Below are 71524 nucleotides of genomic sequence, written 5' to 3' on the forward strand. Positions count from 1 at the left end.
GCGGCTGAATTAAAACACAAATTAAGAGGCAAGAACCGGAACATGGAAAAGAATGTGGAAGAGCCAGTTTCGGAGCAGTCAGAAGAAAATGAGGAGTTAGTCTTTAGTAAAACCAGCCCAGACACATGCCCTGACCCCACCCTTGCACCTGAGAACTTGACCCTCAAACAAAAAATCATATACTATGCAGACCGTGTCTTCTTCTGCTTCATGGTGCTGCTATTTCTAGTGCTCTCACTCGAGGTTATCTATAAGATCTGGTACATCACCAACTGGACTGCAATCTTCAATTTCTTCAGGAATCTGGCAAGATGGCTAACAATTCAAGAAGAGCAGGAGGAGATGACAGAGCTGTGATTCAGCTCTCCAGTCAAGGTAGGTCTTCCAACCTCATACCCAAGTCAGCGGGTTAAAAGGAGAGTTTCACCTTCAACCACATTCAGACCGTCAGCATTAACCTTAAAAGCAAAATACTTGCGAATGCTGGAAATCTTAAATAAAGACTGGAAAGGCTCAGCAGGTCTGGCAGCATCTGTGGAGAGAGAAACAGAGTTAAGGTTTCAAGTCTGTATGACTCTCCTTCAGACCTAAATCCATCAGATTTCTACTTCTCTTTGGCTCTGAAATAAAAAGAGAAAGTGAGAGAACAGAGCTGAAGAAGAGTCCTATGGATTCGGAACATTAACTCTGTTTCTCTCTTCACAGATGTGCTGAGTGTTTCCAGCATTTTCTGTTTTTATTACAGCATTAATCTTAACACCCTTCACCATCCATTTGTCCTGGAGTTTATTTTCTCACAACGAATGTTATTGAGCTCTTCCAACTGAGTTAGTGGCAGCTCTAGATGGACAAGGATTTGAAAAGCTACTGCCCTATTCAGAGAAGCCGTTTTAACTATGTCTCCTGTAATATTCAAACGATCAACTTCTCCTCCCCTCCCTTTCTGAGCAGGTTGTGAACTTTTCAGGTATTACACTGTAAACACTCCAGTCCGGAATGCTCGGGACCAAATCATTGTCTGGATTAGAGAATGACTTTAGAAAGCCTAACCATGAGCATGGGAACCAGAAAATACCTCGGATTTGAGTACTTACCGGAAGCCTAAAACAGTGATAAAATATTATAAAGCAGTAATAGAGGGCAGAATTTTACAGCCCCTTCCAGTGGCCCTGCTGAAGCCAATGGACTTTAAAGGGCTCTCCACATTTTCTGGTCCTGCCCCCACCATGACCAGGCCTTAAAATTCTGCCCAAAAGCTGGTTTAACTTATCCAGTACTGTAGCTTCCCTGGTTCTGCTCCCAAATTACTGGATTAAAATGATGCTGTGAGTCGCTTGGGTCTGTTCAGAAAATTTCCAGACCAACTGGTGTTTCTGAACAATACATTTCTGGACTGGAGAGGATATTGTGTATTTAGATTGGTGAGATCATGCCATGTATAGCTAAATGTCAACAGGCAAGTGATTCGTGTGTGTGTGTGTGTGTGTGTGTGTGTGTGTGCTTTTTACGCGTGGGTGCTCCTGTATGTAGCTGCATGTTTTTATGTGTATATGTTGCTGTGTAATTTGGTCATTGAGTTAGAAAGATCATGTAGAGTTGTGTGTGTGTATTGCTGTACCTTTCTGACTGTTAGTTCAGGCATCAGATTGAGTGTGTGTGTGTGTATTGCTGTATCTTTCTGACTGTGTTAGCTCAGGCACCATATTGAGAGTGTGTGTCTTTGTGTGCATGTGTGTTCAAGAGACTGTGAAATAGTCTGTGGAGGGGGGCACAGGGGGGGTTTTGCTTGACCACAGTGTGGAGTGAGTTGGGAGGAAGTTTTACCTTTGTTTAAATACTGTTGTGACCTTTGTTTCCTGCTCCAGCTGGCTTTCTCCACGACATTCTGACCACATGTTGCAGAGTGAGACCCAAGGTGAAATGTATATTGCAGGCAACACAAGCCTGTACTCCATCTTCAAGCAACCCGATCCTCAGACTGTTGTAGAGATTAACTGGTGTCACCGTCTTCGATTTTGAACCAGAACCTTTTATCTTCTCTTCCACGTGGTTTCACTTGGGTCGCAGACAAGCAGTGAGGTCATTCCTGTTACATACAGGATAGGGCCACCCCTCCCACCACCCTCTTATCTCAGTCCGTGAACAGAGACGTTCAGAATATGTGTGTTTGCCCAATGTTGTGCTGACTCCTTCACTCTTGCATGAGAATAAAATACCAGTCCTGCTATCAGGAAGTGTGTGAGATTGTTCAGCGATGTTAAGCCAGTTTAAGGCTGATCACAAATGCATTACCCTGGAATCTTCAGGAAATGAGGAGTGAAGTCTAACGTCCAGGACACTGCTTCCAGCAACCCCGGAAGAAAAAACACCGGGACAACTTGGGGGGAGATGGTAGCATTGTGGTAATGTTACTGGATTAATAATCCAGAGGTCCAGGCTAATGTTCCCACCGCGACGGCTGGTGGAATTTAAATCCATGAATAAAATTTGAATTGAAAAGCGAGTCTGGTAATGGTGACTATCATCGATTGTCGCAAAGACCCATCTGGTTCATGAGTGCCCTTCAAGGGAGAAGATCTGCCATTCCTACCTGGTCTGGCCTATATGTGATTCCAGTATTGTGGCTGCCTCTTAACTGGTCTCTGAAATGACCCTAGTAAGACACTAAGTTCAAGGACAATTAGGGATGGGCAACAAATGCCAGTGACGGCCAAATCCCGTAACAGAATAAATTTTTAAAAAATTTCAAAGCAAGTTTTTTGAACACTTCAGTTGTAAAACTGTTGGGAAGGTTGGTCTTATGTCCTGCCCAGTGCTAACTCACTGTCGAGTGTAATGGAGGGCCAGGTGTGAAACAAGTGGCGTGCCTGACTCCATCCGGTGCTTTAGATTAAAACTGGTTCCAATATATCGTAAAAAAAAATCATACTAAGCTAGTGAAAACACAGCAAGTTTTTACTCAGGCTTTAGTTCAGTTAATGCATCCAGATAATGGTTCAGTACAATATTTAATTAAATTTGATTTTACTATCAGGAAGCAGCATCATTACTTGTTATGTATCTTGGTGCATATCTAATTTTCAGGATTTATTTTCAATGGGACTATTAGACAGCAGGTGAAGAGCAAGGATCTGGAGGTACAGTATCACAAAAGCAGGGACGTGGGTTAATAAGGTCATTTTTAAAAAAGCAAACAAAGCTCTGGGGTCCATTTCGAATGGGGTCAAATTGAAAGGCAGAGAGATTCTGTTGAATTTGTATTGAACCTTGGTTAGATCACACATGGTGTACTATGAACACTTCCATATTATAAAGGAAATAGAGACACTGGAGAAGATGCAAAAAAAGATTTCCTAGAACAGTACCAGCACATGGTACTCTAGATGTGGTCTCACCCCAAAGTCCTATATATTTGCAGAAAGGCTTCTTTATTCATGTACTCCAATCCCCTTGCAATAAAGACTAACATGTCATCTGCCTTCCTAATTGCTTGCTATAGCTGCATGCTAACTTTCTGTGTTCCTTGTATGAGTAGACTCAAGTTTTACTGAGCATCAGCATGTAGAAGTTTCACACCTTTTAAAAAAAAGTGTTTTTTCTATTCTTGCCACTAAAGTGAATAGCTTCACACTTCCCCACATTATACGGCATCTGTCACCTTCTTGCCCACTCAATTAACCTGTCTGTATCGCTTTACAGCCTCTTTGTGTCCTCCTCACAGCTTACATTCCCATCTACCTTTATATGCATTACTCTCCATCTCTTCACCTAAGCCATTAGTATAGATTGTAAATAGCTAAGGCCCCAGCACTGATCCTTGTGGCACTCCACTAGTTACAGCCTGACAACTTGAAAATGCCCCATTTATTCCTAATTTCTGCTTCTAATCTGTTAACTGTTTCTCCATCCATGCTAATTTATCACCCCAACTCCATGAGTCCTCATATTGTGTATTAACGTATTGTGTGACATCTTATTGAATGTTATTTGGAAATCCAAGTTTACTACAACTACAGGTTCCCCTTTATCTACCCTACCAGTTAAATCCTCAAAAAAACTTTAATACATTTTTAAAAACATGGTTTCTCTTTCATAAAACCATGTTGATCATATTATGATTTTCTAAGTGCATTGTTAAGACTTCCTTTATAATAGGTTCCAGTATTTGCTCTGTGACTGACATCAAGCTAACTGGCCTCTATTTCCTCCTTTCTTGAACTGCTAACTTCCAATCTGCTGGGACCATTCTAGAATCTAGGGAATTTTGGAAAATCATAACCTGAGCATCCATATCTCTGCAGCTACCTTGTTTAGACCAGAGGATGTAGGCTATCAGGTCCTGGGGATTCGTCAGATTTTAGTGCTTTAAGTTTTTCCAATACATATTCTCTGCTGATATTAATTACCTTAAGTCCCTCATTCTTATTATCCCTTTGGTTACCCTTTATTTTGGTACTTATTTTGTGTCTTCTGCTGTGAAAACTAACACAAAATATTTGTTCAATGTCACGGCCATTTCCTTATTCCCCGTGTTAATTTCTCTTCTGGGAAAAGCCTAGATTTTTGTTATCCAAAGCTATGAAGGGACATGGTGCTAAGGGATATGGGGCAAAGGTAGGTATATGGAATTCAGATCAGCCCTGATCTCATTGAATCCAGATGCAGGTCTTGCCGCATGTTATCATTGTTATCAATGGGATTTTTAAAAAATAGTGAATTCATCGATAGATACATATTATTTAATTTTTTCTTGGGTCCTGATGTCTGTCCATGGTGAATATTGGTTGAGTTGGCATGGAGGGTGTAAGGGAAAATGGCAGTGGAGTGGGTGGGTGCTGGATTGGCAATAAGTTGGCATATGGGCTATAAAGGGCCATGGAAGTGGTGGGCCGAAGGAGTTGTGGATAGTACTGAATACTGCAATCATCAGCGAGCACTCCCACTTCTGACCTTATGTTGGAAGGAAGGTCATTGACTAAAGATGTCTGGGCCTAGGACAGTACCCTAAGAAACTGCAATAGGAATGTGTCGAGGCTGAGGTGAAATGCGTCCAACAACCACAGCCGTCTTCCTTTGGGCTAGGTACGACTCTTACCAGTGGAGAGTTTTACCCCGATTCTTATTGACTCCGGTTCTGCTAGGGCTCCTTGATGCCACACTCGGTTAAATGCTGCCTTGATGTCAGAAGCAGTCACTCTCACCTGACGATAATATAAAGCAAAATACTGCAGACGTTGGAAGTCTGAAATAAAAACCGAAAGTGCTGGAAATACTCAGGTCTGGCAGTATCTGTGGAGACAGAAACAGCCCAACCTTTCGAGTTGACTATAACTGAATTCTGAAGAAGAGTTATATTCAATTTGAAACGTTAGCTTTGACCTAAATTTTGGTTCTTGGGTTGAGACACAAGAGGTTGCGAACCCGAATAATCCAATTTTCATTTCGGGTGGGAGGAGGGGGTGGTGTATGGGAGTCTTGCCTGCCGGCACCAGAAACAGTTTGGCCAGTCTGGTATGGGAATGCCAGCCTCAGTGATCAGGCACTTTATCTCAACTGCAAAAAACAGCCCTCTAACTCTCACCTCCTCACACACACCCCAAGGCCCACTCAGGCTGCCAATGGCCCCTCATTGCCTCCATGCCAACCTATGCCCCACCCACCACTTCCATGGCCCTTTATAGCCCATATGCCAACTTATTGCCAATCCAGCACCCACCCACTCCACTGCCATTTTCCCTTACACCCTCCATGCCAACTCAACCAATATTCACCATGGACAGACATCAGGACCCAAGGAAAAATTAAATAATATGTATCTATCGATGAATTCACTATTTTTTAAAAATCCCATTGATAACAACCCATTCACAACATTTGAATTCCTTCAACTACTTAATCCTTCATAATAACACACATGTGTATGCATAGTCCACTTCAAAGATTTTACAAGAACTTGGAGCTGTCAATCAAACTGTGAACTGACAGGCACCCCACTGTGATAATGAGAGGTTGTGAAGTCAGTCATGCAGCACTAACCCTATAATGATAACCTTCAGGCTTATGTCAACGCTGAAATAGTGGGCACTGATTTTTTAAAAACTCTACAGAGGTATTTTTTCAAATATTTAAAGAGCAAGAAATTTAAATGTTATGACAGCTCTCTCACAAATAAGAATCTTAAACTTAAACAAAGCCAATTACATAGGTATGAGGAGAGAGTAGGCCACGGTTAATTAGGTAAATAGACTAAAATTATGAAGATAAATGAACAGTGGGAACCATTTAAAGAAACAATTCGAAATATTCAGCAAATATACATACATGGGCCGAATGACCTCTTTCGGCACCGCTTTTCAAGAAAGGAGGGAGAGAGAAAACAGTGAACCACAGGCCAGTAAGACTAACAGCAATATGCTGGAATCCATTATTAAGGAAGTTTTAAAAATGCACTTAGATAAACATGGTTTTAATAAAAGAAAATCCTGTTTTACAAATTTATTGGAGTTTTTGAAGATGTAACTGGTAGGATAGATAGAGACGCACCAGAAGATGTAGTGTACCTGGCTTTCCAAAAGGTATTCGATAAGGTGTCACACAAAAGGGTTATAGGTAAGATAAACCCTCGTGGAGTTGGAGATAATGTGCTGCAGGAGTTCCTCAGGGTAGTGTCCTACACCCAACCATCTTCAGCTGCTTCCTCAATGACCTTCCTTCCATCATAAGGTCAGAAGTGGGGATGTTCATTGATGAGTGCACAATGTTCAGCACCATTCACAACTCCTCAGATACTGAAGCAGTCCCTGTCCATTTGCAGCAAGACCTGGAAAACATTCAGGCTTAGACTGGTAACTGGCAAGTAACATTTGTGCCACATAAGTGCCAGACAATGACTATCTCCAATAAGAGAAAATCTACCCATTTCCCCTTGACAGTCAATGGCATTACCATTACTGAATACCCGACTATCAGCATCCTGGAAGCTAACGTTGACCAGAAACTGAACTGGACCAGCCATATAAATACTGTGTCTACAAGAACAGGTCAGAGGCTGGGAATCCTGCAGTGAGTAACTCACCTCCTGACTCCCCAAAGCTTGTCCACCATCTACAAGACACAAGTCAGGAGTGTGATGGAATACTCCCCACTTGCCTGGATGAGTGCAGCTCCCACAACATTCTAGAAGCTTGACACCATCCAGGACAAAGTTGCCCACTTGACTGGCACCCCAACCACTACTTTAAACATTCACTCCCTCTACCATGCACAGTGGCAATAGTGTGTACTATATACAAGGTGCACTGCAGCAACTCACCAAAGCTCCTTCCAAACCTGTGACCTCTACCACATAGGAGGACAAGGGCAGCAGCCACATGGGAACACCACCACCTGCAAGCTCCCCTCCAAGCAACGATCCATCCTGACTTGGAAATATACGCTGTTCCTTCACTGTTGCTGGGTCAAAATCCTTGAACTCCCTCCCTAACAGCACTGTGGGTGCACCTACACCACATGGACAAAAGCCTGGAACTCCCTCCCTAACAGCACTGTGGGTGTACCTACACCACACGGACAAAATCCTGGAACTCCCTCCCTAACAGCACCGTGGGTGTACCTACACCACATGGACTGCAGTGGTTCAAGAAGGCAGCTCACCACCACCTTCTCAAGGGGCAGTTAGGGATGGGTAACAATTGTTGGCCGAGCCTGCGATGCCCACATCCTGTGGAAGAATAAAAAATTCTAGCTGTGGCCTAACAAGTGTTTTATAAAGTTCCAGCATATCCTACCAGCCCCTATACTGTATGCCTCGGCTAATAAAGGCAAGTATCCCGAATGTCTTCTTGACTGCTCTATTTACCTGTCCTGTTACCTTCAGGGATCTGTGGACATGGACTCCAAGGTCCCTCTGTTGCCTCTGACACTTCTCAGTATCTTCCCATTTATTGTGTACTCCCTTGTGTTGTTTATCCTCCCCAAATGCATGACCAGACACTTATCCAGATTGAACTCCATTTGGCACTCTACTGCCCACCTAACCAGTCCATCAATATCTTCCTGCAGGTGACACCTTTCTTCCTCACTATCAACCTCGGGGCTTCATTTGTGTGTGTATGTGTGTATATGTGTGTGTGTCTGTTTATGTGGGTGATCATGTGTGTATGAGGCTGTGTGCCTATGTGTGAGTGCGCATGTGTCTGTGTGTGAGCATCTGTGTGTAGTGTGTGTGTGTGTATATGCATATGTCTGTCTGTACGTCTGTCTGTGGCACATGTGTGTATGTGGCGCATGTGTGTGTATCGTATGTGTCTGGGTGTATTTGGTGTATGTGTGTGTCTGTGGTTGTGTGTGTGTATGTATGTGTGTATGTGGTTGTATGTGTGTCTGTGGGGTGTGTGTCTGTGTGTATGTATGTGAAGGGTGATTGTTTGTCTGTATGTGTGTCTGTGAGGTGTGTGTATGTCAGTATGTGAAGGGTGAGTGTGTGTGTCTGTATGTGTGTCTGTGGGGTGTGTGTGTGTCTGTGTGTATGTGAAGGGTGAGTGTGTGTGCCTGTATGTGTGTCTGTGAGGTGTGTGTGTCTGCATGTGAAGGGTGAGTGTGTGTGTCTGTATGTGTGTCTGTGGGGTGTGTGTGTGTCCGTGTGTATGTGAAGGGTGAGTGTGTGTGTCTGTATGTGTGTCTGTGAGGTGTGTGTGTCTGTATGTGAAGGGTGAGTGTGTGTGTCTGTATGTGTGTCTGTGGGAGGTGTGTGTGTCTGTGTGTATGTGAAGGGTGAGTGTGTGTGTCTGTATGTGTGTCTGTGAGGTGTGTGTGTCTGTATGTGAAGGGTGAGTGTGTGTGTTTGTATGTGTGTCTGTGGGGTGTGTATGTGTGTCTGTGGGGGGTGTGTATGTGGGGTGTGTGTATGTGCGCCTGTGTATGTGAAGGGTGAGTGTGTGTGTCTGTATTTGTGTCTGTGGGGTGTGTGTGTGTGTGTCTTGTGTGTATGTGAAGGGTGAGTGTGTGTGTCTGTATGTGTGTCTGTGCTGTGTGTGTGTGTGTGTGTGTGTGTGTGCACCTGTGTGTGTGTGTATATCTGTGTGTGCGCACGCCTGTGTGTGTGTGTGTGTGTGTGTGTGTGTGCACCTGTGTGTGTGCCTCTGTTTGTAGGTGAGTGTGAGTGTGTTGGCCCAATTAGGGAGCGCTTGTTGCCGTGCTCTTGAACTGGTCCTTTTCAATATCAGCCTTCAATTTAAAGATGTAAATATTGTATTAAAATGAGTCTTTGTATTTTGTACTGAAGGGGTCCTGTTTCAACACTTGCTTAGCATTTGAAAATATGAAAGCTTTGCATGTGAACCTCTGCAAGCGCTGTGCGTAAGCTAAGACTGGTCAGTGCTGCCAGACTGATGGTCATTCCTAGGTCAGCTGCAATGAAAATACTGAAGGATGACAGCAACCCAGGGAGTTTGTAACATAACAGCAATTTTATTAGAAACATTACAAGCTGCACAGTATTGGCGAGATTCTGATCATATTAAAAAGTGATAGAGGAATGGTCTCCCCATTCCAGTAGCCAGTGTTAGTCTTGCACCTCTCTTTATGTTTAGACATAAAGCAACGTTTCCCATTTTGCCTCAATCCCATTCGAAAAGCTTTGCTCAGAAACTCTGTGATTTTGACCTAGAACCCCTCGAGCCGTTTTGCAGTCAGTCTGTACTGGTAAATGGACAGTATCAAGTGACAGAGAAAACACTGGGATGGGGAAGAACAAAGCCTTTGGTTCTGTATTGTGCATGGAGATAGTGGGAATGTAGGAAGGTAAAATACGTAGCCTCATTTCTGATCAATACAAACTAAAAGAACTGCTTGCAAAAATATGTACAAGTAGCAATTTAAGATGAAATACTAAAAGCCATGGGGAATCCTAGGCAAGATACAATGAAAATATTGTTTGGTGAGGGCCAGGCGATAATGTTGGATGTGTGGTTATGGGTGGGAGTGACCGTATTGTGAGTGGGAGTGTCTGTATTGTGGGTGGGAGTGACTGTATTGTGGGTGGGAGTGGCTGTATTGTGAGTGGGAGTGACTGTATTGTGGGTGGGAGTGGCTGTATTGTGGGTGGGAGTGACCGTATTGTGGGTGGGAGTGGCTGTATTGTGAGTGGGAGTGGCTGTATTGTGGGTGGGAGTGACCGTATTGTGGGTGGGAGTGGCTGTATTGTGAGTGGGAGTGGCTGTATTGTGAGTGGGAGTGACTGTATTGTGGGTGGGAGTGGCTGTATTGTGGGTGGGAGTGACCGTATTGTGGGTGGGAGTGACTGTATTGTGGGTGGGAGTGGCTGTATTGTGGGTGGGAGTGGCTGTATTGTGGGTGGGAGTGGCTGTATTGTGAGTGGGAGTGGCCGTATTGTGAGTGGGAGTGGCTGTATTGTGGGTGGGAGTGGCCGTATTGTGGGTGGGAGTGAGCGTCTTGTAGGTGGGAGTGGCTGTATTGTGGGTGGGAGTGACCGTATTGTGGGTGGGAGTGACTGTATTGTGGGTGGGAGTGGCTGTATTGTGGGTGGGAGTGGCTGTATTGTGAGTGGGAGTGGCTGTATTGTGGGTGGGAGTGGCTGTATTGTGAGTGGGAGTGGCCGTATTGTGAGTGGGAGTGGCTGTATTGTGGGTGGGAGTGGCCGTATTGTGGGTGGGAGTGAGCGTCTTGTAGGTGGGAGTGGCTGTATTGTGGGTGGGAGTGACCGTATTGTGGGTGGGAGTGACTGTATTGTGGGTGGGAGTGGCTGTATTGTGGGTGGGAGTGGCTGTATTGTGAGTGGGAGTGGCTGTATTGTGGGTGGGAGTGGCTGTATTGTGAGTGGGAGTGGCTGTATTGTGAGTGGGAGTGGCTGTATTGTGAGTGGGAGTGACTGTATTGTGGGTGGGAGTGACCGTATTGTGAGTGGGAGTGACCGTATTGTGGGTGGGAGTGACTGTATTGTGGGTGGGAGTGGCTGTATTGTGGGTGGGAGTGGCTGTATTGTGAGTGGGAGTGACTGTATTGTGGGTGGGAGTGACTGTATTGTGGGTGGGAGTGGCTGTATTGTGGGTGGGAGTGGCTGTATTGTGGGTGGGAGTGGCTGTATTGTGAGTGGGAGTGGCTGTATTGTGGGTGGGAGTGGCTGTATTGTGGGTGGGAGTGGCTGTATTGTGAGTGGGAGTGGCTGTATTGTGAGTGGGAGTGACTGTATTGTGAGTGTGTGGCTGTATTGTGAGTGGGAGTGGCTGTATTGTGAGTGGGAGTGGCTGTATTGTGAGTGGGAGTGGCTGTATTGTGAGTGGGAGTGGCTGTATTGTGAGTGGGAGTGACTGTATTGTGGGTGGGAGTGGCTGTATTGTGGGTGGGAGTGGCTGTATTGTGAGTGGGAGTGGCTGTATTGTGGGTGGGAGTGGCTGTATTGTGAGTGGGAGTGACTGTATTGTGGGTGGGAGTGACTGTATTGTGGGTGGGAGTGGCTGTATTGTGAGTGGGAGTGACTGTATTGTGGGTGGGAGTGGCTGTATTGTGGGTGGGAGTGGCTGTATTGTGGGTGGGAGTGGCTGTATTGTGAGTGGGAGTGGCTGTATTGTGGTGGGTGTGGCCATATTGTGGGTGGGAGTGACCGTATTGTGGGTGGGAGTGGCTGTATTGTGAGTGGGAGTGGCTGTATTGTGAGTGGGAGTGACTGTATTGTGAGTGTGTGGCTGTATTGTGAGTGGGAGTGGCTGTATTGTGAGTGGGAGTGGCTGTATTGTGAGTGGGAGTGGCTGTATTGTGAGTGGGAGTGGCTTTATTGTGGGTGGGAGTGGCTGTATTGTGAGTGGGAGTGGCTGTATTGTGAGTGGGAGTGGCTGTATTGTGGGTGGGAGTGGCTGTATTGTGAGTGGGAGTGACCATATTGTGAGTGGGAGTGGCTTTATTGTGGGTGGGAGTGACCGTATTGTGGGTGGGAGTGGCTGTATTGTGGGTGGGAGTGGCTGTATTGTGAGTGGGAATGGCTGTATTGTGGGTGGGAGTGGCTGTATTGTGGGTGGGAGTGGCTGTATTGTGAGTGGGAGTGGCTGTATTGTGGTGGGAGTGACTGTATTGTGGGTGGGAGTGACTGTATTGTGAGTGGGAGTGACTGTATTGTGGATGGGAGTGGCCGTATTGTGAGTGGGAGCGGCCGTATTGTGGGTGGGAGTGACTGTATTGTGGGTGGGAGTGGCTGTATTGTGGGTGGGAGTGGCTGTATTGTGGGTGGGAGTGGCTGTATTGTGGGTGGGAGTGGCTGTATTGTGAGTGGGAGTGGCTGTATTGTGGGTAGGAGTGGCCGTATTGTGAGTGGGTGTGGCTGTATTGTGGGTGGGAGTGGCTGTATTGTGAGTGGGAGTGACTGTATTGTGGGTAGGAGTGGCCGTATTGTGAGTGGGTGTGGCTGTATTGTGGGTGGGAGTGGCTGTATTGTGGGTGGGAGTGACCGTATTGTGAGTGGGAGTGGCTGTATTGTGGGTGGGAGTGACCGTATTGTGAGTGGGAGTGGCTGTATTGTAGGTGGGAGTGACCGTATTGTGAGTGGGAGTGGCTGTATTGTGGGTGGGAGTGGCTGTATTGTGGGTGGGAGTGGCTGTATTGTGAGTGGGAGTGGCTGTATTGTGAGTGGGAGTGGCTGTATTGTGAGTGGGAGTGGCTGTATTGTGGGGGGGAGTGGCTGTATTGTGAGTGGGAGTGGCTGTATTGTGGGTGGGAGTGGCTGTATTGTGGGTGGGAGTGACCGTATTGTGAGTGGGAGTGGCTGTATTGTGGGCGGGAGTGACCGTACTGTGAGTGGGAGTGGCTGTATTGTAGGTGGGAGTGACCGTATTGTGAGTGGGAGTGGCTGTATTGTGGGTGGGAGTGGCTGTATTGTGGGTGGGAGTGACCGTATTGTGAGTAGGAGTGGCTGTATTGTGGGGGGGAGTGGCTGTATTGTGAGTGGGAGTGGCTGTATTGTGGGTGGGAGTGGCTGTATTGTGGGTGGGAGTGGCTGTATTGTGAGTGGGAGTGACTGTATTGTTGGTGGGAGTGACTGTATTGTGGGTGGGAGTGACTGTATTGTGGGTGGGAGTGACTGTATTGTGGGTGGGAGTGGCTGTATTGTGAGTGGGAGTGGCTGTATTGTGGGTGGGAGTGGCTGTATTGTGGGTGGGAGTGGCTGTATTGTGGGTGGGAGTGTCTGTATTGTGAGTGGGAGTGGCTGTATTGTGGGTGGGAGTGGCTGTATTGTGGGTGGGAGTGGCTGTATTGTGGGTGGGAGTGGCTGTATTGTGGGTGGGAGTGTCTGTATTGTGAGTGGGAGTGGCTGTATTGTGGGTGGGAGTGTCTGTATTGTGAGTGGGAGTGGCTGTATTGTGGGTGGGAGTGTCTGTATTGTGAGTGGGAGTGGCTGTATTGTGGGTGGGAGTGGCTGTATTGTGAGTGGGAGTGGCTGTATTGTGAGTGGGAGTGGCTGTATTGTGAGTGGGAGTGGCTGTATTGTGAGTGGGAGTGGCTGTATTGTGGGTGGGAGTGTCTGTATTGTGAGTGTGTGGCTGTATTGTGAGTGGGAATGGCTGTATTGTGAGTGGGAGTGGCTGTATTGTGAGTGGGAGTGGCTGTATTGTGGGTGGGAGTGTCTGTATTGTGAGTGGGAGTGACTGTATTGTGAGTGGGAGTGACCGTATTGTGAGTGGGAGTGGCTGTATTGTGAGTGGGAGTGGCTGTATTGTGGGTGGGAGTGGCTGTATTGTGGGTGGGAGTGGCTGTATTGTGGGTGGGAGTGGCTGTATTGTGAGTGGGAGTGACCGTATTGTGAGTGGGAGTGGCTGTATTGTGGGTGGGAGTGACTGTATTGTGGGTGGGAGTGACTGTATTGTGGGTGGGAGAGGCTGTATTGTGGGTGGGAGTGACTGTATTGTGGTGGGTGTGGCCATATTGTGGGTGGGAGTGACTGTATTGTGGGTGGGAGTGACTGTATTGTGGGTGGGAGAGGCTGTATTGTGGGTGGGAGTGGCTGTATTGTGGTTGGGAGTGACTGTATTGTGAGTGTGTGGCTGTATTGTTAGTGGGAGCGGCTGTATTGTTGGTGGGAGTGGCTGTATTGTGGGTGGGAGTGACTGTATTGTGGGTGGGAGTGACTGTATTGTGGGTGGGAGTGACTGTATTGTGGGTGGGAGTGGCTGTATTGTGAGTGGGAGTGGCTGTATTGTGAGTGTGTGGCTGTATTGTGGGTGGGAGTGGCTGTATTGTGGGTGGGAGTGACTGTATTGTGGGTGGGAGTGACTGTATTGTGGGTGGGAGTGGCTGTATTGTGAGTGGGAGTGGCTGTATTGTGAGTGTGTGGCTGTATTGTGGGTGGGAGTGGCTGTATTGTGAGTGGGAGTGGCTGTATTGTGGGTGGGAGTGGCTGTATTGTGGGTGGGAGTGGCTGTATTGTGAGTGGGAGTGGCTGTATTGTGGTGGGAGTGGCTGTATTGTGGGTGGGAGTGGCTGTATTGTGGGTGGGAGTGGCTGTATTATGAGTGGGAGTGGCTGTATTGTGAGTGGGAGTGACTGTATTGTGAGTGGGAGTAACTGTATTGTGAGTGGGAGTGACTGTATTGTGGGTGGGAGTGGCTGTATTGTGGGTGGGAGCGGCTGTATTGTGGGTGGGAGTGGCTGTATTGTGGGTGGGAGTGGCTGTATTGTGAGTGGGAGTGACTGTATTGTGAGTGGGAGTGACTGTATTGTGAGTGGGAGTGACTGTATTGTGGGTGGGAGTGGCTGTATTGTGAGTGGGAGTGACTGTATTGTTGGTGGGGGGCCAGTTATGGTGGGGGTGACCATATTCAGTTCAGTGCAAGTTCCCATTTCATGTTTTTCTACATGATGCCATCAGTTCTCCAGTACATCACTATCCAAGACTTTGACGTAGACTATTCTCCACTGTAAAAACAATCTCTCCTTTGCTTCAACAGCCCTTTTAGTCCCCAAGTCCGGTAATGGTTCTTCTGCCAAATTTTAAAGTATTTGCTGAATTCACACTGACAATGCTACAGCTACATATTCCAGCACAATTTCCCCAGAGGCTGGGGGGCTGGACAGAGCTGAGACGCACCTTAATTTCTGAAGGTGAATCCTGCAAAGTAGAATTCCAACTATTGCAGCCTTCTTAAAAGGTGCAGGGACATTTTCCACTCTTGCAGTGCAGGATCAGGTGCCCAGGACCAGGTCTTCGGGAAATTCTGTGGCTCCTGGTAATGAACTGTCAGTTGGTCACTCCACACACCCCCCACCCTAACACTCACTGTGGGTAGACAGGGTTCAGCAGGTAGTAGTACACAAGTGGAAAACCTACCCGGTTTCACCAGACTAATAGAGAGTAGCAATGTGCAGGTTTCCATTGATTCCAGCCACTGCTATCAGATGCCCATCAATAACAGTATCCACAGCCTGTACAGTGTTCCTGCCTAGAGCGATCCCACCAAGGTCCTGTGGAGGGAACACAAATACCAGATGAACCCCCTTATACTGGCAGTTACAGACTGACAATAGTTTTAATTTAAAGGGGATTGCTCCTCGGGTTCTGTCCCCCCTCCTGCCCCCATTTTGTCTCCTTGCTGATCCTGCCCAGATTGTTATCTTCCAGGAGTGACCCGCACCTCTAGAATGATCTCCCATTCTGGGAGGGAAAGGCTACCCCAGGGGTTACCCATGTGGTGCCCCTCTGGGAGTGCCCTGTGCCTCTGGCAATGTCCCCCTGGTGGGGGATAATGTCTCTGGCTGTGTCCCTTTGAGGCAGGGTCTCCACGGTCACCGCACCAGGACCCAGTGCCAGGGCCCGGTATCTGTGTTCACTGGGCCAGGGCCTGGTCTCCGCGATCACTGGGCCAGGACCCGGTATCTGCGATCACTGGGCCAGTGCCCGGTATCTGCGATCACTGGGCCAGGGCCCGGTATCTGCGATCACTGGGCCAGTGCCCGGTATCTGCGATCACTGGGCCAGTGCCCGGTATCTGCGATCACTGGGCCAGTGCCCGGTATCTGCGATCACTGGGCCAGTGCCTGGTATCTGTGGTCACTGGGCCAGTGCCCGGTATCTGTGGTCACTGGGCCATTGCCCGATATCCACGATCACTGGGCCAGGGCCCGGTATCCACGATCACTGGGCCAGGACCGAGCATTTGCGATCACTGGCCCAGTGCCCGGCCTCCACGATCACTGGGCCAGGACCCAGTGTTTGTGATCACTGGGCCAGTGCCCAGTATCTGTGTTCACTGGGCCTGTGCCCGGCATCTGTGTTCACTGGGCCAGTGCCCGGTATCTGCGATCACTGGGCCAGTGCCCGGTATCTGCGATCACTGGGCCAGTGCCCGGTATCTGCGATCACTGGGCCAGGGCCTGGTATCTGCGATCACTGGGCCAGTGCCCGGTATCTGCGATCACTGGGCCAGTGCCCGGTATCTGTGGTCACTGGGCCAGTGCCCGGTATCTGTGGTCACTGGGCCATTGCCCGGTATCTGCTATCACTGGGCCAATGCCCGGTATCTGTGGTCACTGGGCCAGTGCCCGGTATCTGCGATCACTGGGCCAGGGCCCGGTATCTGCGATCACTGGGCCAGTGCCCGGTACCCGCGATCACTGGGTTCTTTACCTGATTGTTTTTGTAGTTGATGACGTGTGCACTGTGGGTTCCACTCCCTCCTCCGATGACAACCTCACTGTTACAGAACTTTGCTGTGTACAGAAACTCGCTCTGTCCCTTTCTGAGGGGAAAGGGAATTGTCTTCTCCAGCCTCAGGCTTCGGTAATCCCAGAGTTTCAGTGCGTTATGAGCCACCCAAGACCCCGTAAGTATCTGGTTATCCTGAAAGTGCACACAGATTGCGTTAAACCTCCTAGTTCTATTTGATAAAGCCAGGTTTTCAAACTGTCCTGACCTCACATTCTCTTCCTTTCCTGTCCCCCTCCATCTCTCTCTCTTGCTGCTTCTCTAATACCTCCTCAGGGTAGTGTCCTCGGCCCAACCATCTTCAGCTGCTTCATCAATGACCTTCCTTCCATCGTAAGGTCAGAAGTGGGGATGTTCGCTGATGATTGCACAATGTTCAGCACCATTCGCGACTCCTCAGATACTGAAGCAGTCCCTGTCCAAATGCAGCAAGACCTGGACAATATCCAGGCTCGGGGCTGACAAGTGGTAACTAACATTCACACCACACAAGTGACAGGCAATGACCATCTCCAACAAGAGAGAATCCAACCATCGCTCCTTGATGTTCAATGGCATTACCATCACTGAATCCCCCACTATCAACATCCTGGGGGTTACCATTGATCAGAAACTGAACTGGACCAGCCATATAAATACTGTGGCCACAAGAGCGGGTTAGAGGCTGGGAATCCTGCGGTGAGTAACTCACCTCCTGACTCCCCAAAGCCTGTCCACCATCTACAAGGCACAAGTCAGGTGTGAGATGGAATACTCTGCACTTATCTGGATGAGTGCAGCTCCCACAACACTCAAGAAGCTCAACACCATTCAGGACAAAGCAGCCCCGCTTGATTGGCACCCCATCCACAAACATTCACGCCCTCCACCATTGATGCACAGTAGCAGCAGTATGTGTACCATCTACAAGATGCACTGCAGCACCTTCCAAACCCATGACTCCCTACCACCTAGAAGGACAAGGGCAGCAGACTCATAGGGACACCACTGCTTGCAAGTTCCCCTCCAAGTCACTCACCATCCTGACTTGGAAATATATCGGCCGTTCCTTCACTGTCGCTGGGTCAAAATCCTGGAGCTTACTCCCTAAAAGCACTGTGGGTGTACCTACACCACATGGACAAAATCCTGGAACTCCCTCCCTAACAGCACTGTGGGTGTACCTACACCACATGGACAAAATCCTGGAACTCCCTCCCTAACAGCACTGTGGGTGTACCTACACCACATGGACAAAATCCTGGAACTCCCTCCCTAACAGCACTGTGGGTGTACCTACACCACATGGACAAAATCCTGGAACTCCCTCCCTAACAGCACTGTGGGTGTACCTACACCACATGGACAAAATCCTGGAACTCCCTCCCTAACAGCACTATGGATGTACCTACACCACATGGACAAAATCCTGGAACTCTCTCACTAACAGCACTGTGGGTGTACCTACACCACATGGACAAAATCGTGGAACTCCCTCCCTAACAGCACTGTGGGTGTACCTACACCAAATGGACTGCAACAGTTCAAGAAGGCAGCTCATCATCACCTTCTCAAGGGAAATTAGGGATGGGCAATAAATGCTGGCCCAGCCAGTGATACCCACATCCCATGAACCAATAAATAGAAAAAACTAAACTGACTGAGCGATGCACTTCACAGGAGGATAGGTGTTTGACTGTAATAGCATCACAGATTAGAGCATGGTGACCCTCTGACTCACTGGGTAGGCAGAAGTTCACTTATCCACCAGGCTAGCTACAGAGTGTCTGAGCAATGACAGCCCTGAGCTGCCTTCAAACCTGCAGAGACAGACCCTGGGAGGAACAGAGAGGGAGAGCGATGCACACATCCCATCTTCAGGCAGCAGGCTGGGTGTTTACTGAGAAACTGGAGAAAACAGCTGAATGGTGGAAAGCAAAAATTGAATGAGTTCTGGCGAGCGGTCACTGCCTGAAACATGAACTTCTCTGTCTCTCTCTCTCTATGTCTCTCTCCACCTGACCAGACCCAGTGAGAGTTCTGCAGCATTTACTGTTTTTAGAGTATTGCAGCCAGAGTTAGGAGCTCAATAATTGGCCCCAGTGGAACACTGGCCAGGGCTCCTCGTCACTCAGAGCTGCTGGATGGCTGTGGGTGACGTGTGAATGTTTGACATGAACAGCATCTGCTCACCATTTCACCATCCTACCCCCCCCCCCCCACCCCCACACCCTCCGCCAACCCCCCTCCATAGTTGACGGCCCTGGTCAAGATCATTCTGCAGCTCATTTGAGTAGCTGTCAGCTCCCAGGGAATTCAATCCTAGCGAAGAGTTAAATTTAGCAGAGCAGTGAAAAGTCACAACAGGCTGTCAAAACACGGAGTCACTAATACACGTTGACCCCTTTAATATTGGCTACTTACCCTGATGTCAATGCCATGGCCACAGATGTGGGGGCCATTGATGAACCTGCGAGCTTCCTTTTCCATTCGCTTGTCCCATATCTGGAGCAGGAGAAAAGTGAGCTGTAACTGTCAGGTTTTTGCACTATGGGGAGAGACGGACACTGGGTTTGGAGCAGAAATACTGAGGACGCATATGGGATGAACGGGGCGGGGTGGGGAGATATAACCTTAACATACAAAATAAGAACAGAAGTAGGCCATTCGGCCCCTCGAGCCTACTCCGCCATTCGTTAAGATTATGACTGATCTGCCTGTGTTTCGAATTCCGCATTCCCATCTGCCACCGATAACCTTTGATCCCCTTGCCTAACGAGAATCTATCTACCTCCGCCTTAAAAATATTCAATGGTCCCGCCTCCACCACCTTCTGAGGCAGAGAGTTCCAAAGTCACACAACCCTCAGAGAAAAGATTTCTCCTCATCTCTGTCCTAAAAGGGTGACTCCTAATCTTTAAACACTGCCCCTTAGTTCTGGACTCACCCACAAGAGGAAACATTCTTTCCACATCCATCTTGTCAAGAACATTCAGGATCTTATATACTTCATTCAAATGACCCCTCACTCTTCTAAACTCCAGTGGAAACAAGCCCAGTCTGCCCAACCTTTCCTCATAAGACAACTCACTCATTTCCAGGGATCAATCTAGTAAACCTCCTCCAACACATTCTTCCTTAAAGAAGGAGGCCAAAACTGCACAGTTTTTGAGAAGCGGTCTCACCAATGTCCTGTATAACTAAAGCATAACTTCCTTCTGTAATTACAATCGCATTCCATTCACCTTCTTAATTACTTGCTGTACCTGCATACTAACTTTTTGTGACTCATGCACTAGATCCCTTTGCAACTCTGCAGCCGTTCTCTGTTTAAGTAATTCTCCGCTTTTTATTCTTCCTGCCAAAGTGAACAATTTCACATTTTCCCACATTTTACTCCATCTGCCAGATTTTTGTCCACTCACTGAATCTATCTCTATCTGTCTGCAACCTCCCGATGTCCTCTTCACAACATACTCTCCTACCTAGCTTTGTGTCATCTGCAAGTTTAGCTACCATGCCTTCACTCCCCTCAGCTAAGTCATTGATATAAATTGTAAACAGTTGAGGCCCCAGCACAGAGCCCTGCAGGACTCCACTCGTCACATCCTGCCGATCAGAAAAAGACCCATTTATACATACTCTCTGTTTCCTGCCAGCCAATCCTCTATCAACGTTAATATGTTACCCCACTTTTATCTTTATTTTCTGCAATAACCTTTGATGTGGCACCTTATCAAATCTCTTCTGGAAATCCAAGTGCAGCACATCTACAGGCTCCCTTTAACCACAGCCTAAGTTACTCCTTCAAAGAACTCCAATAAATTGGTTAAACATGATTTCCCTTTCACAAAACCATGTTGGCTCTTCCTGATTACCTTGAACTTCTCTAAGTGCCCAGCTATAACCTCCTTAACAACGATTCTAACACCTTTCCCATGACAGATGTCAAGCTAACTGGCCTATAGTGTCCTGTTTTCTGCCTCCCTCCCTTTCTGAATAGAGGGTTTATATTTGCTACTTTCTAGTCTGATGGAACCTTTCCAGAATCTAGGGAATTTTGAAAAATTAACACCAACACATCTACTCCCTCATTAGCCACCTCTTTTAGACCGTAGGTTGAAGTCCATCAGGACCTGGAGACTTGTCAGCCCACAGCTCCATCAGTTTGCTCTGTATCACTTGCCCAGTGACTGTAATTTCACCAAGTTCCCTTCTCCCCTCCACCTCCTGATTTACAGCTATTACCGGAATGTCTTTTGTATCCTCTATAGTGAAGACAGAAGCAAAATATTTGTTCACTTCATCCACCATTTCCTTACTTTCTACTATTAACTCCCCATTGTCACTCTCTAGAGGACCAACACCCACCTCACTTACTCTTTTCCTTTTTAAAATACCTGTAAAAACTCCATTTTACCTTTCTAGCTAGATTCCTTTCATACTCTAATTTCTTTCTACTGATTAACCTTTCAGTTATTCCCTGCCATTCTTTATATTCTGACCAATTACCTGACCTGCTACTCTTTGCACAGTTATATGCCTTTTCCTTATGTTTGATGCTTTCCTTAATTTCTTTAGTTAACCACGGATAGTGGGTCCTCCTCTTAGAATTTTTCTTCAGTGATAATATACTCATTCTGAAATATCCCCTTAAATGTCTGCCACTGGTTCTGCATTGATCTATCCTCTAGCCTAATATCTCAGTTCACTTCAGCTAGCTCAGCTTTCATGCCCACATAGTTGCTCTTATTGAAGTTTAAAATACTCGCCCACTATTTACCCTTTCAAGCTGGATGTCAAATTCTATCATATTGTGGTCTCTGCTACCTTTACTCTGAGGTCATTAATTAATCCTGTCACATTAGGCAATACCAAGTCTAATATAACCTGTTCTCTATTTTGGTTCCAGAACGTGCTGCTCGAAGAAACTATCTCAATGGAGATATAACGTTAACATTTATAAATAAGGTGGATGAGACAAGTTTGGGAACTACAGTTACAGGAGATGCCTCTGATCTTCCTTCTGCTCACTGATCTACACTGGTTCCCGGTCCAACAATGTCTTGATTTTAAAATTCGCATCTTTGGTTTTGAATCCCTCTATGGCCTCACATGCCCCTCCCTTTCTTTGTAATTTCCTCCAGCCCCACAACCCTCAGAGATATCTGCGCTCCCTAATTCAGAACCCTTCAGCATTCCCGGATTTAATTGCTCCATTATCAGTGGCGTGCCTTCAGTTTTCTGGGTCTCAGGTTCTGGAATTCCCTCCCTAACCCTCTCTGCCTCTCTACCTTAAGATGCTCCTTATAACCTACTTCTTGGACTGAGCTTTATTTGCTGTCCTAATAGCTCCTCACGTGTCTCGGTGTCTGATAATGTTCTTGCAGGATATTTTATTCCATGAATAGTGCTGCTGTTATTGATGTGTTCAGCTATTCCCTGGGAGCTTGTCTTCTTGTCATCGGACTGTGTTTAGCCGTACCTTGATGGAGTTGTCCCAGCCTCCGGTCAGGAAGATGTGGCACTCATCTGGGTGGAATCGCAGAGCAAAGATTCGGCGTGAGTGACCACTCATCAGTGTGAGATTGTCACTGCTCTTGAAGTCGGGAGCTTCAAAAACTTTCACTATCTGCCGGGAAACAACATGGAAGACAGGATCAGGCTGGGAGCTACAGCAGAGTGGGGAATAAAACCCAGCCAGGGGTTTCTGTTACCCCCACCTCCCCAACCCTTCACTGTATTGGGTGGAAAATTTCCATTCTGTTCAGTTTCAGATTCATTCATTGCTCCAACTGACAACAATTATGCAGAGGAGTTAGGGGAGACTTGGTCACTAATTTCTCCTTTGCCCTTCAGTCCCGAGCCAACACTTTACCTGTAACCATCAATGTTAACTCACTGAAACCAGCAACAATGGGAGTCCTTCCTTAGATTTAATCTGAGAATCCTCCATCCATTTCGAGAGCAAATAATGATTATTCCAATGTGTAATTAAACTCTCTGATCCAAAATGGGACAAGCACCTTCTAGATAAGAGATTAACACAGTCCGAGGTACCGAGAAAAGAGTTGTGGAAGGGGGCCGGAGTAGGACTGGAACAAGGAATGTTCCACATACCCCATAAAGAGACAGGCATAGCTGGGGCCCATGCGGGTACCCATAGCCACACCTTTTATTTGGAGGAAGTGAGAGGAGTTGAAGGAGAAATGGTTCAGCGTGAGAACAAGTTCAGCCAGACGGAGGAGAGTAGTGGTGTATGGGGATTGTTCGGGCCTCTGTTCGAGGAAGAAGCTAAGGGCCCTCAGACCATCCCTTTGGGGGATGGAGGTGCAGAGGGATTGGAGGTATAAGAGATTAACACACTTTGCCAACTTCCTGATCAGACAGAACAGAAACACACTAAACTCAGAATAAATCACTATATTCCCCAAAAATAGTGCAAAGATGATATTGTAAGCTCCCCGAATGCCATGGTCAACAGTGAACTGGGCAGTGCCAGAATGCAGCTCACAGCTTCCCACTGCAGTCCCTGCTAAATTAGGCAATCTCAAGGGACTATAATTTAATTCAGTACCTGTACCAGGAGTCCATGGGTGGTCGAAGAATCTGATTTAGGTTCCCACTGCAGACTGCTTTCTAGTCCTGGTGAGCAGTGATCCCTCTGTGCAAGAAAGCTGATTGATAAATATTGCTTATGTGGGATGACCACAGGAGGAGAGCGATTGACTTTACAATTGGATCTGCTGCACTCAGCAGGGAAGTGCTCAACACTACCACTGTACACCTGAAATCACAGGATCATACAATATCGAAATGGGCCATTCGACCCATCACGTCTGTACTGGCTTTCTGGTACAGCTGTCCCACCTGTTCCACGCCCCTGCTCTTTCCCTGTGACCACATATTCTATCCCATAACCTTGACCTCCATCAGCCTCTCTATCAGCAGAGAACGGACCTCTTAAAGAAAATGTTTCCCCCCAATCCAGAGATCCACAGGCTGAACCATTACCGGACCAGCCTCCTTACGGACCTCGATCCTCCTGATATATTCCCCTCAGATGGGAACAGCTCTGGAATGGAAGCACAAGGAACATCCAAGTTTGCCAGCCCCTGGGTTCTCACCTGGCTGGTTCTGCTGTCATACAGTCGGATGTGACGATCCTTGCCAGCTGTAGCGTAGACATTCCCGTCAGAGCAGAAATCCAGGGCGTGAATCTCATTCTCCTCCTCTGTGGAAAGATGGAGCAGAACAGTGTGAACACAATGCATTTATCACACAATGTAAACCGCAGAAGGCAGGTAAAAACGGTGTATATTGGGTACTTGTGCTGAAGCTGAGGCAGCACCCAGTATGTTCCTGAATCAGAGGGGAGAAGATACCAGGTTAGAACCTGTAGTCTGTGGTGACCACCCCAAACCAGGGATACATATAAACTTATGAGCAGCATAAAAATGGGTGAAAAGGAAGGAAAAACAGGTGTCATGAACAATATATAACTTTTAAGTTGAATATTTATACTGTGTATTTGTGTGTTAAGAAAGGTAAAATGGTTTCAGTTTCACTTAGGTTGTTTGTGAGTCTTGGTACCTGGAAGCCTGGATAGATTCCTGGCTAACAGGTTAAAGAGATGGGTCACAGGAGGTTAAAAGTTCAGTGATTTTGGAAACTAAAAACACTGACATAGAAAAGACTTGACTGTTGCCCCGTGACATTGGTCCAGAGAGACACAGAGAAAAAGAGAGAAGATAGGGTTCAGTGTGTATCAGAGAGTGAAGACAGGAATTTCTAGCTCTCTGAGAAGAAACCATTTCAATGCTATTGGGACAGTAGTTGACTGAATAGTCAGGTAGTCAGTAATAGGCAGTTAGAAGTCAGTAAAGCAATCAGTTTAGCAGAGGTGCTACTGGAAGACTGAGTTTAGGAAGCTCGTCTGTTTGCTCTGTAGTTGAAGCAATAATGAGTTTGGAATACTGTTTTTGGGTGTCTTGGGAGAGATATGAGTTGGGTGAAAGGCATCGAGTAAAGGCTCAGGAATTCCCCAGAAGAGAACCGTTTGCCACTCTGCCACTTCCCAAGCCAGAAGCCTTTCTTGTCAAGCTAGTTTCTTTTTATTCATTCACAGGATGTGGGTGTCACTGGCTGGGCCCAGCATTTATTGCCCATCCCTAATTGCCCCTTGAGAAGGTGGTGGTGAGCTGCCTTCTTGAGCCGCTGCAGTCCATGTGGTGTAGGTACACCCACAGTGCTGTCAGGGAGGGAATTCCAGGATTTTGTCCATGTGGTGTAGGTACACCCACAGTGCTGTTAGGGAAGGAGTTCCATATTTTGTCCATGTGGTGTAGGTACACCCACAGTGCTGTTAGGGAGGGAGTTCCAGGATTTTGTCCATGTGGTGTAGGTATACCCACAGTGCTGTTAGGGAAGGAGTTCCAGGATTTTGTCCATGTGGTGTAGGTACACCCACAGTGCTGTTAGGGAGGGAGTTCCAGGATTTTGTCCATGTGGTGTAGGTACACCCACAGTGCTGTTAGGGAGGGAGTTCCAGGATTTTGTCCATGTGGTGTAGGTACACCCACAGGGCTGTTAGGGAGGGAGTTCCAGGGTTTTGTCCATGTGGTGTAGGTATACCCACAGTGCTGTTAGGGAGGGAGTTCCAGGATTTTGACCATGTAGTGTAGGTACACCCACAGCGCTGTTAGGGAGGGAGTTCCAGGATTTGGTCCATGTGGTGTAGGTACGCCCACAGTGCTGTTAGGGAGGGAGTTCCAGGCTTTTGTCCATGAGGTGTAGGTACACCCACCGTGCTGTTCAGGAGGGAGTTCCAGGATTTTGTCCATGTGGTGTAGGTACACCCACAGTGCTGTTAGGGAGAGAGCTCCGCGATTTTGTCCATGCGGTATAGGTACACCCACAGTGCTGTTACAGAGAGAGTTCCATGATTTTGTCCATGTGGTGTAGGTACACCCACAGTGCTGTTAGGGAGGGAGTTCCAGGATTTTGTCCATGTGGTGTAGGTACACCCACAGTGCTGTTAGGGAGGGAGTTCCAAGATTTTGTCCATGTGGTGTAGGTACACCCACCGTGCTGTTCAGGAGGGAGTTCCAGGATTTTGTCCATGCGGTATAGGTACACCCACAGTGCTGTTACAGAGAGAGTTCCATGATTTTGTCCATGTGGTGTAGGTACACCCACAGTGCTGTTAGGGAGGGAGTTCCAGGATTTTGTCCATGTGGTGTAGGTACACCCACAGTGCTGTTAGGGAGGGAGTTCCAAGATTTTGTCCATGTGGTGTAGGTACACCCACAGTGCTGTTCAGGAGGGAGTTCCAGGGTTTTGTCCATGTGGTGTAGGTACACCCACAGTGCTGTTAGGGAGGGAGTTCCAGGATTTTGACCATGTGGTGTAGGTACACCCACAGCGCTGTTAGGGAGGGAGTTCCAGGATTTGGTCCATGTGGTGTAGGTACGCCCACAGTGCTGTTAGGAAGGGAGTTCCAGGCTTTTGTCCATGAGGTGTAGGTACACCCACCGTGCTGTTCAGGAGGGAGTTCCAGGATTTTGTCCATGTGGTGTAGGTACACCCACAGTGCTGTTAGGGAGAGAGCTCCGCGATTTTGTCCATGCGGTATAGGTACACCCACAGTGCTGTTACAGAGAGAGTTCCATGATTTTGTCCATGTGGTGTAGGTACACCCACAGTGCTGTTAGGGAGGGAGTTCCAGGATTTTGTCCGTGTGGTGTAGGTACACCCACAGTGCTGTTAGGGAGGGAGTTCCAGGATTTTGTCCATGTGGTGTAGGTACACCCACAGTGCTGTTCAGGAGGGAGTTCCAGGATTTTGTCCATGTGGTGTAGGTACACCCACAGTGCTGTTAGGGAGAGAGTTCCACGATTTTGTCCATGCGGTGTAGGTTCACCCACAGTGCTGTTAGGGAGAGAGTTCCAGGATTTTGTCCATGTGGTGTAGGTACACCCACAGTGCTGTTAGGGAGGGAGTTCCAGGATTTTGTCCATGTGGTGTAGGTACACCCACAGTGCTGTTAGGGAGGGAGTTCCAGGATTTTGACCCAGCGACAGTGAAGGAACGGTGATATATTTCCAAGTCAGGATGGTGAGTGACTTGGAGAGGAACTTCCAGATGGTGGTGTTCCCATCTATCTGCTGCCCTTATCCTTGTAGGTGGTAGTGGTCATGGGTTTGGATGGTGCTGTTGAAGGAGCCTTGGTGAGTTCCTGCAGTGCATTGTGTCGGTGGTGGAGGGAGTGAATGTTTGTGGATGGGGTGTCAATCAAGTGGGGCTGCTTTGTCCTGGATGGTGTCAAACTTTTTCAGTGTTGTGGGAGCTGCACTCATCCAGGCAAGTGGGGAGTATTCCATCACACTCCTGACTTGTGCCTTGTAAATGGTGGACAGGCTTTGGGGGGTCAGGAGGTGAGTTACTCACTACAGAATTCGTAACCTCTGATCTGTTCTTGTCTGGCTAGTCCAGTTTAGTTTATGGTCAATGATAACCCCCAGGATGTTGATAGTGGGGGATCCAGGGATGATAATGCCATTGAACATCAAGGGGCGATGGTTAGATTCTCTCTTCTGGAAGATGGTTATTGCCTGACCGGTGCAAATGTTACTTACCACTTGTCAGCTCAAGCCTGGATATTGTCCAGGTCTTGCTGCATTTGGACATGCTTCAGTATCTGAGGAGTCACGAATGGTGCTGATCATTGTGCAATCATCAGCGAACATCCCCACTTCTGACCTTATGATGGAAGGAAGGTCATTGATGAAGCAGCTGAAGATGGTTGGGCCGAGGACACTACCCTGAGGAACTCCTGCAGTGATGTCCTGGAGCTGATATGATTGACCTCCAACAACCACAACCATCTTCCTTTGTGCTGGGTATGACTCCAATCAGCGGAGAGTTTTCCCCCTGATTCCCATTGACTCCAGTTTTGCTCAGGATCCTTGATGCCACACTCGGTCAAATGCTGCCTTGATGTCAAGGGAAGTCACTCTCACCTCAACTCGAGAGTTCAGATCTTTTGTCCATGTTTGAACCAAGGCTGTAATGGGGTCAGGATTGAGTGGCCCTGGTGGAACCCAAACTGGGCATCAGTGAGCAGGTTATTGCTAAGCAAGTGCTGCTTGATAACACTGTTGATGACCCCTTCCATCACTTTACTGATGATGGAGAGTAGACTGATGGGGCAGTAATTGGCTGGGCTGGATTTGTCCTGCTTTTTGTATACAGGACATAGCTGGGCAATTTTCCACATAGCCGGGTAGATGCCAGTGTTGTAGCTGTACTGGAACAGCTTGGCTAGGGGCGCAGCAAGTTTTGGGGCACAAGTCTTCAGTACTATTGCCAGAATATTGTCAGGGCTCATAGCCTTTGCAGTATCCAGTGCAACCCTTTCTTGATATCACGTGGAGTGAATTGAATTGGCTGAAGACTGGAATCTGTGATGCTGGGGATCTCTGGAGGAGGCCGAGATGGATCATCCACTCGGCAATTCTGGCTGAAGATTGTTGCAAATGCTTCAGGCTTATTTTTTGCACTGATGTGCTGGGCTCCCCCATCACTGGTGATGGGGATATTTGTGGAGCCTCCTCCTCCAGTGAGATGTTTAATTGTCCACCACCATTCACGACTGGATGTGGCAGGACTGCAGAGCTTAGATCTGATCCGTTGGTGGTGGGATCGCTTAGCTCTGTCTATCACTTGCTGCTTATGGTGTTTGGCACACAAGTATTCCTGTGTTATAGCTTCACCAGGTTGACACCTCATTTTTAGGAATGCCTGGTGCTGCTCCTGACATGCCCTCCTGCACTCTTCACTGAACCAGGGTTGATCCCCTGACTTGATGGTAATGGTAGAGTGGAGGGGGGATATGCCAGCCATGAGGTTATAGAATGTGGCTGAGTAGAATTCTGCTGCCCCACAGCGCCTCATGGATGCCCAGTCGAGTTGCTAGATCTGCTCAAAATCCCATTTAGCACGGTGGTAGTGTCACACATGATGGAGGGTATCCTCAATGTGAAGGCGGGACGTCATCTTCACAACGACTGTGTGGTGGTATCTGTGCGGACAGGTTGGTGAGGACGAGGTCAAGTATATTTTTCCCTTTTGTTGGACCACAGACCCAGTCTAGCAGCTAGATCCTTTAGGACTCAGCCAACTTGGTCAATACTGGTGCTACCAAGCCATGGGCATTGAAGTTCCCCACCCAGAGTACATTCTGTGCCTTTGGTTGTGATCAACATGGAGGTGTTCAACATGGAAGGAGGGCAGTATGTGCTAATCTGCAGGAGGTTTCCTTGCCCATGTTTGACCTGATGCCAACTATATATCTCTGTCCCGCCATCTCTGCTGGGTCTGTCCTTCCAGTGGGATATGATTCCGTGAGGTTGACTATGTCAGGCTGTTGCTTGTCTAGTCTGTGAGACACTAGCCCCCAGGTGTTAGGGTGGTTTTTGGTGCCTATGTCGATGCCGGGTGGTCCATCTGGTTTCATTTCTTTTGAGAGACCTTGTAGCGGGTTTCAGCAACTCAGTGGCTTGCCAGGGTCTGGAGTCAGGTGTCGGCCAGACCAGATAAGCACGGAAAGGGAACCAGATGGCATTTTACAACAATTGACAACGGTTTCAAATTGGATTTGAACCCGGGTCCCCGGAGCATTATCCTGGGTCTCTGGATTACTCGTCCAGTGACAATACCACTATACCATCGCCTCCCCTGGGAGCTCTTCACTGGTTAACGTGGCTGTAAAGATATTGCTGGGTAAAGGGATAGTGGGAGTTTGAAATGTTTTCTTATGTTTGCATTGAGATCTTTCCAACCTTTTTGTCTGGTGTGATATAGTTCATTTTTCTTGTTTAATAAATATTTTATCCTTTGCGTTAAAAATACAGCAGCAGATTCCTGTGAATTTGTTCAGTAACTTTCCCCAATGTTAGCTCCTGTCAAACCAGGTTTCACTTTGGGATCTGACTCGTGCAGTATTAACATCAACGGGAATCGCAACACAGGCTGAAATACTTTCATTCAATAATCCCAGTGGTGAATGTCACTGACACGCAGTATCACACTATACCCTTCATCTCAACGACTTGCCATCCTGTCTGCGTGTTATATATGGATATGATCCCATCAGCTCCGGCAGTCATGAGGATGTTGATGTGTTTCGGGTAGTATCTCATGGCAGTGACAGCTTGTCGTGTCCGGTGTCCGGGAGACAGTTCGGAAGCGACTATACCTGTCGCTGCATTCAGGACCTGGGATGAGATAGGAGGTAAGGTGAAGGCCAAGGGAAATTAAGCAGATCCTAAAAACAAATATTTACACGAGAGTCTGTCAGCTAACTGGAGATAACAAAGTAAGGGAGTAAATTAACAAAGGGGGCAAATCACAGAATGAAACTGGGCTCCTACACCTAGGAACTTCTCAATTCTGACACCATCAAAACAGTTTCAAAAATAATGTCAAATGTATCCAGAGTCGATAAATTTGCGTCATTTCTTGTCATAGTCACCGGCAGGATAGCGGACAAAGAAAAACTTCAGTTTATACAGTTTCTACGGTCAGGACTTCCCGAAGCCCCTTTCACCCCCTCAATGTCCCGAATCCACTCTCACCCCCTAAACGTCCCGAATCCCCTCTCACCCCCTCAACACCCCGAGTCCCCTCTCACACCCAAAACATCCCGACTCCCCTTTCACCCCCTCAACACCCCGAATCCCCTTTCACCCCCTCAACACCCCGAATCCCCTCGCACCCCCTCAATGTCCCGAATCCACTCTCACCCCCTAAACGTCCCAAATCCCCTCTCACCCCTCAACACCCCGAATCCCCTCTCACCCCCTCAATGTCCCGAATCCCCTCTCACACCCAAAACATCCCGACTCCCCTTTCACCCCCTCAACACCCCGAATCCCCTTTCACCCCCTCAATGTACCGAATCCCCATTCACCCCCTTAACACCCCGAATCCCCTTTCACCCCCTCAACACCCTGAATCCCCTTTCACCCGCTCAACACCCGAATCCCCTTTCACCCCCTCAATACCCCGAATCCCCTCTCACCCCCTCAACACCCCGAGTCCCCTCTCACACCCAAAACATCCCGACTCCCCTTTCACCCCCTCAACACCCCGAATCCCCTTTCACCCCCCTCAACACCCTGAATCCCCTCTCACCCCCTCAACACCCCGAGTCCCCTCTCACACCCAAAACATCCCGACTCCCCTTTCACCCCCTCAACACCACGAATCCCCTTTCACCCCCTCAACACCCTGAATCCCCTTTCACCCCCTCAATGTCCCGAATCCCCTTTCACCCCCTCAACACCCCGAATCCCTTTTCACCCCCTCAACACCCCGAATCCCCTTTCACCCCCTCAACACCCCGAATCCCCTTTCACCCCCTCAACACCCCGAATCCCCTTTCACCCCCTCAACACCCCGACGCCCCTTTCACCCCCTCAACACCCCGAATCCCCTTTCACGCCCTCCAAACCCCGAAGCCCCTTTCACCCCCTCAATGTCCCGAATCCACTTTCACCCACTAAACGTCCCGAATCCCCTCTCACCCCCTCAACACCCCGAGTCCCCTCTCACACCCAAAACATCCCGACTCCCCTGTCACCTCCTCAACACCCCGAATCCCTTTTCACCCCCTCAATGTCCCGAATCCCCTTTCAGCCCCTCAACACCCCGAATCCCCTTTCACCCCCTCAATGTCCCGAATCCCCTTTCATCCCCTCAACACCCCGAATCCCCTTTCAGCCCCTCAACCCCCCAAATCCCCTTTCAGCCCCTCAACACACCGAATCCCCTTTCACCCCTTCAACTTCCCGAATCCCCTTTCACCCCATCAATGTCCCAAATCCCCTTTCACCCCTTCAACACCCCGAATCCCCTTTCACCCCCTCAACGTCCCGAATCCCCTTTCAGCCCCTCAACACCCCGAATCCCCTTTCACCCCCTCAATGTCCCGAATCCCCTTTCATCCCCTCAACACCCCGAATCCCCTTTCAGCCCCTCAACCCCCCGAATCCCCTTTCAGCCCCTCAACACACCGAATCCCCTTTCACCCCTTCAACTTCCCGAATCCCCTTTCACCCCATCAATGTCCCGAATCCCCTTTCATCCCCTCAACACCCCGAATCCCCTTTCAGCCCCTCAACCCCCCGAATCCCCTTTCAGCCCCTCAACACACCGAATCCCCTTTCACCCCTTCAACTTCCCGAATCCCCTTTCACCCCATCAATGTCCCAAATCCCCTTTCACCCCCTCAACACCCCGAATCCCCCTTTCACCCCCTCAACGTCCTGAATCCCCTTTCACCACCTCAACACCCCGAATCCCCTCTCACTCCCTCAACACCCCGAATCCCCTTTCACCCCCTCAACACCCCGAATCCCCTTTTACCCCCTCAACACCCCCAATCCCCCCTCACCCCCTCAATGTCCTGAATCCCCTTTCACCCCCTCAATACCCCAAATCCCCTTTCACCCCCTCATCGTCCCGAATCCCCTTTCACCCCCTCAACACCCCGAATCCCCTTTCACCCCCTCAACACCCCGAATCCCCTCTCACCCCCTCAACGTCCTGAATCCCCTTTCACCCCCTCGACACCCTGAATCCCCTTTCACCCCCTCAACACCCCGAATCCCCTTTCACCCCCTCAACACCCCGAATCCCCTCTCACCCCCTCAACGTCCTGAATCCCCTTTCACCCCCTCAACACCCTGAATCCCCTTTCACCCCCTCAATACCCCGAATCCCCTTTCAGCCCCTCAACACCCAGAATCCCCTTTCACCCCATCAACACCCCAAATCCCCTTTCACCCCCTCATTGTCCCGAATCACCTTTCACCCCCTCAATGCTCCGAATCCCCTTTCACCCCCTCAACGTCCCGAATCCCCTTTCACCCCCTCAATACCCTGAATCCCCTGTTACCCCCTCAAGACCCCGAATCCCCTTTCACCCCCTCAACACCCCGAATCCCCTTTCGCCCCCTCAACACCCCGAATCCCCTTTCACCCCCTTAACACCCCGAATCCCCTTTCACCCCCTCACTGTCCCGAATCCCCTTTCACCTCCTCAACACCCCGAATCCCCTCTCACCCCCTCAACACCCCGAATCCCCTTTCACCCCCTCAACACCCCGAATCCCCTTTCACCCCCTCAACACCCCCAATCCCCCTCACCCCCTCAATGTCCTGAATCCCCTTTCACCCCCTCAATACCCCAAATCCCCTTTCACCCCCTCATCGTCCCGAATCCCCTTTCACCCCCTCAACACCCCGAATCCCCTCTCACCCCCTCAACGTCCTGAATCCCCTTTCACCCCCTCAACACCCTGAATCCCCTTTCACCCCCTCAATACCCCGAATCCCCTTTCACCCCCTCAACACCCCGAATCCCCTTTCACCCCCTCAATACCCCGAATCCCCTCTCACCCCCTCAACACCCCGAGTCCCCTCTCACACCCAAAACATCCCGACTCCCCTTTCACCCCCTCAACACCCCGAATCCCCTTTCACCCCCTCAACACCCTGAATCCCCTCTCACCCCCTCAACACCCCGAGTCCCCTCTCACACCCAAAACATCCCGACTCCCCTTTCACCCCCTCAACACCACGAATCCCCTTTCACCCCCTCAACACCCTGAATCCCCTTTCACCCCCTCAATGTCCCGAATCCCCTTTCACCCCCTCAACACCCCGAATCCCTTTTCACCCCCTCAACACCCCGAATCCCCTTTCACCCCCTCAACACCCCGAATCCCCTTTCACCCCCTCAACACCCCGAATCCCCTTTCACCCCCTCAACACCCCGACGCCCCTTTCACCCCCTCAACACCCCGAATCCCCTTTCACGCCCTCCAAACCCCGAAGCCCCTTTCACCCCCTCAATGTCCCGAATCCACTTTCACCCACTAAACGTCCCGAATCCCCTCTCACCCCCTCAACACCCCGAGTCCCCTCTCACACCCAAAACATCCCGACTCCCCTGTCACCTCCTCAACACCCCGAATCCCTTTTCACCCCCTCAATGTCCCGAATCCCCTTTCAGCCCCTCAACACCCCGAATCCCCTTTCACCCCCTCAACACCCCGAATCCCCTCGCACCCCCTCAATGTCCCGAATCCACTCTCACCCCCTAAACGTCCCAAATCCCCTCTCACCCCTCAACACCCCGAATCCCCTCTCACCCCCTCAATGTCCCGAATCCCCTCTCACACCCAAAACATCCCGACTCCCCTTTCACCCCCTCAACACCCCGAATCCCCTTTCACCCCCTCAATGTACCGAATCCCCATTCACCCCCTTAACACCCCGAATCCCCTTTCACCCCCTCAACACCCTGAATCCCCTTTCACCCGCTCAACACCCCGAATCCCCTTTCACCCCCTCAATACCCCGAATCCCCTCTCACCCCCTCAACACCCCGAGTCCCCTCTCACACCCAAAACATCCCGACTCCCCTTTCACCCCCTCAACACCCCGAATCCCCTTTCACCCCCTCAACACCCTGAATCCCCTCTCACCCCCTCAACACCCCGAGTCCCCTCTCACACCCAAAACATCCCGACTCCCCTTTCACCCCCTCAACACCACGAATCCCCTTTCACCCCCTCAACACCCTGAATCCCCTTTCACCCCCTCAATGTCCCGAATCCCCTTTCACCCCCTCAACACCCCGAATCCCTTTTCACCCCCTCAACACCCCGAATCCCCTTTCACCCCCTCAACACCCCGAATCCCCTTTCACCCCCTCAACACCCCGAATCCCCTTTCACCCCCTCAACACCCCGACGCCCCTTTCACCCCCTCAACACCCCGAATCCCCTTTCACGCCCTCCAAACCCCGAAGCCCCTTTCACCCCCTCAATGTCCCGAATCCACTTTCACCCACTAAACGTCCCGAATCCCCTCTCACCCCCTCAACACCCCGAGTCCCCTCTCACACCCAAAACATCCCGACTCCCCTGTCACCTCCTCAACACCCCGAATCCCTTTTCACCCCCTCAATGTCCCGAATCCCCTTTCAGCCCCTCAACACCCCGAATCCCCTTTCACCCCCTCAATGTCCCGAATCCCCTTTCATCCCCTCAACACCCCGAATCCCCTTTCAGCCCCTCAACCCCCCAAATCCCCTTTCAGCCCCTCAACACACCGAATCCCCTTTCACCCCTTCAACTTCCCGAATCCCCTTTCACCCCATCAATGTCCCAAATCCCCTTTCACCCCTTCAACACCCCGAATCCCCTTTCACCCCCTCAACGTCCCGAATCCCCTTTCAGCCCCTCAACACCCCGAATCCCCTTTCACCCCCTCAATGTCCCGAATCCCCTTTCATCCCCTCAACACCCCGAATCCCCTTTCAGCCCCTCAACCCCCCGAATCCCCTTTCAGCCCCTCAACACACCGAATCCCCTTTCACCCCTTCAACTTCCCGAATCCCCTTTCACCCATCAATGTCCCAAATCCCCTTTCACCCCCTCAACACCCCGAATCCCCCTTTCACCCCCTCAACGTCCTGAATCCCCTTTCACCACCTCAACACCCCGAATCCCCTCTCACTCCCTCAACACCCCGAATCCCCTTTCACCCCCTCAACACCCCGAATCCCCTTTTACCCCCTCAACACCCCCAATCCCCCTCACCCCCTCAATGTCCTGAATCCCCTTTCACCCCCTCAATACCCCAAATCCCCTTTCACCCCCTCATCGTCCCGAATCCCCTTTCACCCCCTCAACACCCCGAATCCCCTTTCACCCCCTCAACACCCCGAATCCCCTCTCACCCCCTCAACGTCCTGAATCCCCTTTCACCCCCTCGACACCCTGAATCCCCTTTCACCCCCTCAACACCCCGAATCCCCTTTCACCCCCTCAACACCCCGAATCCCCTCTCACCCCCTCAACGTCCTGAATCCCCTTTCACCCCCTCAACACCCTGAATCCCCTTTCACCCCCTCAATACCCCGAATCCCCTTTCAGCCCCTCAACACCCAGAATCCCCTTTCACCCCATCAACACCCCAAATCCCCTTTCACCCCCTCATTGTCCCGAATCACCTTTCACCCCCTCAATGCTCCGAATCCCCTTTCACCCCCTCAACGTCCCGAATCCCCTTTCACCCCCTCAATACCCTGAATCCCCTGTTACCCCCTCAAGACCCCGAATCCCCTTTCACCCCCTCAACACCCCGAATCCCCTTTTGCCCCCTCAACACCCCGAATCCCCTTTCACCCCCTTAACACCCCGAATCCCCTTTCACCCCCTCACTGTCCCGAATCCCCTTTCACCTCCTCAACACCCCGAATCCCCTCTCACCCCCTCAACACCCCGAATCCCCTTTCACCCCCTCAACACCCCGAATCCCCATTCACCCCCACAACACCCCCAATCCCCCTCACCCCCTCAATGTCCTGAATCCCCTTTCACCCCCTCAATACCCCAAATCCCCTTTCACCCCCTCATCGTCCCGAATCCCCTTTCACCCCCTCAACACCCCGAATCCCCTCTCACCCCCTCAACGTCCTGAATCCCCTTTCACCCCCTCAACACCCTGAATCCCCTTTCACCCCCTCAATACCCCGAATCCCCTTTCACCCCCTCAACACCCTGAATCCCCTTTCACCCCCTCAATACCCCGAATCCCCTTTCACCCCCTCAACACCCAGAATCCCCTTTCACCCCATCAACACCCCAAATCCCCTTTCACCCCCTCATTGTCCCGAATCCCCTTTCACCCCCTCAATGCTCCGAATCCCCTTTCACCCCCTCAACGTCCCGAATCCCCTTTCACCCCCTCAATACCCCGAATCCCCTGTTACCCCCTCAACACCCCGAATCCCCTTTCACCCCCTCAACACCCCGAATCCCCTTTCGCCCCCTCAACACCCCGAATCCCCTTTCACCCCCCTTAACACCCCGAATCCCCTTTCACCCCCTCACTGTCCCGAATCCCCTTTCACCTCCTCAACACCCCGAATCCCCTTTCACCCCCTCAACACCCCGAATCCCCTTTCACCCCCTCAACGTCCCGAATCCCCTTTCACCCCCTCAACGTCCCGAATCCCCTTTCACCCCCTCAATACCCCGAATCCTCTGTTACCCCCTCAACACCCCGAATCCCCTTTCACCCCCTCAACACCCCGAATCCCCTTTCACCCCCTCAACACCCCGAATCCCCTTTCACCCCCTTAACACCCCGAATCCCCTTTCACCCCCTCACTGTCCCGAATCCCCTTTCACCTCCTCAACACCCCGAATCCCCTTTCACCCCCTCAACACCCCGAATCCCCTTTCACCCCCTTAACACCCCGAATCCCCTTTCACCCCCTCACCTTCCCGAATCCCCTTTCACCCCCTCAACACCCCGAATCCCCTTTCACCCCCTCAACACCCCGAATCCCCTTTCACCCTCTCAACGTCCCGAATCCCCTTTCACCCCCTCATCACCCTGAATCCCCTTTTACCCCCTCAACACCCCGAATCCCCTTTCACCCCCTCATCGTCCCGAATCCCCTTTCACCCCCTCAACGCCCCGAATCCCCTTTCACCCCCTCAACACCCCGAATCCCCCTTCACCCCCTCAACGCCCCGAATCCCCTTTCACCCCCTCAACACCCCAAATCCCCTTTCACCCCCTCAATGTCCCGAATCCCCTTTCACCCCCTCAACGCCCCGAATCCCCTTTCACCCCCTCAACACCCAGAATCCCCTTTCACCCTGTTAATGTCCTGAATCCTCTTTCATCAACCCCTCCCCCACCATGTCCTGAATCCCCTTTCACCCCCTTCGGACATCCCAAGTATTTCACAGTCACTGAGATTTGAACTGTATTCATTCTTTCATCCAGCAAGATCCCAGAAACAGCAACATGATTTGTGACCAGATCTCCTCTCCAGTTCGTGATGTCCATTGAGGATTACCATTGGCCGAAAACACCAGATGAACTTCCCCACCCCCATTCTTCTCTCAGTGCCATTGTACCTTTTACACTCACCCAACGGGTCAAGCTGGGGGGAGTCCTGTAGATGGCACCTCTGGCATTGCCGTGCTCCCTCAGTACTGCGCTGGGAACACCAGCCTGGATTATCAGCTCAGGTCTGTAGCCTCTGTCCCAGGTGGTGAGACCGCAAACTGACATCAATATGGCAGAGACCAAGGTCACACCACTGAATGACCTGCAGGGAGTTTAGTGGCTGCCATCTCCCCAGCTCCATTCTCTAAAAGCACTGGCTCTTGTCAGCCTGACCCGTGTGAGAAATCTTACTGTCTCTGTCACTTTGTTCCGTTCTCATTCCCTATCCAGTTTCCACTGTAATTGCTCTTTTCTTTATCCATGCAATGTGTGCATCACTGCCAGCATTTGTTGCCCATCCCTAATTGCCCTTGAACTGAGTGGCTTCAGAGGGCAGTTACGAGTCAACCACATTGCTGTGGGTCTGGAGTCACATGTAGGCCAGACCAAGTAAGGAGGGCAGATTTCCTTCTCTAAAGGACATTAGTGAACCAGATGGGTTTTTACAACAATCGATGATAGTTTCATGGTCACCATTACTGGGACTAGTTTTATATTCCAAATTCCACCAGCTGCTCTGGTGAGATTTGAACCCATGTCCCATGTCCCCAGAGCATTAACCTGAGCCTCTGCATTACTAGTCCAGTGACATCACCCTACACCACCATCTCCCCCCCACAGTCCTTGTACACGCAGGCAGGCCATACCTGAATAGCTCCATTTCCAAACCCAACAGCTAATTGCTGTGCATCCGGAGAGAACTGGATGCTGTAGATTCCAGACGAGTCCTTACTGAGACAGACGCGCTGTCGCACACACAACTCCGTGTAAACATCCTGACCTTCACTGCTCTCCTCGCTGACCCACAGCCCTTCAGCTGCCAAGATGGCTTCCTGCAGCTTCCGATGGGCCATCTCGGGCAGGCCTAGTGTGGGTGGAAGACATCAAACAGGCTAACCAAAGTTGTGTAAAAAGCCTCTGAAAGTCCATTGTCCAGTGGGTGCTTGTGGTAATATTGCTGGATGACTTTATAAATTTGGAATCTATTTGGACTGTTGCCTTAAAGGGGGTGTGTAGTTGGGAGTCTGGTTAAGCAGAGATTTTAGGAACTGTTATAACTGTGTAACTGTAATCTTGTGTGTGTGTGTGTGTGTGTGTGTGTGTGTGTGTGTGTGTGTGTGTGTGTGTGTAAGTTTGTTTTTCTTTTGTTAATAAATGTTTTAATTTAATATTTAAAGTCTCTAACGGTGGTAGTGGACTCATTACTTCTGACTTCAGTGCACAAGCCTTCTCGTAGTAAATACAAATTGCAAAATCGTTGTGATAGCAACATTAATGCGAAAAACTGTATTTATAAGCCCCCATCTCCTCCTGACAGACATGAAAGGAGTTGCTGAAGGAGAAACTCGAGAACAGTGGTTTTCCACTTCTCCATTCCCCCGAGCTGTCCCTCGCTGGTTACAGGCAGACTGGGAGCAGATATTTTAATCCTGAAATACCCTTCCTCCTTGGGCAGAATCCAATTACGCTTAGAGGCAGGGTCATGGAGCAGAATCCAGACCCGCTTGTTATATGGCAGGTGCTATTTGCCAGGCTGACCAAATCCACAAGGGAAACTTGGCCAAGCTATCATAATGCTTTTGCAATTTGTACTTATTACGAGTGACCAGTGAGGGGCTGTAGAGTGTCTCGTGAGTGACCAGTGAGGGGCTGTAGAATGTCTGGTGAGTGACTGTAAACTGTCCAGTGAGGGATTGTAGCGTGACCAGTGAGGGAGTTTAGTGCGTCCAGTAAGTGATCAGTGAGGGAGTTTAGAGTGTCCAGTGAGGGACTGCAGAGTGTCCAGGGAATGACCAGTGAGGGGGTGTAGGGTGAGCAGTGAGGGAGTTTAGTGTGTCCAGTGGGTGACCAGTGAGGGAGTGTAGAGTGTCCAGTGAGAGAGTGTAGAGTGACCAGTGAGGATATGTAAAGTGACCAGTGAGTGACCAGTGAGGGGGTGTAGAGCGTCCTTTGAGTGACCAGTGAGGGGCTGTAGACTGTCAGGTGAGTGACTGTAAGCTGTCCAGTGAGGGAGTGTAGCGTGACCAGTGAGGGAGTTTAGTGTGTCTAGTGAGTGACCAGTGAGGGAGTTTAGTGTGTCTAGTGAGTGACCAGTGAGGGAGTGTAGAGTCCAGTGAGTGATCAGTGAGGGAGTTTAGAGTGTCCAGCGAGGGACTGCAGAGTGTCCAGGGAATGACCAGTGAGGTGGTGTAGGGTGACCAGTGAGGGAGTTTGGTGTGTCCAGTGGGTGACCAGTGAGGGGGTGTAGAGTGACCAGTGAGGGAGTTTAGCGTGTCCAGGGAGTGACCAGTGAGGGAGTGTACAGTGACCAGTGAGGGATTGTAGTGTGACCGGTGAGGGTATGTAGAGTGACCAGTGAGTGACCACTGAGGGGTTGTTGGGCGTCCATTGAGCGACGAGTGAGGAGATGTAGAGTGACCAGTGAGGGGGTGTAGAGTGTCCAGTGAGTGACCAGTGAGGGGCGTAAAGTGTCCAATGAGTGGATGTAGAGTGTCCAGCACGGGTGTGTAGAGTGAGTGACCAGTGAGGGTGTGTAGAATAACCAGCGAGTGACCAGTGAGGGAGCGTAGTGTCCAGTGAATGACCAGTAAAGGGGTGTAGAGTGACCAGTGAGGAGGGTGTAGTGTCCAGTGAGTGACCAGTAAGGGGTTGTACAGTGACCAGTGAGGGACTATAGAGTGACCAGTGAGGATATGTAGAATGTCCATTGAGTGACCAGTGAGGGGCTGTAGACTGTCAGGTGAGTGACTGTAAGCTGTCCAGTGAGGGAGTGCAGCGTGACCAGTGAGGGAGTTTAGTGTGTCCAGTGAGTGTCCAGTGAGGGAGTGTAGAGTCCAGTGAGTGATCAGTGAGGGAGTTTAGAGTGTCCAGCGAGGGACTGCAGAGTGTCCAGGGAATGATCAGTGAGGGAGTGTAGGGTGAGCAGTGAGGGAGTTTAGTGTGTCCAGTGAGTGTCCAGTGAGGGACTGCAGAGTGTCCAGGGAATGACCAGTGAGGGGGTGTAGGGTGACTAGAAGGAGTTTAGTGTGTCCAGGGAATGACCAGTGAGGGAGTGTAGGGTGACCAATGAGGGGGTGTGGAGTGTCCATTGAGTGACCAGTGAGGAGGTGTAGAGTGTTCAGTGAGGAGGTGTAGAGTGTCCAGTGAGTGACCAGTGAAGGGCATAGAGTGTCCAATGAGTGGATGTAGAGTGTCCAGCACGGGTGTGTAGAGTGAGTGACCAGTGAGGGTGTGTAGAATAACCAGCGAGTGACCAGTGAGGGAGTGTAATGTCCAGTGAGTGACCAGTGAGGGATTTTAGTGTGACCAGTGAGGGTATGTAGAGTGACCAGTGAGGGGGTGCAGAGTGTTCAGTGAGGAGGTGTAGAGTGACCATTGAGGGATGTAGAGTGTCCAATGAGTGGATGTAGAGTGTCCAACACGGGTGTGTAGAGTGAGTGACCAGTGAGGGTATGTAGAGTAACCAGCGAGTGACCAGTGAGGGGGTGTAGCGTGACCAGTGAGAGGGTGTAGTGTCCAGCGAGTGACCAGTGAGGGGGTGTAGTGACCAGTGAGTGACCAGTGAGGGGGTGTAGTGACCAGTGAGGGACGTAGAGTGTCCAATGAGTGGATGTAGAGCATCCAACACGGGTGTGTAGAGTGAGTGACCAGTGAGGGTGTGTAGAGTAACCAGCGAGTGACTAGTGAGGGGATACAGAGTGACCAGTGAGTGGGTGTAGTGTCCAGTGAGTGACCAGTGAGGGGGTGTAGTGTGTCCAGTTAGGAAATATAGAGTGCCCAGTGAGTGTCCACTTAGGAAGTATAGAGTGTCCAGTGAGTGGGTATAGAGTGTCCAGTGAGGGAGTGTAGTGTGTCCATTCAGTGGGTGCAGAGGATCCAGTGAGGGGGTATAGAGTGTCCAGTGATGGGCTGTAGATTGTCCAGTGAGTGACCAGTGAGGGGGTCTAAAGTATCCAGCGAGTGACCAGTGAGGGGGTCTAAAGTATCCAGCGAGTGACCAGTGAGGAATTGCTGAGTGGCCAGTGATGCGGTGGCAACTGTCCAGTGAATGACCAGTGAGGGGAGGTGTAGAGTGACCAGTTAGACAGTGTAATGTGTTTAGTGAGTGACCAGTGAGGGATTGTTTAGTATCCAGTGACTGACCAGTGAGGGGGGGTTGTGGAGTGCCCAGTGAGTGACCAATTAAGAAGTGTAGAGCGACCAGTGAGGGAGTGCAGAGTGCCCAATGAGTGGGCATAGAGTGTCCAGTGAGGTTGTGTAGAGTGACCAGTGGAGGAGTGTAGAACGTCCAGTGCGTTACCAGTTAAGAAGTGTATAATGACCAGTGAGGGAGTGTAGGGTGCCCAGTGAGTGGGTATAGTGTGTCCAGTGAGTGGCCAATGAGGGCATGTAGAGTGACCAGTGAGGGGGTGTGGAGCATCCATTGAGTGGATGGAGAGTGTCCAACACGTGTGTGTAGAGTGAGTGACCAGTGAGGGGGTGCAGAGTGAGCAGTGGGGGAGTGCAGTGTGTCCAGTGGGGGACCAGTAAAGAAATGTAATAATGAGGGCATGTAAAAAAGATAGTACATTAATCATGGGTGACTTTAACCTTCATGTATTTTGAGAAAATCAAATTGGCAGAGGTAGACACAAGCAAGAAGTGTATTCAGGACAGTTTCCTAGAACAAATGTTGTGGATCCAACCAGAGATCAGGCTATTTCAGATCTGGTAATGTGTAATGAGGCAGATTTAATAAATGATCTCAGAGTAAAGGATCCCCTTGGAAACAGTGACCATAACATGGTAGAATTTAGCATTCAGTTTGAGAGTGAGAAACTTGGGTCAGAAACATCTGTGCTAAACTTACATAAGGGTAATTACAAAGGCCTGGGGGCAAAGTTGGCTCTGGGAAACTGGGAAAGGAGTTGAGCAGCAAAGACAGTTGATGAACAATGGCAGACGTTTAAGAAAATAGTTCATGACTCACAACAAAGATACATCCCAGCGAGGAAGGAGGGTTCTAGGAAGGGGATAAACCAACCATAGTTAACCAAGGAAGTTAAGGATAGTATCAAATTGAAAGTATAAACATACAATGTGACAAAGATTAGTGGTCAGCCAGAGGATTGGGAAAGTTTTAAAAACCAACAAAAGATGACCAAAAATATAAAGAGGGAGAAAATAAACTTTGAGGGTAAACTAGCAAGTGATATAAAAAGGGACAGTAAGAGCTTCTTTAAATATATAAAAAGGAAGACAGAGGCCAAAGTGAACAGAGGCCCCTTAGAGAATGAGGCTGGGAATACAGGAAATAGCAGAGGAGTTGAATAAATACTTTGCATCAGTCTTCACAGTAAAAGACACTAATAGCATTCCAATACTAAATAATCATGGGGCACATTGGGGGAGATAATAAATACAATAACTATTACTAGAGAAAAAGTACTCGGGAAACTAATGGGGCCAAAGGCCGGTAAGTCCCCTGGACCTGATGGGTTACATCCTAGGATATTAAAGGAAGTAGTTATAGAGATAGTGGATGCACTGGTAGTAATCTTCCAAGAATCCTTGGATTCTGGAAAAGTCCCAAAGGATTGGAAAACTGCCAAAGTAACACCCTTATTCAAAAATGGAGGGAGAGAAAAAACAGGTAACTATAGGCCAGTTAACTTGACATTCTTCAATGGAAAATGCTGGAGTCTATTATAAAGGATGTAATAGCAGAGCATTTAGAAATACATAATCTAATCAAGCAGAGTAGCATGGCTTCATGAAGGGGAAATCATGCCTGACAAATTTATTAGAATTCTTTGAGAAGGTAACAAGCAGGATAGATAAAGTGGAACCAGTAGACGTAATATATTTGGATTTGCAAAAGGCGTCCAGTAAGGTACCACACATAAGACTACTTCATAAGAAAAGAGCCCATGGTGTTGGGGGTAGTATATTAGCATGGATAGAGGACTGGCTAACTAATAGATGACAGACAGAATGGCAACCTGTAACTAGTGGAGTGTCATAGGGATCAGTGCTGGGACCACAATTATCTACAATATATATTAATGACTTGGATGAGGGAAGTAAATGCACTATTGCCAAGTTTGCAGATGACACAAAATAGGTGGTGAGGTTGACACAAAGTGTCTACAGAGGGATATAGACAGGTGAAGTGAGTGGGAAAAAAACTTGACAGATGGAATACATGTGGGAAAATGTGAGGTTCTGCACTTTGGCAGGAAGAATAGAGGAGCTGAATATTATTTAAATGGAGAAAGACTGCAGAAAGCAGCAGCACAGAGGGATTTGGGGGTCCTCATGCATGAATCACAAAAAGCTAACATACAAGTTCAGCAGGTAATAGAGAAGGAAAATGGAATGTTGGCCTTTATTTCAAAGGGAATGGAATATAAAAATAGGAAAGTCTTGCTAAAACTATACAAGGCACTAGTTGGACCACACCGAGAATACTGTGAATAGTTTTGGTCCCCTTATCTGAGGAAAGATATACTGGCATTGGAGGCAGCCCAGAGAAGGTTCACTAGGTTGTTCCCAGGTATGGGGGGATTTTCTTATGAGGAGAGGTTGAGTAGGTTGGGCCTGTACTCATTGGAGTTTAGAAGAATGAGAGGTGACCTTATTGAAACATATAAGATTCTTCGGGGGCTTGACAGGATAGATGCTGAGAGGTGGTTTCCCCTTGTGGAAGAGTCTAGGACCAGAGGGCATAATCTCAGAGTAAGGGGTCACCCATTTGAGACAGAGATGAGGAGGAATTTCTTCTCTCAGAGGGTAGTGAATCTGTGGAATTCTTTACCGCAGAGGGCTGTAGAGGCTGGGTTGTTAAGTATATTCAAGGCTGAGATAGACAGAATTTTAACTAGTCAGTGAATAAATGGTTATGGGGAAAAGGCAGGAAAGTGGAATTGAGGATTATCAGATCAGCCACGATCTCATTGAATAGCAGAGCAGACTCGATGGGCTGAATAGCCTACTCCTGCTCCTACATCTTATGATCTTTTGACCAGTGAGGGGGTGTAGAGTGTTCAGTGAGTAACCAGTGAGAGGGTGTAGAGTAACCAGTGAGGGGGTGTAGTGTCCAGTGAGTGACCAGTGAGGAGGTGTAGAGTGACCAGTGAGGGTGTGTAGAGTGTCCAGTGAGTGACCAGTGAGGGGGTGTAGAGTATCCAGTGAGTGACCAGTGAGGGGGTGTAGAGTGTCCAGTGAGTGACCAGTGAAGGGGTGTAGTGTCCAGTGCATGACCAGTGAAGGGGTATAGAGTGACCAGTGAGGGGGTGTAGAGTGTTCAGTGAGTGACCAGTGAGGGGGTGTAGAGTGTCCAGTGAGTGACCAGTGAGGGGATGTAGAGTAACCAGTGAGGGGGTGTAGTGTCCAGTGAGTGACCAGTGAGGAGGTATAGAGTGACCAGTGAGGGGGTGTAGAGTGTCCAGTGAGTGACCAGTGAGGGGGTGTAGAGTGTTCAGTGAGTGACCAGTGAGGGGGTGTAGATTGACCAGTGAGTGACCAGTGAGGGGGTGTAGAGTGTCCAGTGAGTGACCAGTGAGGGGGTGTAGAGTATCCAGTGAGTGACCAGTGAGGGGGTGTAGAGTGTCCAGTGAGTGACCAGTGAAGGGGTGTAGTGTCCAGTGTGTGACCAGTGAAGGGGTATAGAGTGACCAGTGAGGGGGTGTAGAGTGTTCAGTGAGTAACCAGTGAGAGGGTGTAGTGTCCAGTGAGGGTGTAGAGTGTCCAGTGAGTGACCAGTGAGGGGGTGTAGAGTGACCAGTGAGGGGGTGTAGAGTGTCCAGTGAGTGACCAGTGAGGTGGTGTAGAGTGACCTGTGAGGGGGTGTAGAGTGTCCAGTGAGGGGGTGAAGAGTGTCCAGTGAGGGGGTGAAGAGTGTCCAGTGAGTGACCAGTGAGGGTGTAGAGTGACCAGTGAGTGACCTGTGAGGGGGTATAGAGTGTCCAGTGAGGGGGTGAAGAGTGTCCAGTGAGTGACCAGTGAGGGTGTAGAGTGTCCAGTGAGTGACCTGTGAGGGGGTGTAGAGTGTCCAGTGAGTGACCAGTGAGGTATAGAGTGTCCAGTGAGTGACCTGTGAGGGGGTGTAGAGTGTCCAGTGAGTGACCTGTGAGGGGGTGTAGAGTGACCAGTGAGGGTGTAGAGTGAGCAGTAAGGGGGTGCAGAGTGACCAGTGAGGGTGTAGAGTGACCAATGAGTGACCTGTGAGGGGGTGTAGAGTGACCAGAGTGACCAGTGAGGGTGTAGAGTGACCAGTGAGTGACCAGTGAGGGGGTGTAGAGTGACCAATGAGTAACCAGTGAGGGTGTAGAGTGACCACTGAGTATTCAGTGAGGGTGTAGAGTGACCAGTGAGTGACCTGTGGGGGGGTGTAGAGTGACCAGTGAGTGACCAGTGAGTGACCTGTGAGGGGGTGTAGAGTGACCAGTGAGTGACCTGTGAGGGGGGTGTAGAGTGACCAGTGAGTGACCAGTGAAGGGGTGTAGAGTGACCAGTGAGTGACCTGTGAGGGGGTGTAGAATGACCAGTGAGTGACCAGTGAGGGGGTGTAGAATGACCAGTGAGTGACCTGTGAGGGGGTGTAGAGTGACCTGTGAGGGGGTGTAGAGTGACCAGTGAGTGACCAATGAGGGGGTGTAGAATGACCAGTGAGTGACCTGTGAGGGGGTGTAGAGTGACCAGTGAGGGGGTGTAGAGTGACCAGTGAGTGACCAGTGAGGGTGTAGAGTGACCAGTGAGGGGGTGTAGAGTGAGCAGTGAGGGTGTAGAGTGACCAGTGAGTGACCAGTGAGGGGGTGTAGAGTGACCAGTGAGTGACCAATGGGCTGAGTGCCCTGGGGGTCAGAGGTAACGAGCCTTTATCTCTGATTGGCCAACAGGAGGTCCCCTGTCTAGTGGTCCCAATAAGAAGCCTGACTATTCCCCCACATACCCACCTTCCGGCCCCAGCCTGAGTGACAGTCTCTCCGGTCTCCTCAGCTCCGCGTCCCCGGCAACCGACCGTTAACAAAAGCGCATGCGCGCCGTTGACCGGGGAGGCGGGGCGAATCGTGGACGCATGCGCACTGCCGACAATGCCCTCCGTGTATGCGGGCAGAGATGTTCCCTCGTCTGTCGTTGATGCGCATGCGTACCAGTGGGAGTGAGTGGGGCCATTGTGTCTGCGAAGTGTGTGGTCACCTCTTTCTGCGCATGCCTGTATTAGTTTAAGCCCCGCCCTGGCAATCATGCGCATGCGTGCTGTCACCACGTCCATCTTTTCCTTAAACAGCGCGTGCGCACAGACGAGGTGAACGCATGCGCAGTCTTCCGTTTGGCTCCCCGGGTGTCAGCACATGTCAGACACACGCTGACTTGGTGATTGAATTGATTTTGTACAATCAGCTTTCCATTACCCCTTGGTCATTATAATCACCAAACCTATATTCTTAATCAATATCTTTTTGCTGAAAAAAGACCTTGTCAATGCTTTATGTCTGCACCGATCAGGACAATTTGCAAGAATACCAAATTTAAAGAGAACAACAAATCAAACTGCATGAGAAGAGAGTGCTGACTGACATTATGACCATAAGATGTAGGAGCAGGAATAGGCCATTCAGCCCATCGAGTCTGCTCCACCATTCAATGAGATCATGGCTGATCTGATAATCCTCAACTCCATTTTCCTGCCTTTTCCCCATAACCCTTGATTCCCTTACTGGTTAAAATCTGTCGATCTCAGCCTTGAATATACTTAACAACCCAGCCTCTACAGCCCTCTGCGGTAAAGAATTCCACAGATTCACTACCCTCTGAGAGAAGAAATTCCTCCTCATCTCTGTCTTAAATGGGTGACCCCTTACTCTGAGATTATATCCTCTGGTCCTAGACCCTCCCACAAGGGGAAACCACCTCTCAGCATCTACCCTGTCAAGCCCCTGAAGAATCTTATATGTTTCGATAAGGTCACCTCTCATTCTTCTAAACTCCAATGAGTACAGGCCCAACCTACTCAACGTCTCCGCATAAGAAAATCCCCCCATACCGGGGAACAACATAGAAAACCTTCTCTGGGCTGCCTCCAATGCCAGTATATCTTTCCTTAGATAAGGGGACCAAAACTATTCACAGTATTCTCGGTGTGGTCTAACTAGTGCCTTGTATAGTTTTAGCAAGACTTCCCTATTTTTATACTCCATTCCCTTTGAAATAAAGGCCAATATTCCATCTTCCTTCCCTATTACCTGCTGAACTTGTATGTTAGCTTTTTAGGATTCATGCATGAGGATCCCCAAATCCCTCTGTGCTGCAGCTTTCTCCATTTAAATAATATTCAGCTCCTCTATTCTCCCTGCCAAAGTGCATAAGCTCACATTTTCCCACATTATATTCCAGTTGCCAAGTTTTTACCCACTCACTTACCTTGTCTATATCCCTCTGTAGACTCTGTGTGTCAACCTCACCTATTTTTGTGTTATCCACAAACTTGTGGCAAGTGGACTCTTTTTGATAGAGGCGTTGCCATGGAGAGTGCACCAGTTAACTGATAACTGACAGTTAACTGCAAGCGTTGTTTAAATTCAAACCAGGCAGGTTAACTCTGATTGGTCAAGACATTGCCCTGGGGAATGAACCAGGGAACGGCTGTTTCTTATTTTGTTTAGTTGATAAAGGCACAATGTGTGTACATCTTCTTTCTGTCCGCAAAGGACAGGGTCCTGTGTATTAATATATGTAGTTTCTTGTATGCATAAGTTAGCCACGCTGTGAGCCCAACTGATAATCTTAAATTGGCTGCCGGTGTAATTCTTAGAACAATCAGGATTGTTTAGTAAATCTTGTCCAATCGCAGAATCACATCTATTGTTGGACACTACATTTTGAGTTTTGCGAACATGGGCTAATTGGGTATGTTCAGTACTTTGCCTGTTGCGAACAGCCAAAGGGACATGCTGTTTGATGTGATCTGCTAGGCTATGGGAAATACGGCTTACATACCTAGCATCAGACCGGCACTGAAATTCATACGCCACATTACTCATTTGAATGATAGGCAGAACGTCTTTTTGGCTTGACGGCAGCATCCCATTAATGGCGAACACCACTCATGTTGCTACTGCATAGTGGCAGCGTGAAACAGCTAGCTTCACCTGTTGCTCAAATTTTTGAGATACCTTGACCTTCCAGGGTAATCTGAGGTAGACTGGGCACTTTTTGGACTGAAAGTGGTGGCCTAGGCCCATTCATGAGTTTATGTGATATACAGCAAGCAATGATCTGATCAGAGTAGCCATTATCTTGCAGGATGGCTTTGATGCGCCCTACTTCAACATCAAGCTTTTGCGGTGAGCGAACGTTTCAGGTCCTATTTACAAGGCTGCCGATAAGGCCAATCTTATAGCACATGGAACTGTAGGAATCCCAATGCATATACTGACCAGTGAATATAGGCTTACATAGACAGTAGTAGAGAAACCATTGGCAGATTTCTCAGCTAGCATGTCAAGGCCAGGGAGCTTATTTGACTGGTCCATTTCAAAGGTGAATTTAAGCACAGGATGGAGCCCATTGAGGTGCGTAAGGAAATTCTTACATGCAGCTGCAGATTCAAATATAGCAAATGCATCATCTACAGATCGAAAATATGCAAGGGGGAGGAGGTAAGGTGTCACTCCATCGAAAATGAGTTTCTCGTGGAAACCAACAAAGATGTTTGCAAGAGCTGGGCCTAGAGGGGATCCCACAGCAACACCATCTATTTGGGCATATATGGTGTCGTTAAAACTGAACTCACTTGCACGAATTGCTGAGTTCATAAGCTCGATGAATATTATTCACACAATGGTGACAATTCTAGATCACCACGATATAGTGCTGCAGTGCAAATATCTGGCTTTCTTGAATGGTACATTGGTGAATAGCTTAGCAATGTCAAGTGAGCACATAGACACAGCACTGCTATTGATATGTAAGTCCTGTGTGGTCTTCACAAATGTGGAGGAATCCTTCACCGTGTACGTGGAATACTTGCTCATAACTGATTGTAACAACTCAACCAACCATTTGGCCAATTCAGTTTGTGCAGAACCAGTCATAGATAAGACAGAGTGTAAAGGGACATCACTATTGTGTGTCTTGGACAGGCCGTACATATATGGCACAGTGAGCCAAGAGGACTAATCCTATCATATATATCACCCGGCAGCTTGTTACTCTTTCTCAAGTCTAACAAGTGTGTTTTTAGCTTCCTTTCCAGCAAGGCTCTCTGGTCATGCTGAACGACAGGTCCAATGGATAAAAATGGTGTGCATTTTGTTGGTATATTCATGCTTGTTAAGGATGGCTCTCCAGTCCCTTTGTCAGGTTTACGGGTATGTATATCTGGGTTGGCTGTGAGGCCCTGCCATGCTACCAGACATTCGCATCATTAATTGCACTGCCAAACTGCTTCTGCTTAAGTGAGTTGACAGTGCGGGCATGTTTCAGATTTGTTTATGGTACAGTCATCTATTGAGGCAATATAGCGGCCTAAATGGATCAAATCAAAAAATGTAAGAAACTTGTGCACCTCAGACCAAGCGCAGTGCAGGGCACAGCGTAAATTAGTAAATTACTAATCTGTTCAATCTCATCTCACAGAAACACTCGCTCAATCCTGGGACTGTGTCTCACTTTAGCGTTATCGATAAGCTTGGAAATGAAAACTAGCACAACCTTGGGTCTAATACACTCTCGGAGAAATTTGGTAGATAGCTTACTATGATACATCACAGGAGGAGTCCATTCAGCCCACTCCTGTCGTTACCCTGGTGCCAGCTGTAGCAGTTGGCAAACCCAGGTGGTGTATGATGATTGAAGTAGTACATTTCTGGCCCACCTTACAATCTTTTTAATGAAAAAAAAAGGCTTCACCCAGAGAGTGGTGAGAATGCGGAGAGGATGGACGCAGAGAATGCGGAACTCACTGCCTCAGGGAGTGGTTGAAGTCAATAGTGTAGATGCATTTAAGAGGAGGCTAGGAGAGCAAATGGGGGCACAAACACTGGCATGTTTCGGCTGAATGGCCTGTTTCTATGCTTTATATCCTATGGAATCCAGTGAAATGGTTAATAGATTTTAAATCTATCATTTCAACTGAATTTAGATGAGGTATCTCAAATCAACCCATGGGGGTGATAAGGTTTGGGAATAATTCATTCCATTGGATAAACAAAAAGGTACTGAACACGGTTTATATGCAATCTGTATGAAATTAAAGACTGAATCAGTTGTCAATTTCTTATATACTTTAAATTAGTATGAACACATGGATGTGTATTTATAAAGTTACCAGGTCCAACATGTTGTTACTAGGGAGATGGTGGTGCAAATGTCATTGGACAAGTACTTCCGAGGCCCAGACTAATGGTCTGGGGACATGAGTTCAAATCCCACCACAGCAGTTGTTAAGTTTAAATTAAATTAATAAATCCAGAATATAAAGCTAGTTCAGTAATGGTGATTGTTGTAGAAACCCATCTGTTCACTAATGCCTTTTATGGAAGGCCCTTACCCGGTCTGACCTACATGCAATTCCAAACCCACAGGAATGTGGTTGACTCTTAACCGATCTCTGAAATGTGATAGCAAAGCCCTCAGTTCAAGGGCAATTAGGGATGGGCAACAAGTGCTGACCTTGCCGGTGACACCCAGGAAGAACCCAGTTCGAGTGGTCTGCAAATCCTGTCGAGGAGGGAGAAACGAGTTCATGCTTCTGACAACTGGAAACTTCAGTTTATATAGAATCTTTCACAACTTCAGGACATCAGGTAACACGTCAGAGCCAAAGAAGTACTTGTGAAATGCAGTCACCATTATAATATATGAAATACAGCAGCCAATCTGCACAGCAAGGTTTTAATGATTCTGGCCAGCAAGCGTGGGAGAAATGTCTTGCTCTTGTTTGAAATAGTGGCCATGTGATCTTCTAGGGCCAGCTCAGAGGGCAGACAGGGCCTTTCTTCAAAGGCAACACCTCCAACAGTGCAGTGCTCCCCTGGTCATGGTCATGTGTGGGACCCTGAGGTGCACAGGTTGCAGGCCTTGTTTCCCTTCAAAAGTACCTCATTGGCCTTGAAGTGCTTTGCGATACCCGGAGGCCTAAGGAGGCGCTATATAAATTCAAGCTCTTGATTTCCGTGTGTACCCCAGGAAATCTCATGGGAATGGCTATGCCATTATCACTGTGGTGTGAATAATTCAACCAAGCGTGTGTCAACTGACAGCAGAAATTTAATAGCAAAAATAACTTTGAGCAACTGGAAATGTCTCAGCTGGAAACAAACCAACCCACCACATGCTCCAATCAGTAGCGGGCCCCACCGAGAGTCTGCATTTGCAGGGTCAGAAGGTGCATTCAGCGGGTTCCTTCACTTTGCCCTCATTAACAGCGGGGCTATTGGGATTGTGTGCCAGAAGCCAGTCTGCCAGCCAGATCTACAACAGAGAGAAAACCAGTTAGTCCTCTAAAGCCCCCTCCCTCCACCGGGGTACCTTGCGTTATCATGGCCGAGGAGTCTAAGCACTGCAGAGCGGGGCATCAATCCAATGGTCCCAGCTGAATTCTCTTATTTCAGCTTTAACTAGCCTCAATTCCATCTTGGAGTAGAATCATAGAATCTTCCAGCCATTCAGCCCATCACGCCTGTACTGGCTCTTTTAGAGTGCTGTCCAATTAAGTCCCATAGCCCAGCTTTTTCTCCACAGCCCTGAAAATTAGTTCTTTTCAGGCACATGACCGACTGCCTCTTCAAAGTTCCTGTGAAATCTGAGGAAAATCAGTCTAGGTTTCTGCCCCCAGTCACCATCTCGGACTCTGGTGGAGAGTCTGCGTGTGAAGTCAGGGTGGGATGAGGCTCAGTTGTGAAGTCCTCCACAGCTGGGTAGCTTGTCGGCCCTCATGGTCTGGGTTCACTAGCCATGAAGACAGGCCCCTTGGACGAAGTGGCAGAGTGTTGTAGGCACCTACGGAACTAGGCCTCAGCATGAGGAGAACAGTTATCGGAGCAGGGTGAGGGTGGGGACGTGTGCCTTCGTCTCTCTGCCTGCTGATAGAAAACACAGAAAGCCTCCAGGCTTCACCTGAGTGGAATTCTCAGAAAATTGTGGGATCAAGTCCCACGTCAGAGATTTGAGCACATTGGTCGAGCCTGAGCGGTGCTGAGGTGGAGCTTGACAGGGTGGATGCTGAGAGGATGTTTCCCCTCATGGGGGAATCTAGAACTAGGGGGCACAGTTTCAGAATCAGGAGTCTCCCACTTTACACCGAGATGAGGAGGATTTTTTTCTCTCAGGGGGTCATTAGTGTTTGGAATTCTCTCCCCCAGAGAGCAGTGGAGGCTGGATCACTGAATATATTCAAAGCTGAGTTGGACATTTTTGATCTACAAGGGAGTCAAGGGTTATGATGGGCAGGCAGGAAAGTGGACTTAAGGCCACAATCAGATCCGCCGTGATCTTATTGAATGGTAGAGCAGCCTCGAGGGGCTGAAAGGTCTACTCTTGTTGCTAGAATGACATGAGAACTCAAGATTTTTTTTAATATATTTATTCATTCATGGAATGTCAGCCCTTCTCGAGGGCAATTAGGGAAGGGCAATAAACGCTGGCCTAGCCAGCGATGCCCACATCCCGTGAACAAATAAATTTTTAAAGATTCTTATGTCTTTAGCTGTCAGATGAGACATTATCCTGAGGCCCTGTCTGTTCTTCATGCAGATGTTAAAGATCCCATGGCACTATTGCGAAGAAGAGCAGGGTGGGGGGGGGGGGTGGGTTTTCCAGGTGTCCTGGACAATATTTAACCTTCAATCAACATCATGAAAAACTGATTATCTGGTCATTATTGCACCAATGACAACACTTCAAAAGGTACTTCATTGGCGGCGAAGCACTTTGGCACACCCTATGGTTGTGCAAGGCGCTTTATAAAGGCAAGCCTTTATTTCTCCTTTTTGAAGACTGTGGAGCTCTCTTTTTACACAGTGATCTGGAATTCACTGCGTGAAAGGGGTGGCGGAAGCGGAGTCGATAGGAACTTTCAAAAGGGGGAACTGGATAACTTGTTGAAGGGAAACATTTACAGGTCTGTGGGGTTGGAGCAGGGAGTGAGACTAATTGGACAGCTACAGCTCGACAACAGGAGCAATGGGCCAAATGGCCTCCTTCTGTGCTGCATCATTTTATCATTCAATAAAACAAAGGCATTCATCACCCTCCATTTAGGCAAGCATTTAACAAGCATCATTGTGGCCACCCTGCTTAGTATATTGGGTCTAAGACCTCTGGAGTTTGGAAGAATGAGAGGTGGTCTCACAAACACACAAGATTCTGAAGAGGTTTGACAGGGTGGACACTGAGAGGTTGTTAACACAGGGACACGGTCTCAGGATAAGAGACAAATCATTTAGGACTGAGATGAGGAGAAATTTCTTCACTCAAAGGGTTTGTGAATCTTTGGAATTATCTACCCCAGAGGGTTGTGGAAGCTCCATCACTGAATACATTTAAGGCCGGGACAGACAGATTTTGGGGCCAGGATTTTTCAGATTCCCTTGCCTCCCACCTGAGGAGTTGGGGAGAATGCGTCGCTGCCGATACCGACTGCCCTGCAGCCATTTAATTCACCGCAACGTGTTAATTGGTTGGAGATGGAATTTTCGGCCCTCCCTTGGGAGGAAGTCCCTCCTCAGTGAGCTGCTGGACAATCTGACTGGCCGGCAGCTCTCCAGTCCCAGTGTGGCCAGAAGCTGCAGTGGGCAAGACTGGGATTTCTAGCAGAGCCCAGAGTTTAACTCCCGGGAGTCCAGGATCAGGTAATTGTGGGGGATCTCTGGGCGGGGAGGGGGAGGAGTTGCTGGGGGAGGGGGTGAGCACCCGGAGTGGGGGTGGTGGGGGTGGACCTTGTGTAGGGGTGGTGGTGGGGATGCCTGATGGTGAAAGGAGGCCGATGATGGGAGGGCTGAGCTGGGTCACTTTTCTGGCTCCCCTCTGTGTCACCCAAGAAATTTTACAAACCCGCTGACGGGGAGATGTAAAATTCTGCCCTTGGTCTCTCAGGGAATTAAGGGATAAGGGGAGTGGGCGGCAGAGTGGAGCTGGAGCCCAGCATCAGCTATAATCATGTTGAATGGTGGAGCAGGCTCATAAGGTCGTATGGTCTACTCCTGCTCCTATTTCTTCTGTTCCCTACACCCCATCGCCACACCCACTCCATTACTCCCCCAGACAGCTACTTACAGTTGGCTTGGCAGGTTTCTGCTTGCACATTTCAGTGAGCCCAATCAGCAGTGTGGGGTTTACAAACTTGCTGAGGTAATCTTCTGCAGCTTGGTCAGCTGGAAATGGCTCAATGGTAACTGTGGGTGTTTGGAAAACATTAGCATTTATGACATTTAATCATCTTTTCAAAAATAGGTGCAGCGTTATACCAGCTAGTGGGCAAAACTGTCCCCACCAGGCTGGATGGGGTGCTGATGGTATGCTAATTATATTGTTAACATGGGTAAAGGTTATTGTTTAATTAAGTACATAGGGTACTTACAAAGGGAGACCGCTGGGACACTGGGTTGGTAGGTAGGAAGCAGACCTAATAAATGCTGCATTCTGAGAATAAACTTATTATCAATAAAAGTATTACTGTCTAGTTTCATTCTTCACCAACTGGTTTGGGCTTGGAATAACACGTGGGGTATAGTGATTGCGGTGTACAGTGGATTGGTATAGAGTGGGCAGGGTGCAGTGTGCCAGGACTTATAATAGTCTATAATTGGAGGGCAAAGGAACATCAGAGCAGGAGCAGGCCATTCAGCCCCTTGAGCCTATCCCGCCATTCAATAGGATCATGGCTTATCCAAGTCTGTATACCTGCCTTTGCCCCATATCCTTTAATACCTTTGGCTAACAAAAATCTACCAATCTCAGATTCAAAAGTAAGAATTGATCCTGCAACGATTGCTGTTTGCAGCTCAAAGTTCCAAACTTCCAGCACCCTTTGTGTGAAGAAGTGTCTCCTTACTTCACTCCTGAAAGGTCTGCCTCCAATTTTTAGACTCTTGCCCTAGAACTAGAGTTCCACTAGCAGAAATAGTTTCTCTCCCTGTACCCTAAGTGTTCCCCTTAATACCTTGAAAACTTTGATCAAATCCGCCCCTTAGCCCTCTCAATTGCAGGAAATTCAATCCTATTTTGTGTTATCTCTCCTGGTAGAATGGCTAGGGCCTTTAGCAGGCATTTAGAGGGTGGGGTGTAGAGAGAGCAGATATATCAATTATCATGGATAGCCAATCTGATATAGCCCATTTCACACCAACATGCAGAATTCAAATGATCCCCAATGGTTCAACCCCTGGTTTGACACTCAGCTAGCTGAGCTTAACCAGAGCAGTGGCAGCAACATTTCAATTGCTCTCACCCCTCTTGTCCTTTTTTACTATTCCTATCCCAGTCTATATTTGGATAATTAAGATTACTCGATAATTCTTGCACCTCTCTGTAATTTCTTTGCAAATTTATTTCTCCACATCGCTTTCACTAGCTGGTGATCTATATACTATACCAATCAATGTTATTGCACCTTTCCCATTCCTCACCTCTGGCCAGAGAGATTCTGTCCTTGACCTCTCTGGAACATCCTCTCTCTCCAGATGCCATCTTTAATCAATACTGCCACTGCCCCCACCTTTTCTTCCTTTCCTTTCTCTCCTAAACACCTTGTACCCAGGAATACTTAACACCCAGTCCTGCCCTTCTTTGAGCCAGGTCTGTTACAGCAATAATATCAGAATTCCATTTGCCAACCTGTGCCTGCAGTTCACCAATCTTACTAATCACACTCCGTGCATTCACATACATGCACATTAGTCCTGATTTAGGATTTTTTACTTTCCTGCTTAATCTACCCCATTTAATGACTTACTGTTACCTACTCTAATTCTATCAAACTCTCCAAGTATCCTATCTACCTCGATACAACTCTGATTATCAATTGATACTTCACTCCTTCCCATTGCCAGCTTTTCTCCTCTGCACTCTGAATATCCTCTCAGGTTCCCATCCCCCTGCCAATCTAGTTTAAACCCCCCCCCAACTTCCCCTCTCTCCAATCGAGGTGCAGCTGACCATGATGGCCTACTTCAGGTGAGGAGTGGGCTGGCCCCACGATCGCCTCCCCTTCCCATCATTCACACACATACAGCTCCTTCAGTACAATTGGTCATTTTTTGTATCAGCCTGGACTCAGCAGCTTTTACAATGAGAGGGTATGGAGTGAACAATGACTTTATCTCCACTATCACCCTGCCATCTACAATTATTAACATATAAATCATTTATTTTTTCTCTCAAGAAACTCACCATTTGGGAACATAAAGTTAATCTCCCTCTCTGCCGTGTTAAAGCAGTCGCTACCATGTAATGCATTCTTAATTTTATCTGTTCCATATATTGCCCTTAAACTAGAAGCAATAGATATTATTAGAATCCGATTGATGACAGTAATCAGCTCCTTCTACATATTGAATATCTGAGACTGTAACCCATAGGACTGAGGAGGCACTGACACATGGTTCTGCATCTCAAATTGACCCTTCCAAATAAGGTCCCACCTTGTACACCCCTATGTATCTACCCACCCCTTCCAAATACTGTCCCTGGGCTGTGTACATCCCTATGTATCTACCCCACCTCTTCCAAATACTGTCCCTGGGCTGTGTACACCCCTATGTATCTACCCACTTCTTCCAAATACTGTCCCTGGGCTGTGTACACCCATATGTATCTACCCACTTCTTCCAAATACTGTCCCTGGGCTGTGTACACCCCTATGTATCTACCCACTTCTTCCAAATACTGTCCCTGGGCTGTGTACACCCCTATGTATCTACCCACCTCTTCCAAATACTGTCACTGGGCTGTGTACATCCCTATGTATCTACCCCACCTCTTCCAAATACTGTCCCTGGGCTGTGTACACCCCTATGTATCTACCCACTTCTTCCAAATACTGTCCCTGGGCTGTGTACACCCATATGTATCTACCCACTTCTTCCAAATACTGTCCCTGGGCTGTGTACACCCCTATGTATCTACCCACTTCTTCCAAATACTGTCCCTGGGCTGTGTACACCCCTATGTATCTACCCACCTCTTCCAAATACCGTCCCTGGGCTGTGTACACCCCTATGTATCTACCCACTCCTTCCAAATACTGTCCCTGGGCTGTATACATCCCTCTGTATCTACCCACCTCTTCCAAATACTGTCCCTGGGCTGTGTACATCCCTCTGTATCTACCCCACCCTTTCCAAATACTGTCCCGGCTGAACACCCCCTCTCTATCTACCCTACTCCTTCCGAGGTCACTCACCTTTTGGGATGTGTCTCCTTTGCCTTTTCAGTATCTGAAGGGCCCAGCAGGTCGTTCCATTGTTTAATTGCAGACTGTCTGGTGAGCATCATAGCAACCAATGGGCCAGAGCAGAGATGGGCCATCAGGCTGGGGTAGAACATCTTCCCACTGTGTGTGGCGTAGAACTCACTGGACTGCTCTGGACTCAAGACCATTTTCCTTTTCTGGGTAAGAAAGCTGTCTTAGTTCAATAAAATCACCAGAGGCACTGCGTGCAGTAAATCAAGGGCGGTGCTCATGTATGTACACCCCCTCCATATCTACCACACCAATGCACATTATTATACTGCTGAGGTGAAACTGTGTTCACTTAAAGCCACAGATTCAAAGTGCGGTTAAGTGAACACTGCTCCAAGGTCAGTCAGAGTTCAATTGGTGCATGGTTGGGGATTGTTCATTCATTTCAGTTTGTTGTTCAGTTTCTACTTTGGTGTTTCCTTCTCTTTTAAAAAATATAAGATCTTTTTTGTACCTGTAACAAACTCAGATATCGGAGGGGGACATGGCAGAGGGAGGGGGTGAAACTGGTCTGGAGTAGCAGCGAGAAATGGGTGATACAGAGTTGGGAGCCTGTTTTACAGACGGCCATTGAAATTACCATCTTCTGGAGCATGACTAACAAAACATATCCATAACACATACACACCAGAACTCCCCCAACTCTCATTCTGACCTATAGATCAAGCAGATCGAAGGAATATAAACCAGTCAACTGCTCTCAACAAATTTTGTCGCCATTACAGGTCTGTAAAGCTAAGAGTTCAAGCAGGCGTGATAGTTTAAAATAAACCTTTCCCTGGTGTCAACTGAGCATCGGACAGCCACATCAACTGACGAATGGAGAAGGTTGGATGAGCCAATGAAAAAAGTGTGAATTTTATTTTTAAACTAAACATTAGTTGGTAGCTCGCTCCTTTCACATACCAGCGTTAGGGGGTACCATTTCAACCTGAGCTAGAGGGTTGTGGGTTTCGGTTCCACTGCAGGAACTTGAGGGAGTGCTGCACTGTTGGATGATCAGTACTGAGGTAGTGTTGCACTGTTGGAGGGTCAGTACTGAGGGAGTGCTGCACTGTTGGATGATCAGTACTGAGGCAGTGTTGTACTGTTGGAGGGTCAGTACTGGGGGAGTGCTGCACTGTTGCAGGATCAGTACTGGTGGAGTGCTGCACTGTCAGAGGGTCAGAACTAGAGGTTTTCTGCATTGTCCAATGTCCAGTATCTTCATTAATGTCAGTCAATATCTTATTTCAAAAGTAGTTCATTGGCTGTAAAGTGCTTTGGGAGTTCCTGAAGCCCTGACAGAAGCTATATAAATGAAAGTTTATATATTTATTATACCCCTATACCTGGACTATGGTGAACCCAGATTGAAGGATGATCTCCTCAATTTCTATCTCTTTGTCAACAGCATCTGGTTTGATTATCGCTAATGTGCTCTCTACAAAAATCCGAGCGCTATTCATCTTGATGCACAGTAGGGCTCCTCTGAAAGATGTTACACCTTACGAAGGACTGAACGTTTGTCTTGTTTGGTTAATGTTGAGGCTAAAACAGAAATTTAATCATATTAGGAGTTCATTTCAATGGGTTTGCAATCTTCACATAGAGGGGAGATAGTGCAGTGAAAATGGAATAATTTGCTATTTCAGGCATAGATAGTTATCAGGAATCCCAGCAGAGGGAACAGAAAGGACCTTGTTAAATCTTTCACAACACAAACTTACAACTATGGTGTTTACAGCAGAGGAAGAGGCTATTCAGCCCTTCATATCTCAACTGGCTGTTATCTAGTCTAGAATTAATCCACTGCCCTGCTCTCTGCCCATAGCCCTGTATCAATCCCAAACTAATCCCACTGTCCCACTCCCTCCCCATAGCCCTGTATCAATCCCAAACTAATCCCACTGCCCCACTCTCTCCCCATGACCCTGTATCAATCCCCAAACTAATCCCACTGCTCCGCTCTCTCCCCATAGCCCTGTATCAATCCCCAAACTAATCCCACTGCCCCACTCTCTCCCCATAGCCCTGTATCAATCCCCAAATTAATCCCACTGCCCCGGTCTATCTCCCCATAGCCCTGTATCAATCCCAAACTAATCCCACTGCCCCAATCTCTCCCCATAGCCCTGTATCAATCCCCAAACTAATGCCACTGCCCCGCTCTCTCCCCATAGCCCTGTATCAATTCCCAAACTAATCCCACTGCCCCATTCTCTCCCCATAGCCCTGTATCAATCCCAAACTAATCCCACTGCCCCATTCTCTCCCCATAGCCCTGTATCAATCCCAAACTAATCCCACTGCCCCATTCTCTCCCCATAGCCCTGTATCAATCCCAAACTAATCCCACTGCCCCACTCTCTCCCCATAGCCCTGTATCAATGCCAAACTAATCCCACTGCCCCACTCTCTCCCCATAGCCCTGTATCAATCCCCAAAGTAATCCCACTGCCCCACTCTCTCCCCATAGCCCTGTATCAATCCCAAACTAATCCCACAGCCCCACTCTCTCCCCATAGCCCTGTATCAATCCCCAAACTAATCCCACTGCCCCGCTCTCTCCCCATAGCCCTGTATCAATTCCCAAACTAATCCCACTGCCCCGCGCTCTCCCCATAGCCCTGTATCAATTCCCAAACTAATCCCACTGCCCCACTCTCTCCCTATAGCCCTGTATCAATCCCCAAACTAATCCCACTGCCCCACTCTCTCCCCATCTCCCTGTATCAATTCCCAATTTAATCCCACTGCCCATTCTCTCCCCATAGCCCTGTATCAATTCCCAAACTAATCCCACTGCCCCACTCTCTCCCCATAGCCCTGTATCAATCCCCAAACTAATCCCACTGCCCATTCTCTCCCCATAGCCCTATATCAATTCCCAAACTAATCACACTGCCCCACTCTCTCCCCATAGCCCTGTATCAATTCCCAAACTAATCCCACTGCCCCATTCTCTCCCCATAGCCCTGTATCAATTCCCAAACTAATCCCACTGCCCCACTCTCTCCCCATAGCCCTGTATCAATCCCAAACTAATCCCACTGTCCCACTCTCTCCCCAAAGCCCTGTATCAATCCCCAAACTAATCCCACTGCCCCACTCTCCCCATAGCTCTGTATCAGTCTCCAAACTAATCCCACTGCCCCACTCTCTCCCCATAGACCTGTATCATTCCCAAACTAATCCCACTGCCCCACTCTCTCCCCATAGCACTGTATCAATCCCAAACTAATCCCACTGCCCCACTCTCTCCCCATAGCCCTGTATCAATCCCAAACTAATCCCACTGCCCCGCTCTCTCCTCATAGCCCTGTATCAATCCCCAAACTAATCCCACTGCCCCACTCTCTCCCCATAGCCCTATATCAATCCCAAACTAATCCCACTGCCCCACTCTCTCCCCATCTGCCTGTATCAATCCCAAACTAATCCCACTGCCCCACTCTCTTCCCATCTCCCTGTATCAATCCCAAACTAATCCCACTGTCCCGCTCTCTCCTCATAGCCCTGTATCAATCCCCAAATTAATCCCACTGCCCCGCTCTCTCCCCATAGCTCTGTATCAATTCCAAACTAATCCCACTGCCCTGCTCTTTCCGCATAGTCCTGTATCAATCCCCAAAGTAATCCCACTGTCCCACTCTTTCCCCATAGCCCTGTATCAATTCCCAAACTAATACCACTGCCCCACTCGCTCCCCATCTCCTTGTATCAATCCCAAATTAATCCCACTGCACCACTCTCTCCCCATAGCCCTGTCGCAATCCCAAACTAATCCCACTGACCCACTCTCTCTCCATAGCCCTTTATCAATCCCCAAACTAATCCCATTGCCCCACTCTCTCCCCATAGCCCTGTATCAATCCCCAAACTAATCCCACTGCCCCACTCTCTCCCCATAGCCCTGTATCAATCCCCAAATTAATCCCACTGCCCCGCTCTCTCTCCCCATCTCCCGGTAACAAACCCAAACTAATCCCACTGCCCCACTCTCTCCCCATAGACCTGTATCATTCCCAAACTAATCCCACTGCCCCACTCTCTCCCCATAGCCCTGTATCAATCCCAAACTAATCCCACTGCCCCACTCTCTCCCCATAGCCCTGTATCAATCCCAAACTAACCCCACTGCCCCGCTCTCTCCTCATAGCCCTGTATCAATCCCCAAACTAATCGCATTGCCCCACTCTCTCCCCATAGCCCTGTATCAATCCCCAAACTAATCCCACTGCCCCACTCTCTCCCCATAGCCCTGTATCAATCCCAAACTAATCCCACTGCCCCGCTCTCTTCTCATAGCCCTGTATCAATCCCAAACTAATCCCACTGTCCCGCTCTTTCCCCATAGCCCTGTATCAATCCCCAAATTAATCCCACTGCCCCGCTCTCTCCCCATAGCTCTGTATCAATTCCAAACTAATCCCACTGCCCTGCTCTTTCCCCATAGTCCTGTATCAATCCCCAAAGTAATCCCACTGTCCCACTCTTTCCCCATAGCCCTGTATCAATTCCCAAACTAATCCCACTGCCCCACTCTCTCCCCATAACCTTGTATCAATCCCCAAACTAATCCCACTGCCCCGCTCTCTCCCCATAGCCCTGTATCAATCCCAAACTAATCCCACTGACCCACTCTCTCCCCATAGCCCTGTATCAATCCCCAAACTAATCCCACTGCCCCGCTCTCTTCCCATAGCCCTGTATCAATCCCCAAACTAATCCCACTGCCCCACTCTCTCCCCATAGCCCTGTATCAATCCCCAAATTAATCCCACTGCCCCGGTCTCTCTCCCCATAGCCCTGTATCAATCCCAAACTAATCCCACTGCCCCACTCTCTCCCTATAGCCCTGTATCAATCCCCAAACTAATCCCACTGCCCCATTCTCTCCCCGTAGCCATGTACCAATCCCCAAACTAATCCCACTGCCCCAGTCTCTCCCCATAGCCCTGTATCAATCCCCAAACTAATCCCACTGCCCCACTCTCTCCCCATAGCCCTGTATCAATCCCAAACTAATCCCACTGCCCCACTCTCTCTCCCCATAGCCCTGTATCAATCCCAAACTAATCCCACTGCCCCTATCTCTCTCCCCATAGCCCTGTATCAATCCCCAAACTAATCCCACTGCCCCACTCTCTCTCCCCAAAGCCCTGTATCAATTCCCAAACTAACCCCACTGCCCCACTCTCTCCCCATAGCCCTGTATCAATTCCCAAACTAATCCCACTGCCCCATTCTCTCCCCATAGCCCTGTTTCAATTCCCAAACTAATCCCACTGCCCCACTCTCTCCCCATAGCCCTGTATCAATCCCCAAACTAATCCCACTGTCCCACTCTCTCCCCATAGCCCTGTATCAATTCCCAAACTAATCCCACTGCCCCATTCTCTCCCCATAGCCCTGTATCAATCCCAAACTAATCCCACTGCCCCATTCTCTCCCCATAGCCCTGTATCAATCCCAAACTAATCCCACTGCCCCATTCTCTCCCCATAGCCCTGTATCAATCCCAAACTAATCCCACTGCCCCACTCTCTCCCCATAGCCCTGTATCAATCCCCAAACTAATCCCACTGCCCCACTCTCTCCCCATAGCCCTGTATCAATCCCAAACTAATCCCACTGCCCCACTCTCTCCCCATAGCCCTGTATCAAACCCCAAACTAATCCCACTGCCCCGCTCTCTCCCCATAGCCCTGTATCAATTCCCAAACTAATCCCACTGCCCCACACTCTCCCCATAGCCCTGTATCAATCCCAAACTAATCCCACTGCCCCGTGCTCTCCCCATAGCCCTGTATCAATCCCAAACTAATCCCACTGCCCCATTCTCTCCCCATAGCCCTGTATCAATCCCAAACTAATCCCACTGCCCCACTCTCTCCCCATAGCCCTGTATCAATCCCCAAAGTAATCCCACTGCCCCGCTCTCTCCCCATAGCCCTGTATCAATCCCAAACTAATCCCACAGCCCCACTCTCTCCCCATAGCCCTGTATCAATCCCCAAACTAATCCCACGGCCCCGCTCTCTCCCCATAGCCCTGTATCAATCCCCAAACTAATCCCACTGCCCCGCTCTCTCCCCATAGCCCTGTATCAATTCCCAAACTAATCCCACTGCCCCACTCTCTCCCCATTGCCCTGTATCAATCCCCAAACTAATCCCACTGTCCCACTCTATCCCCATAGCCCTGTATCAATCCCAAACTAATCCCACTGCCCATTCTCTCCCCATAGCCCTGTATCAATTCCCAAACTAATCCCACTGCCCCACTCTCTCCCCATAGCCCTGTATCAATCCCAAACTAATCCCACTGCCCCATTCTCTCCCCATAGCCCTGTATCAATCCCAAACTAATCACACTGCCCCACTCTCTCCCCATAGCCCTGTATCAATCCCCAAACTAATCCCACTGCTCCATTCTCTCCCCATAGCCCTGTATCAATCCCAAACTAATCCCACTGCCCCACTCTCTCCCCATAGCCCTGTATCAATCCCCAAACTAATCCCACTGCCCCGCTCTCTCCCCATAGCCCTGTATCAATTCCCAAACTAATCCCACTGCCCCATTCTCTCCCCATAGCCCTGTATCAATCCCAAACTAATCCCACTGCCCCATTCTCTCCCCATAGCCCTGTATCAATCCCAAACTAATCCCACTGCCCCATTCTCTCCCCATAGCCCTGTATCAATCCCAAACTAATCCCACTGCCCCATTCTCTCCCCATAGCCCTGTATCAATCCCAAACTAATCCCACTGCCCCACTCTCTCCCCATAGCCCTGTATCAATCCCCAAAGTAATCCCACTGCCCCATTCTCTCCCCATAGCCCTGTATCAATCCCAAACTAATCCCACAGCCCCACTCTCTCCCCATAGCCCTGTATCAATCCCCAAACTAATCCCACTGCCCCGCTCTCTCCCCATAGCCCTGTATCAATTCCCAAACTAATCCCACTGCCCCGCTCTCTCCCCATAGCCCTGTATCAATTCCCAAACTAATCCCACTGCCCCACTCTCTCCCTATAGCCCTGTATCAATCCCCAAACTAATCCCACTGCCCCACTCTCTCCCCATAGCCCTGTATCAATTCCCAAACTAATCCCACTGCCCATTCTCTCCCCATAGCCCTGTATCAATTCCCAAACTAATCCCACTGCCCCACTCTCTCCCCATAGCCCTGTATCAATCCCCAAACTAATCCCACTGCCCATTCTCTCCCCATAGCCCTATATCAATTCCCAAACTAATCCCACTGCCCCACTCTCTCCCCATAGCCCTGTATCAATTCCCAAACTAATCCCACTGCCCCACTCTCTCCCCATAGCCCTGTATCAATTCCCAAACTAATCCCACTGCCCCATTCTCTCCCCATAGCCCTGTATCAATTCCCAAACTAATCCCACTGCCCCACTCTCTCCCCATAGCCCTGTATCAATCCCAAACTAATCCCACTGTCCCACTCTCTCCCCAAAGCCCTGTATCAATCCCCAAACTAATCCCACTGCCCCACTCTCCCCATAGCTCTGTATCAGTCTCCAAACTAATCCCACTGCCCCACTCTCTCCCCATAGACCTGTATCATTCCCAAACTAATCCCACTGTCCCACTCTCTCCCCATAGCCCTGTATCAATCCCAAACTAATCCCACTGCCCCACTCTCTCGCCATAGCCCTGTATCAATCCCAAACTAATCCCACTGCCCCGCTCTCTCCTCATAGCCCTGTATCAATCCCCAAACTAATCCCACTGCCCCACTCTCTCCCCATAGCCCTATATCAATCCCCAAACTAATCCCACTGCCCCACTCTCTCCCCATAGCCCTGTATCAATCCCAAACTAATCCCACTGCCCCGCTCTCTTCTCATAGCCCTGTATCAATCCCAAACTAATCCCACTGTCCCGCTCTTTCCCCATAGCCCTGTATCAATCCCCAAATTAATCCCACTGCCCCGCTCTCTCCCCATAGCTCTGTATCAATTCCAAACTAATCCCACTGCCCTGCTCTTTCCCCATAGTCCTGTATCAATCCCCAAAGTAATCCCACTGCCCCATTCTCTCCCCATAGCCCTGTATCAATCCCAAACTAATCCCACAGCCCCACTCTCTCCCCATAGCCCTGTATCAATCCCCAAACTAATCCCACTGCCCCGCTCTCTCCCCATAGCCCTGTATCAATTCCCAAACTAATCCCACTGCCCCGCTCTCTCCCCATAGCCCTGTATCAATTCCCAAACTAATCCCACTGCCCCACTCTCTCCCTATAGCCCTGTATCAATCCCCAAACTAATCCCACTGCCCCACTCTCTCCCCATAGCCCTGTATCAATTCCCAAACTAATCCCACTGCCCATTCTCTCCCCATAGCCCTGTATCAATTCCCAAACTAATCCCACTGCCCCACTCTCTCCCCATAGCCCTGTATCAATCCCCAAACTAATCCCACTGCCCATTCTCTCCCCATAGCCCTATATCAATTCCCAAACTAATCCCACTGCCCCACTCTCTCCCCATAGCCCTGTATCAATTCCCAAACTAATCCCACTGCCCCATTCTCTCCCCATAGCCCTGTATCAATTCCCAAACTAATCCCACTGCCCCACTCTCTCCCCATAGCCCTGTATCAATCCCAAACTAATCCCACTGTCCCACTCTCTCCCCAAAGCCCTGTATCAATCCCCAAACTAATCCCACTGCCCCACTCTCCCCATAGCTCTGTATCAGTCTCCAAACTAATCCCACTGCCCCACTCTCTCCCCATAGACCTGTATCATTCCCAAACTAATCCCACTGTCCCACTCTCTCCCCATAGCCCTGTATCAATCCCAAACTAATCCCACTGCCCCACTCTCTCGCCATAGCCCTGTATCAATCCCAAACTAATCCCACTGCCCCGCTCTCTCCTCATAGCCCTGTATCAATCCCCAAACTAATCCCACTGCCCCACTCTCTCCCCATAGCCCTATATCAATCCCCAAACTAATCCCACTGCCCCACTCTCTCCCCATAGCCCTGTATCAATCCCCAAACTAATCCCACTGCCCATTCTCTCCCCATAGCCCTATATCAATTCCCAAACTAATCACACTGCCCCACTCTCTCCCCATAGCCCTGTATCAATTCCCAAACTAATCCCACTGCCCCATTCTCTCCCCATAGCCCTGTATCAATTCCCAAACTAATCCCACTGCCCCACTCTCTCCCCATAGCCCTGTATCAATCCCCAAACTAATCCCACTGCCCATTCTCTCCCCATAGCCCTATATCAATTCCCAAACTAATCCCACTGCCCCACTCTCTCCCCATAGCCCTGTATCAATTCCCAAACTAATCCCACTGCCCCATTCTCTCCCCATAGCCCTGTATCAATTCCCAAACTAATCCCACTGCCCCACTCTCTCCCCATAGCCCTGTATCAATCCCAAACTAATCCCACTGTCCCACTCTCTCCCCAAAGCCCTGTATCAATCCCCAAACTAATCCCACTGCCCCACTCTCCCCATAGCTCTGTATCAGTCTCCAAACTAATCCCACTGCCCCACTCTCTCCCCATAGACCTGTATCATTCCCAAACTAATCCCACTGTCCCACTCTCTCCCCATAGCCCTGTATCAATCCCAAACTAATCCCACTGCCCCACTCTCTCGCCATAGCCCTGTATCAATCCCAAACTAATCCCACTGCCCCGCTCTCTCCTCATAGCCCTGTATCAATCCCCAAACTAATCCCACTGCCCCACTCTCTCCCCATAGCCCTATATCAATTCCCAAACTAATCCCACTGCCCCACTCTCTCCCCATAGCCCTGTATCAATCCCAAACTAATCCCACTGCCCCATTCTCTCCCCATAGCCCTGTATCAATCCCAAACTAATCACACTGCCCCACTCTCTCCCCATAGCCCTGTATCAATTCCCAAACTAATCCCACTGCCCCATTCTCTCCCCATAGCCCTGTATCAATCCCAAACTAATCCCACTGCCCCATTCTCTCCCCATAGCCCTGTATCAATCCCAAACTAATCCCACTGCCCCATTCTCTCCCCATAGCCCTGTATCAATCCCAAACTAATCCCACTGCCCCATTCTCTCCCCATAGCCCTGTATCAATCCCAAACTAATCCCACTGCCCCACTCTCTCCCCATAGCCCTGTATCAATCCCCAAACTAATCCCACTGCCCCATTCTCTCCCCATAGCCCTGTATCAATCCCAAACTAATTCGACAGCCCCACTCTCTCCCCATAGCCCTGTATCAATCCCCAAACTAATCCCACTGCCCCGCTCTCTCCCCATAGCCCTGTATCAATTCCCAAACTAATCCCACTGCCCCACTCTCTCCCCATAGCCCTGTATCAATTCCCAAACTAATCCCACTGCCCCACTCTCTCCCTATAGCCCTGTATCAATCCCCAAACTAATCCCACTGCCCCACTCTCTCCCCATAGCCCTGTATCAATTCCCAAACTAATCCCACTGCCCATTCTCTCCCCATAGCCCTGTATCAATTCCCAAACTAATCCCACTGCCCCACTCTCTCCCCATAGCCCTGTATCAATCCCCAAACTAATCCCACTGCCCATTCTCTCCCCATAGCCCTATATCATTCCCAATCTAATCCCACTGCCCCACTCTCTCCCCATAGCCCTGGATCAATTCCCAAACTAATCCCATTGCCCCACTCACTCCCCATAGCCCTGTATCAATCCTCAAACTAATCCCACTGCCCCACTATCTCCCCATAGCCCTGTATCAATTCCCAAACTAATCCCACTGCCCCACTCTCTCCCCATAGCCCTGTATCAATCCCAAACTAATCCCACTGTCCCACTCTCTCCCCACAGCCCTGTATCAATCCCCAAACTAATCCCACTGCCCCACTCTCCCCATAGCTCTGTATCAGTCTCCAAACTAATCCCACTGCCCCACTCTCTCCCCATAGACCTGTATCATTCCCAAACTAATCCCACTGTCCCACTCTCTCCCCATAGCCCTGTATCAATCCCAAACTAATCCCACTGCCCCACTCTCTCGCCATAGCCCTGTATCAATCCCAAACTAATCCCACTGCCCCGCTCTCTCCTCATAGCCCTGTATCAATCCCCAAACTAATCCCACTGCCCCACTCTCTCCCCATAGCCCTATATCAATCCCCAAACTAATCCCACTGCCCCACTCTCTCCCCATAGCCCTGTATCAATCCCAAACTAATCCCACTGCCCCGCTCTCTTCTCATAGCCCTGTATCAATCCCAAACTAATCCCACTGTCCCGCTCTTTCCCCATAGCCCTGTATCAATCCCCAAATTAATCCCACTGCCCCGCTCTCTCCCCATAGCTCTGTATCAATTCCAAACTAATCCCACTGCCCTGCTCTTTCCCCATAGTCCTGTATCAATCCCCAAAGTAATCCCACTGCCCCATTCTCTCCCCATAGCCCTGTATCAATCCCAAACTAATCCCACAGCCCCACTCTCTCCCCATAGCCCTGTATCAATCCCCAAACTAATCCCACTGCCCCGCTCTCTCCCCATAGCCCTGTATCAATTCCCAAACTAATCCCACTGCCCCGCTCTCTCCCCATAGCCCTGTATCAATTCCCAAACTAATCCCACTGCCCCACTCTCTCCCTATAGCCCTGTATCAATCCCCAAACTAATCCCACTGCCCCACTCTCTCCCCATAGCCCTGTATCAATTCCCAAACTAATCCCACTGCCCATTCTCTCCCCATAGCCCTGTATCAATTCCCAAACTAATCCCACTGCCCCACTCTCTCCCCATAGCCCTGTATCAATCCCCAAACTAATCCCACTGCCCATTCTCTCCCCATAGCCCTATATCAATTCCCAAACTAATCCCACTGCCCCACTCTCTCCCCATAGCCCTGTATCAATTCCCAAACTAATCCCACTGCCCCATTCTCTCCCCATAGCCCTGTATCAATTCCCAAACTAATCCCACTGCCCCACTCTCTCCCCATAGCCCTGTATCAATCCCAAACTAATCCCACTGTCCCACTCTCTCCCCAAAGCCCTGTATCAATCCCCAAACTAATCCCACTGCCCCACTCTCCCCATAGCTCTGTATCAGTCTCCAAACTAATCCCACTGCCCCACTCTCTCCCCATAGACCTGTATCATTCCCAAACTAATCCCACTGTCCCACTCTCTCCCCATAGCCCTGTATCAATCCCAAACTAATCCCACTGCCCCACTCTCTCGCCATAGCCCTGTATCAATCCCAAACTAATCCCACTGCCCCGCTCTCTCCTCATAGCCCTGTATCAATCCCCAAACTAATCCCACTGCCCCACTCTCTCCCCATAGCCCTATATCAATCCCCAAACTAATCCCACTGCCCCACTCTCTCCCCATAGCCCTGTATCAATCCCCAAACTAATCCCACTGCCCATTCTCTCCCCATAGCCCTATATCAATTCCCAAACTAATCACACTGCCCCACTCTCTCCCCATAGCCCTGTATCAATTCCCAAACTAATCCCACTGCCCCATTCTCTCCCCATAGCCCTGTATCAATTCCCAAACTAATCCCACTGCCCCACTCTCTCCCCATAGCCCTGTATCAATCCCCAAACTAATCCCACTGCCCATTCTCTCCCCATAGCCCTATATCAATTCCCAAACTAATCCCACTGCCCCACTCTCTCCCCATAGCCCTGTATCAATTCCCAAACTAATCCCACTGCCCCATTCTCTCCCCATAGCCCTGTATCAATTCCCAAACTAATCCCACTGCCCCACTCTCTCCCCATAGCCCTGTATCAATCCCAAACTAATCCCACTGTCCCACTCTCTCCCCAAAGCCCTGTATCAATCCCCAAACTAATCCCACTGCCCCACTCTCCCCATAGCTCTGTATCAGTCTCCAAACTAATCCCACTGCCCCACTCTCTCCCCATAGACCTGTATCATTCCCAAACTAATCCCACTGTCCCACTCTCTCCCCATAGCCCTGTATCAATCCCAAACTAATCCCACTGCCCCACTCTCTCGCCATAGCCCTGTATCAATCCCAAACTAATCCCACTGCCCCGCTCTCTCCTCATAGCCCTGTATCAATCCCCAAACTAATCCCACTGCCCCACTCTCTCCCCATAGCCCTATATCAATCCCCAAACTAATCCCACTGCCCCACTCTCTCCCCATAGCCCTGTATCAATCCCCAAACTAATCCCACTGCCCATTCTCTCCCCATAGCCCTATATCAATTCCCAAACTAATCACACTGCCCCACTCTCTCCCCATAGCCCTGTATCAATTCCCAAACTAATCCCACTGCC

The 71524-nt window shown here is 49.2% G+C and overlaps 2 protein-coding genes across 2 annotated transcripts; both read right to left on the minus strand.

Moving 5' to 3' along the window:
- Window positions 1-6797: 6797 nt before the first annotated feature.
- On the minus strand, window positions 6798-46800 carry LOC121291981 (uncharacterized WD repeat-containing protein all2124-like). The gene is made up of 9 exons (XM_041213692.1): window positions 46723-46800; window positions 38434-38651; window positions 29781-29961; window positions 23812-23918; window positions 22170-22316; window positions 19109-19189; window positions 16628-16840; window positions 15332-15465; window positions 6798-6820 (listed from the first exon to the last, which is right to left on the minus strand). Exons 2-8 carry the CDS (start codon window positions 38638-38640, stop codon window positions 15346-15348), a joined length of 1056 nt encoding a protein of 351 aa, XP_041069626.1. The 5' UTR covers window positions 38641-38651; window positions 46723-46800; the 3' UTR covers window positions 6798-6820; window positions 15332-15345.
- A 5227-nt stretch (window positions 46801-52027) lies between these two features.
- LOC121291985 (nucleoside diphosphate kinase homolog 5-like) lies at window positions 52028-59941 on the minus strand. Its single transcript, XM_041213697.1, has 5 exons — window positions 59564-59941; window positions 58173-58378; window positions 57161-57261; window positions 55046-55164; window positions 52028-52243 (listed from the first exon to the last, which is right to left on the minus strand). The coding sequence occupies exons 1-5, from the start codon at window positions 59678-59680 to the stop codon at window positions 52151-52153; spliced, it is 636 nt and encodes a 211-aa protein (XP_041069631.1). The 5' UTR covers window positions 59681-59941; the 3' UTR covers window positions 52028-52150.
- Window positions 59942-71524: the final 11583 nt, after the last annotated feature.

Source organism: Carcharodon carcharias, chromosome 19 (genome assembly GCF_017639515.1).
Source record: "Carcharodon carcharias isolate sCarCar2 chromosome 19, sCarCar2.pri, whole genome shotgun sequence".
NCBI classification, from domain to species: Eukaryota; Metazoa; Chordata; class Chondrichthyes; order Lamniformes; family Lamnidae; genus Carcharodon; species Carcharodon carcharias.

Excerpts from the sequence above, each read along its gene's own strand:
- LOC121291981 (XM_041213692.1), bottom strand. The coding sequence starts at position 38,640 with ATGGCCCATCGGAAGCTGCAGGAAGCCATCTTGGCAGCTGAAGGGCTG. Across the intron at positions 29,962-38,433 it reads TTGGAAATGGAGCTATTCAG|GTCCTGAATGCAGCGACAGG; the intron begins GTATGGCCTGCC and ends ATCTCATCCCAG. Across the intron at positions 22,317-23,811 it reads ATGACAGCAGAACCAGCCAG|ATAGTGAAAGTTTTTGAAGC; the intron begins GTGAGAACCCAG and ends GTTTCCCGGCAG.
- LOC121291985 (XM_041213697.1), bottom strand. The coding sequence starts at position 59,680 with ATGAATAGCGCTCGGATTTTTGTAGAGAGCACATTAGCGATAATCAAA. Across the intron at positions 55,165-57,160 it reads TAACTTTATGTTCCCAAATG|TTACCATTGAGCCATTTCCA; the intron begins GTGAGTTTCTTG and ends AAACACCCACAG. Across the intron at positions 52,244-55,045 it reads AGAAACCTGCCAAGCCAACT|ATCTGGCTGGCAGACTGGCT; the intron begins GTAAGTAGCTGT and ends TCTCTGTTGTAG.